The sequence below is a fragment of the Lathyrus oleraceus genome, chromosome 6 (assembly GCF_024323335.1).
Source record: "Lathyrus oleraceus cultivar Zhongwan6 chromosome 6, CAAS_Psat_ZW6_1.0, whole genome shotgun sequence".
Lineage (NCBI taxonomy): Eukaryota > Viridiplantae > Streptophyta > Magnoliopsida > Fabales > Fabaceae > Lathyrus > Lathyrus oleraceus.
Genome location: NC_066584.1, coordinates 292393067 through 292465155, shown reverse-complemented (window position 1 = coordinate 292465155; position 72089 = coordinate 292393067). Strand labels below are relative to the sequence as shown.

General features: G+C 35.3%; 2 protein-coding genes and 2 pseudogenes across 2 annotated transcripts; 1 reads left to right on the top strand and 3 right to left on the bottom strand.

Moving 5' to 3' along the window:
* Window positions 1-30617: 30617 nt before the first annotated feature.
* LOC127095272 (bidirectional sugar transporter SWEET7b-like) lies at window positions 30618-32190 on the bottom strand. Its single transcript, XM_051033985.1, has 6 exons — window positions 32148-32190; window positions 31998-32034; window positions 31679-31895; window positions 31376-31537; window positions 30961-31083; window positions 30618-30758 (listed from the first exon to the last, which is right to left on the bottom strand). Exons 1-6 carry the CDS (start codon window positions 32188-32190, stop codon window positions 30618-30620), a joined length of 723 nt encoding a protein of 240 aa, XP_050889942.1.
* A 10204-nt stretch (window positions 32191-42394) lies between these two features.
* LOC127095271 (uncharacterized) lies at window positions 42395-44443 on the top strand. The gene is made up of 3 exons (XM_051033984.1): window positions 42395-43121; window positions 43408-43992; window positions 44304-44443. Exons 1-3 carry the CDS (start codon window positions 42395-42397, stop codon window positions 44441-44443), a joined length of 1452 nt encoding a protein of 483 aa, XP_050889941.1.
* A 17181-nt stretch (window positions 44444-61624) lies between these two features.
* LOC127095270 (bidirectional sugar transporter SWEET7b-like) lies at window positions 61625-62976 on the bottom strand (annotated as a pseudogene).
* Window positions 62977-68215: 5239 nt separating this feature from the next.
* Window positions 68216-69858, bottom strand: LOC127095269 (bidirectional sugar transporter SWEET6b-like; annotated as a pseudogene).
* Between the last annotated feature and the right edge of the window lie 2231 nt (window positions 69859-72089).

Below are 72089 nucleotides of genomic sequence, written 5' to 3'. Positions count from 1 at the left end.
TCCTGGCATACATGACCAGGTGGCTGAGAGGACAAGTATTTCCCTTGTACTTTTCAAAGTCAGGGACCTTGAATTTTACAGGGATCTTTATATTAGGAACCAAGCAGAGTTCGGCAGCAAACTTGCCGAAAAGATCTTTTCCTCTGAGAGTTTTCAATTCCTTGCGAAGCTCAAGAAATTGATCGTTCATAGCGTCCATATTCTCATAAACATCTGGACCCTCGGACGGCTGAAAATGATAGATGGTGTCGTCTACTCTGGGCAAAGTATGCACGACAGGAGGAGGAACAACAAGGACCGGGCTAGATGCCGACATAGAAGCAAAGGTGGGAGCAGGACCCTCGGGCATGAAATTGGGAGGCATCCCCTACGGGAACCCGGTTGGCATGGCTGTTGGAGCAAAGTGTGCACTGGCTGCAGGCATAGTAGAGGAGACAATCTCGGAGATAACTGTCCTCTGGGGAGGAGTTGAAGGTGTCAGAGAAGACTGGCTCTGGGAAGCCATGAATGACTCCATTAAGGCAGTCAATCTGGCCACTTCCTCTTTCAGCTCGCGGTTCTCTTGCTCTAGATGATCCATCAGTCTTGAGATGTTGGCTCTAGTGTAGTACCGGTGAGTCAGCTTGTCTTCAAAATAAATGAAGAGCACAGAGTTAGACCCCAGGACAGGAAGCCGAGAATAAAACTTGCTTATGCACATGATGCATGCAATGTTTGTGCACATGATTTATTTATTTTTATTTCAGAGGAACTTTTTAGAGTTCTATTTGCAAATCTCGGGAAATATTATATTTATATCGCATATGGAAACATCTCATCAATGATATCCGGAAAATATTTTTACACCAAAGAAGTACAATAATACAAGAGAAAAGGAAAATGATCATCTTATGGATCCCCTAGAAACAATCATCTAAAGCTCGGGATACTAGAAGATAAGATGCACGAAGCCTCTTCACCTCCTCCTCATAGGCTGCCTCCATATCTGCCTTCTCCTTGGCGAGTCGATCGTATTTCCTCTTCCAGAACCTAGAAGACTGAGGAAGTAGAGAATTCCATGCATCATCAGGATCATCAATAACCTGATGCTCAAGAAACTCTATCAAAGCATCCTTCTCCTTGATCTGTTGAAGCAACTCCTCTCATTCACGGATCCAGGCACGTGAACGGTCTTCGTCTCTCAACTCCTCTACTCCTTGATTAGGGAGGGTTGAAGGCCCAACCATAATCATGGGTGTAGGTCTCGGATACTCGTAAGGCATGAGATACTCAGACGCTCTCTTCCTAACCCAAGCAGTGTAAGACTCCAAAGCGATGCAATTCTTCGGACCAAGCTCTTTCCTTCCTTTCCTATGAATCTTGCGCCAAGCGCGGACCATTCTAGCTTTCAAGTTTTGGGGATCTTTACCCTCCTGAAAGAACACACCCTCTAACAGAATGTTATTGGGTTTATCCTTTAGGGGGAACCCAAGCTAACGACGTGCCAAAATAGGGTTGTAGTTAATCCCACCACATGTACCAAGAAGAGGTACATTGGAGAATTCACCACAAGAGTCGATAATCTGCACCCCATCATACACGCGGTTGTACCAAGAGATATCATCATTAGTGAGAGACATAAGTCTCGTGGACCACCGTAGACATCCCTTGTTCTCCTTGAAAGCAACTGTCTGCGGTAAGTGAGAAATAAACCACTTATACAACAGAGGCAAACATCACACAATGGCACCACCACCCTTTGCATTCCTCATATGCAAAGAGAAATAAGCATCACCCAACAGTGTCGGAACGGGATTAAGAGTAGAGAAGATCCTAATAGCGTTCACATCCACGCACATGTCGATGTTGGGGAATAACATTAACCCATAGATGAGAAGTACAAATATGGCCTCAAAGGCGTCCTCACTCAGGGCCTTCCCATACATAGTAGCTTGAGCAATGAGGAACTCAGAAGGGAGACCTTGAATTCCACCTTTGGTAGTCATATGAGCACCAACCAGAGATTCATCTATGTGTAACATGGCCGCTATCTCTTGAGAAGTAGGAATACTCTCCAAGCCACTGAACGACAACTGATCCAGAATCGGTATACCCACAAGATAAGCATACTCCTCAAGCGTAAGCAAAAGCTGGAAATCCGGAAATGTGAAGCAACGGTACAAAGGATCATAAAACTGCACCAATACGCTCATTAGTCCTTCATCCACCTGAGTAGTCAGAAGAGGAAGAAGCTTCCCAAAACGAGCCTTAAACCCCAAGGGATCTAATACATAGGATGTCAGATTCCTTAACTCTTTCAAATCTGGTTGTCTGAAACTGTACTTCTTTGTATTCCTTCTTTGTCTTTCCATGTTTGAAAATTTGCAAATAGGCCTCTTAAGTTCCTTGAAAACTTTCTTATTATTTTGATGATATGGATGCAAATGGGTGCATGAATGCATGAATGCAACAATCACACTCAAGGATCAAGCAAAGCACACCAAACAAAGGTCATGGGATGGATCACATTATCCTTAATATCAATAATCCATTTTGGTGGATTATGGTTTACACCTTATCAACACCCAAGTTCCATTGGTATTAAGGATATATGAACGGATCAACCATGAATCAAGGGTTTGTTGCGAGTCACGAGCATGAAGTCTCGGTTAAGAACCACCCAAAGGGAGTGTACTAGGGTTTAAACCTGCCAAACATGTTCTACAAGAGGTTCCCATAGTCATCATCCCATCTTTTGGATATTATCGGAGAAACGAATACTCGTATTCCAAAAATATTCTCAAGAGAGACTCTTATGAGTGTAGTATCGCGTAACAATTCTATCAAATCTTACACTTGAACGACTTTCGCACTACATCCTAAGAACAGGCCAAGATGGGCTTGGTAAACTAAGGTCCTTGGCTTCTAAAGTCTATATTGGAAAGAGTAATGTCTAACCACAACTCACTTGTGTGACATTATTGATCCCAACATGACCTCCACCAAGTGAATGGACTTGCAAGTCAACTTGCTAAGGAATAACTCCACACAAGTCAACAAGACTATGCCATTCTCCTATCCTAAGTGCACTCGAGTTCGGGTATAGAACTCATCTCACAAAGATCACCAAGCACACAAGGAATTAATATTCAAGCAATTAAAACATTACATACAATACAGTCATCCCAAATTGCACAAAAATATGTCACAAAATAATACATAATACAATACAACAAATATGAAAAGTAGGCAAAACCCACTAGGCAAATCTCCCCAGCAGAGTCGCCACTTTTCTGTAGCGGGGTATTCGTTACCATTAGAGATATTGACTAAATCCAAGGTAAATCATACAAGTCGAGTCGCCACCGCACTTCTATTTATCCAAAGGAATGGTTAGAAAGCGAACAAAAACCTAAAAGTTTTAACAAAAACTAGTAAAAGAGAGTCAGAGATCTGGGTAAGGGGGTTGGTTATGCAATGGGAAGGTGTTAGGCACCCAAAACATCCTAGGTACTCTTAGGGAGCCCTTTTCACATTTGCTGTAAGGTTGGTATTTTGTGAAAAATTTGTTTGTGCAAACATGATTGAACAAATGAGAAGAGAATATACAAGTTATTTACATTTTTGTGTTTGGATGGATAAACCCATTGCCTACGTACCCTCTTAAAAAAGGATTAGGATCAAAACCTCGTAGTTCGGGGTAAAAATCTCAAAATGAGTTGGTGAATTGATTGGTCCAAAAGCCTTAAGGTCTTTTGTTATCCAAGGGAGAAAACTCAACCTGAAACCACAAATCCACCATGTGAGGATAGCTTCAACATGCTAGTGAGGGGTTAACCCTATAATAAGCATGGAAGACTCATTGGCCATCACTAAGGATATGGGTGAGCATTATATCTACCTCAAGGATAAGTCAAACCTAATAGCTAAAGGTTATGGAAAATTTGATTAAGAAAGTGGCCATTGAAACCACAAAAAGTATTTGAATGGGTTGTATTTACCAATGAAAAGTATGTACAAAATGGTCAAAGTTGACTTAGAAGTTCAATTCAAAATAAGTGTTATGAGAATAAAGTTTGAAAATCAAAAGCATAAGGCTTAGGTTTCTAATGTTAAAAACAAATGTTAAATGTTTGCACCAAAAGTTTTGGCTTGGGTTAGAGTGAGGAGAAGAAGAAGAAAGGCTAAAGTCCTAGGCATACAAGAAATAAGGGATAAGAAAACAAAACCACCAATGGAGTTCCTCTCTTGAGATCATATTGATGATCCAAGTAGCTCCCATCCTTTGGAATAAGCAATCACAAGCATAAACTCAAGCAATCAACAATCAATGAATTATGAGATAAGGTTCCTCAAGGCATCTTGGATCTCTCTCTCTTAGGAGCTCATGGTAATGGTTCCTCAATTAAGCTCAAGTTGGAAATCCTAGCACAAGAAAACACACATCAAAAAGTTCTCTGATCAATCAAAGAATGGACAAGAGGGAGTTTAGAATATGGTCCTTTCAATGTTCATCCTTTAAGCTTTAAGCATTCTAAAGGTAGGAGGCCTAGTTGCTCTTTGAATTAAGCACTCTAAAGGCATGAGGCCTAGTTGCTCTTCAAATTCCATTTGCTTGGGTAGGGTCCTAAATTCTAAGTCCATTTTATCCAATTCTTGGCATTTTTTGTTCACAACAAACAGACAAACACAAGCACAAAAGATATATACACAATTATATACCCAAGTGGGCAAAAGGCAAATGGCATTAACATAAAGATGTGCTCCAATGAGCAAAGGAAAAAGCAAATGAATAATATGTGCAAGAATAGTAAATTGCGTAAAAGTAAAGTGCATAAAATAAATGTTAATTGTTAGTGGTTAATAGTTAGTGTGCCATAAGGCAAATTTAGGGCTATGTTAAGCAATCGTAATTGGACTTATGTAGAAGTCACAACTATCTGAGGCCGGTCAATAATAATGTAGGCAACAACACAAGTTAGAAGTCTTGATTAGTGAACCAAGTTCCAACAACTTGCCATGCCAAAAAGAAAAAGAGAATTGATCTTGTATTGGTTTAAGCCTTTTGCATGATTTAGGAAACAACCTATCATTAATGCAAAGCCATTCACTTGATCAATTGATCAAGATGAATTAGATTTGGATCAAGGAAGATTAAGTCTCCCTAATCAATGTTAACTTATCAACCTTCAACTCATTGATCAAAAAGAAAGAAAAAAAAAAGAAGAAGGAGATGAATAAATGGAAATAAAAGAAGGCAAAAATACAAATGCATTAAATGAAATACAATGTACCAATCATCATATGTTGACCAATAACATTGAAAGTCAAAGTCAAACAATCAAAAAAAGAAGTGAGATGAAGATTGGAAGTCAAGAAATGAACAAAATATTTTTGGCATTTTTTAATATTAAAATAAACTTGAATTAAAGAATAAAAGAAAGGTCAAACTTCAAAATCACTTCAAATCAACCTTGAAAGGTCCAAGTGATTTATCCTAAGTTCAACAAGGTCAAACAAAGTTTGACAAAAAATTTCAACATTTTTAAAAGTCAGAAACTATTTTTAATCAATTAAAAATGAATAAAAATAACCTAATTGAACTAAAATCTCAAATAAATCTCAAATCAATTAAAAAATTGATGAGAATATTTTTCATAGATCCATCATCATTCAAAGAGGTTGGGAAAATATTTTTGTATTTTTTGAATATCAAAAACTATTTAAAATGAATTAAAAATAACCAGAAAAGAGAAAATTCACAAAAAATATCAAATGACAAAATAAAAAAAGTTAAAAATCATTTTTAGAAACTAGAAATTATTTGGAGACTAATGCAATTGGTCCCATAATTTTTGGATTAAAAATGAGAGAGTTATGATTTTTTGAAATAAAATGAAATAAAAGAAATAAAAGAAATTAAAATCAGAAAATAGAAAATGCTAAATAATGTGGTGCGTTGGATCCAGGCTCATTAATTGAGCTGGCATATCCAAGGGTCCAGACATGCGCGCGCACCAAACACCCTGGTCAACTGAGAAACACCAGGCCATTAAAAAAGTCATGAAAATGGAAGGATGAGATTAGATCTGGAAATTAGATCCAAGGGCCCTGTAGCGGGGTATTCGTTACCATTAGAGATATTGACTAAATCCAAGGTAAATCATACAAGTCGAGTCGCCACCGCACTTCTATTTATCCAAGGGAATGGTTAGAAAGCGAACAAAAACCTAAAAGTTTTAACAAAAACTAGTAAAAGAAACAGAGATCTGGGTAAGGGGGTTGGTTATGCAATTGGAAGGTGTTAGGCACCCAAAACATCCTAGGTACTCCTAGGGAGCCCTTTTCACATTTGTTGTAAGGTTGGTATTTTGTGAAAAAATTATTTGTGCAAACATGATTGAAGGGATGAGAAAAGAATATACAAGTTTATTTACATTTTTTTGTGTTTGAATGGATGAACCCATCGCCTACGTACCATCTTAAAAGATTAGGATCAAAACCTCGTAGTTCGGGGTAAAAATCTCAAAATGAGTGAGTGGATTGATTGGTCCAAAAGCCTTAAGGTCTTTTGTTATCAAAGGGAGAAAACTAAACCTAAAGCCACAAATCCACCATGTGAGGATAGCTTCAACATGCTAGTGAGGGGTTAACCCTATAATAAGCATGGAAGACTCATTTTCCATCACTAAGGATAAAGGTGAGTATTACATCTACCACAAAGATAACTCAAACCTAATAGCTAAAGGTTATGAAAAAAGTTTGATTAAGAAAGTGTCCATTGAAACCACAAAAGTATTTGGATGGGTTATATTTACCAATTAGAAGTATATACAAAAATGGTCAGAGTTGACTTAAAGGTTCAATTCAACATAAGTATTGTGAAAAGAAAGTTTGAAAATCAAAAGCATAAGGCTTAGGTTTCTAATGTTGAAAACAAAAGTCAAATGTTTGCACATAGAGGTTTTGGCTTGGGTTAGAGTGGAGAGTAGAAGAAGAATGGCTAAGTCCTAAGAAAAACAAAAAGGGTAAAGGGAAAGAAATGGACCACACTAGGAGTTCCTCTCTTGAGATCATATTGATGATCAAAGTAGCTCCCATCCTTTGGAATAAAGCAATCACAAACAAATATTTTAAGCAATCAAACACACAAATCATGCTTCTAAGAATCCTCCAATGGCTTTTGTATCTCTCACTGTGGATGCTCATGGTAATGGTTCCTCAAAGTGACTAAAGGTTGGAATTCCCTAGCACAAGAAAACACACATCAAAAAGTTCTATAAACAATCAAGGAATGGACAAGAGGGAGTTTAGAATATGGTCATTTCAATTCATCTTCAAAAGCTTTAAGCATTCTAAAGGCAGGAGGCCTAGTTGCACTTTGACATTTAAGCATTCTAAAGGCATGAGGCCTAGTTGCTCTTCAAACTCCATTTGCATGGGTATGGCCCTAAATTCTAAGTCCTTATTGTCCAATTCTCGGCATTTGGTTCACAATCAAACAGACAAACACAAGCACAAAAGTTTATACACAATTATGTACCCAAGTGGGCAAAAGGAAAATGGCATTAACATAAACATGTGCTCAAGTGAGCAAAGGAAAAAGAAAATGGATAATATGTGCAAGAATAGTAATTTGCATAAAGTAAAAGTTAATTGTTAATGGTTAATGGTTAGTATGCCATAAGGAAAAATTTAGCGCTATGTTAAGCAATTGTAGTTAGACTTATGTAGAAGTCGCAACTATCTGAGGCCGGTCAATAATAATGTAGGCAACAGACACAAGTTAAGAGTCTTGATTAGTGAACCAAGTCCCAACAACTTGCCATGCCAAAAAGAAAATGAGAATTGATCTTGTATTGGTTTAAGCCTTTTGCATGATTTAGGAAACAACATATCCTTAATGCAAAGCCATTCACTTGATCAATTGATCAAGATGAATTAGATTTGGATCAAGGAAGATTAACTCTCCCTAATCAATGCTAACTTATCAACCTTCAACTCATTGATCAAAAGGAAAAAGAAGTAGAAGAAGAAGAAGGAGGTGAAGAAGAAGAAATGGAAATAAAAATGGCAAAAAGAAATATAAATGCATTAAATGAAACACAATGTGCCAATATCCATATGTTGACCAATGACATAGAAAGTCAAGGTCAAACAATCAAAAACAGAAGTGAGATGGAGATTGGGAGTCAATAAATGAATAAACTATTTTTGGCAAGGTGCATGACATGTCAAAGCAAGGTTTCCAAATTTGGCCAATTTTCGAGCCCCTCTATTTTGATGATGCAAGCCTTAAATGAAAAAACTTCGAACATGAAAGTTGTAGATCTTCTCAAGACAGTCAAAATAGGCTTAAATTTTGCATCATTTTGATTTTCTATGAAAGAGTTCTGGGTACTTGAAGTTGGACTTTTTTGCCTTTTAATGCATTTGGCCCAAAAGGACCTATAATGTCTTGCATTATAACATGTATTTCCTTTGCGATTTTGAAAATTTTTCTCAACATAACATTTGAATTAGACATCTTAAGCTTTCCAATGCATTTGACCCCACCTCAAAATCATAAAAAATGAGTGAGTTATGTTCTTGGTAAGTTGAGCCAAAATTAGGGTTTCAGTCAAAATGACCTATAATGTCTTGGGATGGATGATGACCTTCCAAGATTCAAATCAATTTTTGATGAACATGAAAGTTGTTCACATTGTTCTTAAGAACATTTTTTTATTTTGGAATCATCTCCATTTGACCAACACATAAAACATTAGGTCTCAGTGCATTTCAAAATAGTTAGATGAATTGACTGATCAACTTCTCAAGTCCACAACTCATACCTTGATGAATTGATGATTGAGGATGCTCAAATAAGTTAAAATATGCATGAAATAATGAATTAAAGAACTTCCCTTGATTGTATTTGATCATGGGCTGAGGTTGCTTCATGAGCAAGACATTGTGGTGCACAGATGAATTAGGGTTTCTCTGAAGAACAAGACCTCAAACCCTTTGACTTGATTTGATCAAAATGATGAATTGAGATGCTAGGGAGGCATATTTGATGAATGAGAGCTTTGGGAACCATTACCATGCTTGCTTTCCTCTCCTCTTGGCCATATCTCTGCACAAAGGATCACCTTGAAACTCTTGACCTTGTGATTGCTCAAGCTACAAACAAGAAATGTTAGTGACATGTTTTTGTGCTTTTGGTTAGTAAATAAAATAAGAAAAGCAATGATATACAATTCAAACATGCTTGGTGATCTCAAACCACTCACAAAGAGTCCCACCCAAAGGTAAAGGGAACCAAAATGCTTATGATCCTTGAGGCTTTGCAAATGCAATGTTATGATGCCATGAGGGATCTTAGGGCCAAAATTGGGGTCTTACAGATGCCCCTATTTAAGGTCATTCTAGCCGGAGAAGTGAAGGTTAAAATCTTCGTCTCGACGAGGTAGAATAGGCTTAAATAATAACAAAGAGACGAATTTTGGTCCCTAAGAGACCTCATGATGCAAATGTATGTATGCAAAATGGTAACACTTTGCGGGGAAATGCGTCCACAAAGAAAGAAAGAAATCAGGAATAAATTGATAATTCCAAATGAATAGTTCATTCTATGGGGCAGAGACTCTAACGGGGGGGGGGGGGGGGTAAAGGAATGAAAACGCGTGAGCAGGTCACGACTCAAAGCTTAGGGTCTAGAATTCCAAAGGGAATAAATCCATTGGAAAGACTCGAGCTGACTCAAAGACGCCCGTATTGGGGAATATGCCAATACAACAAAAACTATCCACAACGGATACTTCGGATAAAAATCCGGACGAGGACAATCCACTAAGGGACTTCACTGGGGATGTCCAAAAAGACCCCCCTGGGGAAGTAGTGGTGACCAGGTATTATCGGTTACTGGGTAATAAGCTCAAAGAGAAATCATGTGATTCCATCGGTCAGGGTGAGGGAAAAACATGCTCTAGGAGAATGAATATCTAAGACAAGAGAATACCTTCTTAACTACAAATGGCCCTTCGTATGTGGGAGTCCATTTGCCTCTAGGATCACCTTGTGGTAGAATAATACGCTTTATCACCAAGTCACCAATTTGATACACCTGTCTCTTGACTTTTTTATTAAATGTCTGGGTCATGCGCTTCTGATATATCTGCCCATGACAAATAGCCGCAAGTCTCTTTTCATCAACCAAATTTATCTGATCGAGTCGAGTCTGAATCCATTCATCTTCATCTAAGCCTGCATCTTTCATAATTCTTAGAGAGGGAATCTGAACTTCCACTGGTAAAACGGCTTCCATTCCGTAGACTAAAGAGAAAGGAGTTTCCCCTGTCGAAGTGCGTACTGAAGTGCGATAACCATGAAGAGCAAATGGTAACATCTCATGCCAGTCTTTTTATGTTACTGTCATCTTTTGTATAATCTTCTTAATATTCTTATTAGCAACTTCTACGGTGCCATTCATCTTTGGCCCGTACGGAGAAGAGTTATGGTGTTTTATTTTGAACTGCGTGTAGAGTTCAGTAATCATCTTGTTGTTCAAATTAGTACTGCCCCACATTGCAAAGGGCCAAGGGGCTGTCAACACGTTCAATGGAGCAGGAGGTACATGTACTTTGTCCGCATAGATCTGGCACTTGTGACAAGTTCTGGAGTGATGGTGGCAATCAGCTTCCATGGTAGACAATAATACCTTGATCTCAGAATCTTCTTGGCCATCGTATGTCCACTAGAATGAGTCCCAAAAATACCGTCATGCATGTCTTCCATAATCTTTTCTGCTTCCTTTTTATCCACACAGCGAAGCAAAGTCGAATCATGATTACGTTTGTATAATACTCCATTACTCAAAAAGAATTTAGCGGAGAACTTCCTCAGAAATTTTCTGTCATTGATGGATGCCCCTTCAGGGTATTCCTGAGTTTCTAAATATCGTTTTACTTCGTGGAACCAAGGTTTCTCTTCTACTTCATCAATGTTAAGTTCATAACAATATGCTGCTTCATCTAATCGTTCAATGGTGATCATGGGAGCTTCATTGTCCCATCTGACTCTGAACATAGATGACATGGTAGCCAATGCGTCTGCCAACTGATTCTCTTCTCGTGGAATATGTTCGAATGTAATCTCTTCAAAGTATGGGATTAATGTCAACACCCACTCTCGATAAGGGATGAGATTCAGATGTTTAGTGTTCCATTCTCCTTTGATCTGACTGATTACTAAGGCTGAGTCTCCGTACACACTCAAAAACTTGATTCTCAGGTCTATAGCAGCTCTGAGTCCCAAAATACATGCTTCATACTCCGCCATATTGTTGGTATAATCAAAACATAGTCTAGCAGTGAAAGGCGTATGGAAACCCTTGGGAGAAATAATTACAACACCAACACCATTGCCCAATGCATTAGAAGATCCATCAGAAACCATAGTCCATTGGGATCCCAGTTCGGGTCCTTCATCCGGTTCAGGTTCTTCATAATCAGTAACAAGCATAACATCCTCATCAGGGAACTCAAAATTCATAGATTGGTAATCATCAACTGCTTGATGAGCCAAATGATCAGCTAACACGCTTCCTTTGATTGCTTTCTAGGTAGTATACTGGATATTATATTCTGTTAAAATCATCTGCCATCTTGCTATTCTTCCGGAGAGAGCAGGTTTCTCAAATATATATTTGATAGGATCCATCTTAGAAATCAATAAGGTGGTATGATTCAACATATATTGTCTTAGTCGGCGAGCAGCCCAAGCCAAAGCACAACAAGTTTTCTCAAGCAGTGAGTATCTTGTTTCACAGTCGGTAAACTTTTTGCTAAGGTAGTATATTGCATGCTCTTTTCGACCAGACTCGTCATGTTGCCCCAGCACACACCCCATTGAATTTTCTAACACGATCAAATACATGATTAAAGGTCTTCCTTCAACTGGTGGCATCAGAATTGGAGGTTCTTGGAGATACTTCTTGATTTTGTCAAAAGCTTCTTGATATTCATCATTCCATATTATCTCTTGATTTTTCCTCAGTAATTTGAAGATGGGTTTGCAAGTAGCAGTCAAATGGGAGATAAATCGGGCAATGTAATTCAAGCGTCCCAAGAAACCTCTCACTTCTTTATCTGTACGGGGAACTGGCATTTCTTGAATAGCTCTCACCTTAGCCGGGTCAACCTCAATTCCTTTACCACTGACAATAAAGCCCAAGAGTTTACCGGATCTTACTCCAAAGGTGCATTTGTTCGGGTTCAATCTCAACTTGTATTTCTTCAACCTCTCAAACAGTTTGTATAAATGATCGAGATGTTCTTCTTCAGTATGAGATCTGGCTATCATGTCATCCACATATACCTCTATTTCATGATGGATCATATCATGGAACAAAACCACCATAGCACGCTGGTATGTTGCCCCTGCATTTTTTAAACCGAATGGCATTACTTTGTAACAGAAAGTGCCCCATTGTGTCACAAACATAGTTTTCTCCATGTCTTCAGGTGCCATCTTAATCTGGTTATAACCTGAGAATCCATCCATGAATGAGAATACCTTGTGTTGAGCGGTGTTATCTACCAGAACATCAATGTGCGGAAGTGGAAAGTCATCTTTGGGACTTTCTTTATTCAAATCTCTGTAATCTACACACATTCGCACCTTACCATCCTTCTTTGGCACTGGTACCACATTAGCAACCCATTGAGGATAAGAAGTAACAGCTAGAAAACCTGCATTAAATTGTTTCATAACCTCGGCTTTGATTTTCTCAGACATTTCAGGACGCATGCGACGAACCTTTTGCTTAATAGGATGACAATCTTCCTTCATCGGCAAATGATGTACTACTATATCAGTATCCAGTCCTGGCATGTCTTCATAAGACCAAGCAAAAATCTCTACATAGTCATGTAACATCTGAATCAATCTTTCTTTGACACTGTTTTCCAAGCCTGCTCCTATTTTGACTTCTTTCTTGTCTACTTCAGTACCCAGATTTACAATTTCAGTTGATTCCTCATGCGGCTGTATAGTCTTTTCTTCTTGCAGTAACAGTCTGGCAAGATCTCCAGGTACTTTGCAATCTTCCTCACTTCCATCCTCGGCTTGGTAGATCGGATTTTTAAAGCCATAATTAACAATAGAAGAATTATTATCAACAGGATCCAGGGTGGATATGGATCTGCAATTTGTTACGTGAGTGTGTGTAAGAAAACATAGCTTATTTGAAAGATGACAGGAAAGATAAAGAGCGCAATATTTGAATGCAAAAAGTCCATTAATTTATTGAATGTGAATATGCTTATGAAAATGAAAAAACCCTTAACAAATTAGCTATTGTGCCCCGGGCATAGACACAATGCTTTAAGAAGTTCAATTGGTCATAATAAAAAAATTACAAATTTTGAAACACTAAAATAAGCAATAGCAATTACTCCTGACTAAAGGAAATCGGGATAGTGTCTTCAGCCTTCCAATTATTGAGTCTGTCACCAATCGTTGGGAAAATCCAGCCATCCAAGTCACAATCGCTATCAGCATCTTCTACAACATTAACAGTCTTGTCATGATTAGGCATAGGAGCAGTGATGACATTAGGAGTCTCCGGAGGATCAAATTCAATTTCTCCAGCGTCGATCATATCCTGAATCTTATTCTTCAACAACCAACAATCGTTTGTATCATGCCCGGGGCTATCGGAGTGATATGCACACCTGGAATTGGGATTATAACGAGGAGAAGTAGTGTTGGGATTTGCAGGAGGATCTCTGAGGGTAATTAAATTTGCTTTTAGCATACCCTGCAGTGCTTGTGCTAAAGTCATATTGATCTTGGTAAACTGCCTTCTTGGCCTGTCTTGTCTGTGTTGGAAGTTTTGAGATGGCAGTGCTGCAATCGTAACTGCTCCAACAGTATGGTCAAGATTTTTCTTGTTATGACCCCTTTGACCGTACACAGCATTTGATTCATTCTTCCCCTGATAGGACTTTTTGGTGCTTGCAGAGGTAGCCGCCTGTATCTTTCCACTTTGAATGCCGCTTTCAACATGTTCACCCGTCAATATAAGTTCAGTGAAACCCGAGGAGGAACTTCCCAATAGATGGCTGTAGAACGGGCCAGTAAGTGTACCCATGAACATGTCCACTAATTCTCGATCAGTCATAGGGGGTTTGACTCTGCCAGCCAAATCTCTCTATTTTTGAGCATATTCTTTGAAGCTTTCTTTAGAGCCCATAGTCATATTCTACAGCTGTAGCCGAGTAGGCGCTAATTCAGAATTATACTAGTAGTGCTTTTAGAAAGTTGTCGCTAAATCAGTCCAGGTGTGGATGTTAGAGCTCTCGAGCTGATAATACCATTCTAACTGTGTGCCAGACAGACTCTCTTGGAAGAAATGGATCCATAAATTCCTATCAGTGGTATACGGCTGAATCTTTCTCACATAAGCTCTCAGATGCATCTGAGGACAAGACGCACCATCATACTTAGTGAAAGCGGGGACCTTGAATTTGCGAGGAATAACCACATCAAAGACCAGACCTAAGCTTTCGAAATCTAGACCGGGCGCCTTCTGACCCTCCATAGCTAGCATACGTTCTTCCAGCAACTTATACATATCATCTTTCGGAGAGTACTGTTCATTTTCATATTTTTCATAGTCGTCCTCAGGGTTGAAGGGATCAGCATTCTCATCTTCCGAATCATTTTCTGTCTCATCTTCTTTATCCTTCGGAATTCCAATCTTGACTCCTGAAGCCTGTCCTTTAAACCTTCTTCCCGGGTTAATGCAACTTATAGATTTCTTGTCTTTCTTCTTCTCGAGCAATAGAGTCTTCAGTTCCTCCTGCCCCTTGGATAAGTTCAAGATCATCTCCTGGAATTGAGCATTCTGAGCCTGGAGATCCTTGACAGTTTGTTCGAGGGCCATTTTTCGGTTTGAGAGGAAGACTGTGAGAACATTGATCCTTTAGAGTACCTGTTATGCAATGTTATGTTATGCTATGCAATGTATGAAATGTTTTCAAGGACTTTTGGAATTTAACTTTGCGTAAACCACCAAAAAGGGGAACTTTTATTAATAATTTCTTTAATCAATGTTCATTACAAGAAAGAAAAAAAAATGAAAGCTTAAGTCTCCCAGGGACGACTTCTTTTTGGGCGGAGATATTCATTGAGACTTCGTTCCTCCTTAAGCTGGCTGGTGAGCTCTAATACTTTCTTCCTTTCAGCACAAAACTGAGCTTCAAAAGTATCCCTTTCCTCTCTCAACTGGATCCAAGATTTCTTCAATTCTTCAACATTGGTAGGCATATCTGGATAAGGAATGATCTGAGGGGTACCTCCTTCAACTTTTGGTTCAACAATCAGAGGTCCGATTACAAGATATGGCATGATAAGCTCACGAGCTCTGGCGCGTACCCATCTGAGATAAGGTTCCATAGGAATAGACTTTTTCTGTCCTAAAGTACTTCTTTTCACCATGCCTCAAGCTCGTACAAACCTTTGACGGAGACCTTGAGAATCGTTGTCATAGTCAAACACAGTGCCTTGGATAATTATTTCATGTGGACCATCTCTTCGAGCATAACCAAACTGACATAGGGCTAAAACAGGATTATAAGTAATACCTCCTCTTATCCCCAGGAGTGGTACGTTAGAGAATTTTCCATAACGGTCAATGATGATAACATTTTCTTTGGGTTGGGGACACCAATGGATGTCTGAATGGGAGAGCGACATTATCCTTTGAGACCATTTCAAATTTTGCTTATTCTTCAAGACTGATTGAGGAAGGTGCGAAATAAACCACCTAGATAATAAAGGTACGCAGCACATGAGAGTCCCTTGCCTTTTCATAGTACGAGTGTGAAGGGAATGCAAAATGTCTCCAAGCAAGGTGGGCACAGGGTCATGAGTGAGAAATATCTTAACAGCATTCATGTCTATGAATTGATCCGGATTAGGAAATAACACCAACCCATAGATTAGTAATGCTAGAACATCTTCGAAAGCGTGGACATTCATAGCTTTTAGGAATTCTCGGGCCTTATTTATCAGAAATTTGGCAAGTAAACCCTTAACTCCACTTCTTGTTACCCAATTAGTTTCAATGTCGGACTTTGTCATGTGTAAAACCGCAGCAACCTCTTCAGACCTCGGAATCTTTTCTAAACCACTGAAAGGTGTTTGATCAAGGATAGGTATCCCAAGTAACCTGGAAAATTCTTCTAATGTGGGTACCAACTGATAATCTGGGAAGGTGAAGCAATGATGTTTAGGATCGAAGAACTGGAATAGAACTCTCATCATATCTTCCTTGAAACCGGTGGTAACTAAATTGAGGAGATAACCATGTTTCTTGATGAACTGGGCATGATCGGGAAGATCTGACACTAAATCCTTGAGTTGAGGAGAGGTCGCTACAAAATTGATCCGGATGGTCTTCCTGGAAGTCATAGCCTTACAAAACAGAGCAAAGTTAAATCCCTAAGTCCTCGAAATGGTTAGTACAATGCCATGATGTCATGATGTTATGAGGTTATGATGTTATGATGTTATGATGTCAAGTAAGTAACAAGCACAAACAAGTCACACCACAATCATTCCTAGGTTTTAAGGCTTGCATGCGTTCCATAGGTAAATACCCTCCCCACTGAAGTTTGGTTGGTTCAACCTGTCCTAGAATAGTAACCAGGTTCTAGAAGGATCTCAAATCATTGACCTTTCCTTAAGTCCACTTCAGTGCAACACCAAGCGGTTGACCAAAATTTCCCTAAAGTCCAATCTCAAAGAGTGTAGTATCGAGTATCAACCAACCCCAGTCGGAACCGAAGTCAGTTATCTCACTACTTTCTAATGGCTAGGATGAGTCAATTAGGGTTCTAAAGGTCTGGTTAATGCTATGATGACACCATGCAGACGCCAAATTTTTCCTCAAGTAAACATGAGGAACATCAGGACATCCAAAGTGTCACATTAACCGTAGCCATCATTTTAACCATTCCAGTATACGCCGGACAGTCACGATGATCTCTTGCTACTTACCTAAGGTACACTAGATCCGGGTGTAGGATCTTTCACTCAAGCATAGAATACCCAAACAATCCCTTAAAAGTAAATCAAACAAAGAAACAATTCGAAAACATAAGTGATCTTATCTTTAAGGTAACCTCTCTTTTTAAGATTCCCCAGCAGAGTCGCCAGTTTTGTGATACGGTGAACTGACTTTGTGTTTTTGCTTTGAAAAGCAATGTTGCGGACAGCAAGAGTCGCCACCGACTTTTCTTTTATCCAATAAGGAAAGGCGGAAAAGAACATGAAATAACTTGATTAGATTTTGAGTTCGGGAGGTACATTATACAAAGGGAAGGTGTTAGCACCCTTTGTATCCATGGTTATCCATGGGCTCTTAATTGCTTAACTCACTTATGTTTTCCTTGTTTGAGAAAGTGTTTGAGAAATGTGGTGTGTTTAGAAAATATTTTGAAAGGAGAGTTTAACTTTGTAATAATTCTTGTACGAATGTATACAAAGTATTTATCTCGTTTGATTTTGAAAGATGTTTAGAAAAATATAACTCGACGATGATTCTGGTGCGAATGTATACCAAGTGGTGATTTTCTAAAAGATGTTTTGAAAAGTGTGAGGTGTGAAAAGTATTTTAAGCTGTGAGCAAGCATTTAAGAGTTATACCTAACCAAGGTCTTTATAGGTATTTCCTATCCTTAGGAGGGTAAAACTGTCCTTACTATTGAGAAGTAAGTAGTTTTATCCTTTGGATGTAAAGGGACATCGTGGGGTCGTCGATTGGTCATTGAAGGCAACATTTGTAAGGATACCTTAGCATTCGAAGGGACGATCATCATTTAATCTTAGGCTACAACGAAGGGTCATCGAGGGACAAAGTCATATATTCGAAGGCAACGTTCGAGGGACAAGGTCATATATTCGAAGGCAACATTCGAGGGACTATGATTTATCTTGTAGGGACATTGACCTTTTGATCGAAGGGACTATGACTTATCTGTTTAGGGATGATGATGATTTAATCGAAAGGGTCTTTGCTGAGGGTATCCCCACATTCGCGGGACATGACCGTAATATTGTAAGGCAACAAAGAGAGGGCCAAGGTCATATATTCGAAGGCAATGTAATCAGCCAAGTAATCAGAATAAATCTCCACAACGGTATCCCACAAATAAAGTGGAATGCCAAGCAAGCTATCTCTTCCAGAGTCATGTGAGCCCTCACAAAAACTCAACAAACAGGTTAGAATAACAAGATGGGGTGCAATTAAGAGTTGCACCAAACAAAAGAATCATAGCGACAATAGGGTCAGGCAAACAGCGCGCAAATGCAATAGAAAACATGTCAAACAAGCATAGAACAGATTAGAGAGCAAACAGAAAAATCGACTACTGTCATGTTCGCTACTGCCTCGCCTAGCGAAGACTTGGCGAACCCTCGCTACATGTTCGCTTAGCGAGGTGCTAGCGAACGCTTACGGGTTCTGGTTTCTTCCCTAATAACAGTCTTATTTCAGAAATCCAAACCCTATGGCATCCATTACAGAAGCGACGTGATTAAACACTCAAGGTATTGTTTCGCACATTCATGCACATCTAAACCCACATGCAAAACCTAATGATACCCACTCTTCCAAATTCAACCATAATGCCTCATACATTTAGAAATTTCAAATTGGGAGCATAGAGTAGTGGGAATAGGGCAAACCTGATTGGAGGGATCGAATGAAACTTAATTGCACCGTTGGGTTTGCAGAGCAATCTTAGGGTTTATACGAGATAGAGTTGGTGGAGGTGATCTTTATGTAGATTAGTTCCCTTCAGGGTATCTGGAGGCTGCTCTGAATTCTCTTAGTTAGCTTCTAGGGTTTTCTCGGTTGTTCCTCTCGTCTCCTCTCTTTCTCTCCCCTTTTTCAAATGAAGTTTTAGAATTTATAACCTGATTTTTGTAGCTTGGTGGGCTCAGAATGGAGGCAATTCAGGCCCAAAATCCTTTGGCATATCCGTAAGCTCGCTAGGCGAGTTAGATAGCGAAGGGTTCGCTAGGCGAGCACTCAGCGAGGCTCTAGCAAACACTCTCAGACTTGGACAAAAGCATAGCTAGCATTTACTCGCTAGGCGAGCATCTAGCGAGCAGGTAGCGAGCATTCCAGTAGCAAATTTGTCAAGACTCGCTGGAGCGAGGAATGAAGCGTGGGCTTCGCCTAGCGAAGAGTTTGCTCGCCTAGCGAGCATGACAGTTCAGGTCATCTTCTGGATTTGGTAACCTGTGCGCTGGACCTTTATTCCTTGGGCAAATTTGAGGTGCTACACATGCATGAATCAATTTATCATAAAAATTTACAGGCAAACTTTGGGGTATGACAAGGGCTTATGTTGCTTGGGAAAGCGAAAATGGTTCTTCAAGTGAAGAAAGTTCTAGCTCAAGCGACAAATCGACAAAGATGTGTTATATGGCCAACAAAGTAAAAAATAGAATGTAAGTCACTCTAATCCTAAATATACTCATGACTTATCTTATTCTCAATTTTAAGAATCTTTTGAAAATCTACAAAGACAAGCCATAGAAGCTTTAAAAAAGCTTTCTTCAAACAAAAGAGTTTTCTCTCATTTGCAAGCTAAAATGTTAGAAAATGAAAAGAATATGGAAGCTATAAGGAAATCTATGTTAGATATTTTAAAAGATAAATGTGATGATAATAGAACCCTATGGTTTGGGTGTGATACTTATCATATTTGGAAAGAAGAATCAAGAGATCTTAAAGCCAAGTTGAACCAGGCTTTGCAACCCAAAGTCACTTTTGCTATTGACACTTCAAAATATGTTATGCCTTCCCATAATCCTTACAGAAGGTATAACTATGTTGAAAAGATTTCAAATAGAAAAAGAGCATATTCTCACAATGTTTATTGCCATTATTGTTGCATGAAGGGTCATACCATTGCAAAGTGTAACTTTAGGAGACTCTTGGTCCCCAAAGGCACTCATCAATGGTTTCCTAAATGCAACCAAGGTTTCACTAATCATCAAGGACCCAATTAAGATTAGGTACCTAGAACTAGTAGTTGATCTTGCAGGATAAATGTCTTTACACTATGAAGAGAGTATGTGATCTCGTTCATGGAAGCTAAAGACACAATGCTTGTAACACTTCTCTATTTCTTGACTTGGTGACAAGGTAGATATAATGTGTTACTAAAGAGGTTAATGCTTAATGTTCTTTTAATTGGTAAAAGTGTATTGATTATTACTAATTTTTCTATCCTAGAAGTGTCGGAAAATATATTGTTCTTAATGATGTATGTTATCTTCGACAAGACATACTCAAGTTCATAAAATTAGGGATTAACCAATCTAAGATGGAAAACGCGAGAAGGAGCAAGATGATTATCATAATCGAACAATATTGAAAGTCCAAGTATTAGAATGATCACCAAGTCAATGAGACTCTTGGGTATATTATTAATAGCACTCTCAAATACTTGTACAAAGAGAAAAGTGGTAAGAGCGTTTTGATTCTGTTTGTGTTTGTGGCACTTGTTGCGTTCATTTCAACTTTCATTCAAAAGTTTCTCGTGGAATGCTTGTGCATCCTCCGTCTTCCGTACAATGAGGTTATATCGTTTCAATCTTTTTTTCTTATTTGGTAAGTGAGTATTTCTTTTACCTGTTTATTTTTCAAAGGTATATGATGTAGTATGTGTATGATATGTGTAATATTTGTTCACTTCCAAAAATTTCAATGTACCAGTGTGTGTTTCATTTCATATATTTATAGTGACTTTATACTAAATGTGATCATACTTGATATATATCTTTTTTCATCTCGTGCTTACTTTTTGTTTATATGTTAATTGATTTCAAACCATCAAATCATTGCATATGCATAAGCCTCTTACTCATTAGTCATGCATAAGTCAATATGAGTCATCAAAAATCATTTCATAAGTCATAAGTGTGATTTTTGTCAAGTTTTATCCATAATGCGTCGACATATGGTCGTATAGGTCGACATATAAATTGAAGCTTTGTGTTTGTCAAAAATGTTTTAGGATGTATCGACACATCCGTGGATAGGTCGACCTATAAAATGAATTTTTGAATTCTTTTACTATTCACTTTAGTATGTGCCGACACATAACCTTGATAGGTCGGCACATGACTTCATAGGTCGACTTATTATCTTCGTTTTGGTCAAACATTTTTCATTTCTCATACATGCATCCAAGCTCTCAACGTTCCTAGTTTCGTCTTGTTTATCGTTGAATTTGGTAAACAAGCGCTAGTCTTCCAAAGAAATAATTTTGTTACTCACATGATCGACTAGATTGATCCTAGGACATGTGCTATTGTTAATCTATGTTTTGTAAAAAATGAACATTTTGACAATGTTATTGGTTTGAAAGCAACGTTCGAAGTTTAAGAGTAAACATGCAAAAATATAAAGAAACGGTATAAAGAAGGCTTTAAATTAGACTTGTAATAAAGATAAATGGAAAAAATGTAAATGGTTTTATGAAAAGACAACAATATGATGATCACACATAAACGGTATAAAGAAGGCTTTACATTAGACTTGTAATAAAGATAAATGGAAAAAAATGTAAATGATTTTATGAAAAGACAACAATATGATGATCACACGTACATTCTCAGCAACTCGTTTCTTAACACACACAGATACTTAGAGTAAATTTGAGATTTTTGTATAAGATGGAACACCTGGAGTCCTAAACACTAAGACTCTTATTTATACTAATTCAAAATAACTGAAACAAACAGTCTCTTCTCCAAAAGATGACACGTTTTCGTATGCATGCACTTCATTATCTACAACTTTCCACGTGTTTTCCTAAAGAATTGGATAAGGCCAAAAAACAGTTGTGAGCCTTATTTGAATTCATTCCTCGTCAAAGATAACCCTAATAGAAATGCTTATGCCGAATTACAGTTTGAACCCAAAAATATTTCTAAGTCCTAAACCAGCATTTCCCTCTACGCAAGAGGTTCCTTCGACCAAAACTATTTCTGTCGAAAGAATCAATTTCACGTATTCTTTTAAGAATATTTTCCCTTGGCCTTTCTAGTTCATCTCAAACATTTCGTTAGCGTCAAATTTCCAGCTAACAAATTTCCCCCCAAAAATGTCGTTTTTGACTTAATGAAGAAAAAAGCATTTTTTTGAGAATGATTCGATGCAACAACATCTTGTACTTCTATGACGTCATGGTTATCATGACCTTCTCAAAACGTATCATAAGGACATGCGCACAATCCACTTTAATTATCACGTTCCTATTTCCTAGGAGATCGTGGGCCACGCCAACTGCTACCATCCACTCAATCTTCCTTCAATTGAACACGTGTCCCACGATCATCATCAACCATTAATGCTTGAAATGAAACGTTTCTTCTTCACTCACTATAAATAATCCTTTTTTACTTCTTTTCCATTCCTTCACTCTTCTGAATTTCTCACACTCCCAAGTAAGAAAACCTCTTCATCTCTCTCAATTTCAAACCCATATTTTCTTCAAAAAATCTCCATCAATGGCGTCAACAGCAAAAAGCTACAAAGACTCCAAGAAACAATCAGTTCTTGCTCCAATTCACAAGATCATTGGGCCAACGATAGTAGGAAACCAACAATATATCCCAGAACCTCCTCTTGAAGAGGAAAAATGTTGTATTTACCAATCTCAGGTACTAATCCCCATTTATATCTCCGGTAAAAATCATGCAATTTTAGGTCCTTTACCAGATGTGAATATTAATCCTGCAAAACTGAAAGAATCTTTTCCAACATACCATTGTAATAAACCCATAACTAGTAAAAAGAAAACCTGGGTTAATACTGAGGTCACAGTGAAACAAACCACATGTTCGACTGAGCCTACAAAAAACCCTATAAACCTACATTATATGAATAACTTTAGGGTATTTCGCTTTTTCCCTCTGTTCAAAGATCCCAAAGACTACTTGGCTTGTCTAGCTAAAGCAGAGAAAAAGAAATCCCAAGTTTGGAAGGATATGGGGATCTTCGACATGATTCAATTCTCGAAGGTTGGTCCTGGATATAGCCAAGCTATGTTAATAGCCTCCTTATATTTTTGGGATAGTACTCATGACACTTTCCATCTTCCTTGTAGGATGATGACCCCCGCACTCTTCGATGTAGCTACAATCATCGGTCTTCGACCAACGGGGGAAACCTATGACCCCAATTTCATGGTTGAAGACACTATTGTCTTTGATGGTAGTCGAGCCACTTTCACAAACTACATCACAGATTATCATAAGAAAGATACTGAGGAAGTCTCTGATGTAGAACATATTGCATTTCTTGCACTCTGGCTATCTAGGTGTGTTTTCTATTCAAAATCTCTAAAAGTGGCAAAGAAATATTTTCCTATGGCGAACCAGTTACATGTTAGGCATGAGCTTTTCCTTATCCAGATGATCCTAGGTTGTCTCTATGAATCTTTAGGGGAAGGTGTCGACACCCTCAAAATATTCCAACCTGGGTCGAATCTTATACTTTTTGGCCCCTACTGGTTACTTCAACTGTGGTTCAATGCCACTTTCAAAATATCACTGCCAAATCGCAGCCCTATTAATGAAGAAGCTGACAAAATTAAAAACATGAGGGTCATAGGAACACGCCTCACCCAATTGACTCCAAATGACGAAGGGTTTAGCCTGTAGAAGACCTTCACTGAATATGTGATGATGTACGTCAATCGTTACCACTTCACCTCTTCTATGGCCCCCTTCACTAATAAGATTCATGGTCCATAGTGGTTTAATAGAAAATTTCCCCCTCCTTCGAAAGACCAGGAGGCAGAATCTCTGGCCATATGGGATACATTCCTCACACCCAAACTAATCCCTACAAGACTCAGATCGTCGAAGAACCGATTCACTCTTCTCATTTATCAACCAAATTTGGTTTCTCGACAGTTTGGTCTTAATCAGATCTTACCCAAACCATTTTTCTCCAAGAAAAATGTTGTCATCCTCTACAGCATGCTCCACTCTGAAGTTTAATGTATGGAAGAAATGGAGAAATATTCTGACATTGCACAATTTACCCCTGTCTCCATTAATCCATCATTCTTTTGTACTTAAGAATATGATAACTGGTGGAAGAATTATTACTCCATAGAGATGTTTGACGTGGCAACTTTTACGTAACATCTAACAAATGTGTTTACTTATGTACATGAAAGGACCAAGAAAGGTATGTCGACTCACATCAAGGGAATCCAAGCATTCCAAAATTACTTTGAAACTTCATATAGACCTGATAATCTTATTCGAACCATCCATGAAGCAACAGCTACTTTGAAAGAAAAATTTATGAAGAAACTCCCTAATTTAAAACTGCATCTGTATGTCAAACCAGAACACAGGTATGAATTTTCTTTCACACTTCACAAACTAAAATTCCCTCGACTACCATCTGCTGATTTCGGTGTGGCCTTCAGCCCTCCGTTTCCAGACTGATTCATGTATGGGGATTTTGTGAAAAATCTTCGACAAGACTATCAAAAGCTGGAGAAGCAGGTGGTTGGACAGTTTCAAAGGACACCTTCATATTTTCCTTGAAGAGCTTCGCATTGAGTCTCCAATATATAAAGTTATGGAATGAGACGTTTTTTTATTTAACTTGTTCACCCAACAGTTCCCCGATTCCACTTTTTATTTGTGATAATTGTTCTGGCTTATTTTTTCCTTTTCAGCCGTCGAAAGGAAACCAACATAAAATGGTCCTACAAAGAAAACCACTACCACAAAAGATGCATTCGAAGAGGAAGAAGAAGCACCCACGGAAACAACAACGACAACAATAAAGTTATATTTCGCACATTGTTATTATTTTCCTTGGTACATTATCTTCGCATTTTAATATTTAAGATATTTCTTTTCAGGCAAGTCGAAAGCCACTAACAACACTGAAAAAACGAAAACTCAAGGAACCACATGTCCCAGCAGTCGAATCAGATGATGGTAATATTTCGCCAGATACCTCCAAATAAGACCAAAATAAGAAGAAAAAGGCGAAGACCTCTGATTCCACTTCTCAACCAAAGGTTGTTGTCACCAAGGTTCCAACCAAAAAACATGTTATCCCAAAGGTACTTGCTAAGACTACTCATGAAAGGCTTGAGACTGATAACTCCAACCTCGGAGCTGAAGGTTCTAAGGTAAAAGAATCTCATCTTAATTTTTATCATTTATTTCATTCTTTCTCATTTGAATACTCACCATGGCTTAACTGCCTTTTTAGGGTGGCGCGGGAGGTATTGGGCAATCAAGTGCCAAAGAAGTTATTCCTGTGAGCAGCAATGACCCTTCGTACCATCCTACCAGCACTTTGTCTCATCATCTTGCTAGCACTCCTTCGTATCATCCTACGTCCACTAAGGATTCAACAAAGGGATCTATGGGGGAGGTTAGCAAACCTGCTGAAGAACTAAGGGAATCTTCGCCACCAGAAACCACCACTCAACATTCTCAAACCAGCGACTCCGATCGAGAAGAAGAAGAACATCCCACCATCAAAGTCCATGAAGACACGAATATGCCAAAGGCGGAGGAAGATGTCCAAGAAAAATCGAATGATACTCCGCCAAACATTCTTGACCAAGCTAAAGATGTCTCAGATGATGAGGAACTACGAGATGGAGATCGTTCTATGTTCGACATCCCTCAAATTGATGATCAAAACAAACAAGAAGAGGGTGACGAAGAGAATGACGTAGATGATGAGGAAAAATCAGGTGGAATGCCCGAGGTTGTCCAAACCTCTGGCGCTGCCAAAAAATTGAACGCACTTTCGATTGGTAATACTGCTTCTCTTTCTCTAGAAAAATTAAAATGGAGTAAGCCAATAGACTACCTAAAGGCAATCATAAGCGCCAAAGGTAGTTCGAATGAAAAATGCATCAGCTCCTCAACCGTGTCTGGTGGTCGATCTAAGAGCGAGTTTGTTGATAATCTGCTAAAGATTATCAAAGAGAAAGCTTTTGATGTTGACCTGCTTCAAGTCTTAAAGAACGATCCTTCTGCTTTCTTTTGGATCAAGGACCTTATGAAGCGAGTCGATATCCTAAACACCTCTCCAGAAGCTCTAGACATCATCATGGAACTTGGGCTATTGATTGATCAAATTAATGCAGACCTCCATCGCATCAAGGATGCTTCGACTAAAATTTAGCGCAAAACAGAAGCATAGATGGTTGAGTGAGAGTCTACTACTGAATCCACCACCAGAGTTGCTGAGTTGGAAACAAGTTCGAAAAAAATAAGAAAGAAATCGAAAGTTGTGAAAACAACATCGCCGTCTGGGAAGAACAAATCAAGGCCCTACTGACCAACATCAAGAAAGCTAAAGAGCTCAAATAGGAGATTCTAAAGGTTGGCCTCAAGTAGCTTGACAAGGAATTCCAGGTGGGGATACGCCACGTCGAACAAGCCCAAACTCTGGAGAAAGAGATTAACACTCTGGCATCCAACAACTCTGTGTTCGAACATCGCTTAGGGATTTCGAAGTTGAAGTATGAGCGCATGAAGGTTGGTTTTCCCTTCTAATCATCTTGTTATAGTCATTGAACTTTATGCTTTGATTGTTGAATTTATGGTGCATTGACTTTAGCCATTTTTGGCACTCTGTAATGACTTAAGCCATTTTGGCATTCTATCTTAATTACCATTTTGATTTTGATTTTGCACATGAATTATTCAGTTAATACTTTAGCCTCCCGAAGCACAGGCCTATATTTTTTCAAATATTTCTCATTTACTCTAAGGATTCTTCGATCCTCAACTAACTCCTCTATTTCATATGCACCATTAGAAATAACTTGGATAATTTGGAAAAAGGGCCTTCCCACTTTGGGGACCGTTTACCCAATGCCCTATCCTTTCGATCCATAGGTGAAATAACTTTTCACACTAAGTCTCCAGTCGAAAATGACTTGATCTTAACCTTTCTGTTGTATGATTTTTCTACCCCCTTTTTCCGCCTTTCCAATAATTCTAAGGCATTCAGCCTTTCTTCGTCTAAATCAAGTAGTTCGTCCAACATCATGTTCCAATAGGCTTCAGATGGGATTTCGTTTTGCTTTTGAATTCTAGTTGATTGGAGATAGATTTCGACTGGTAGCACTGCATCATGCCCATAAGTCAATCAAAACGACGTAGCATTTGTGGCCTCTTTAGGGGAAGTTCGACAGACCCACAAAATCTGGTCCAATGACTTGTGCCAATTCCTTGGCTTTTTCCCCACATGTTTCTTTATGATTCAAATTACTACCTTATTTGCTGCTTCTACTTGACCATTTGCTTTAGCATAATAAGGCGTAGATGTTAGCAGCTTGAATCCTACTTCCTTAGAAAAGTCTTGGACCTTTCGACCAGTGAAAATGGATCCTTGATTAGTTGTGATGGTCTCTGGGGTCCTAAACCTATAAATTATGTGCCTTTGTATAAACTCAATTACTGCTTCTCGATCAACACTCACCAAAGGTATGGCCTCAATCCACTTAGTAAAGTAATTGATGCCCACTAGGGTGTATCTTTGACTTTTCGAAGATGCTGGTCGAATATCTCCAACTAGATCTAACGCCCAACCTCTGAAAGGCCAAGGCTTCACAATAGAGTTCAATTAACTTGCAGGAACGTGTTGGATACCTGCATGTATCTGGCATTCCTAGCATCCTTTGGAGAATTCAATACAATCTTTCAGCATAGTAGGTCAATACATCCCTTGTCGAAACAAAAGCCACTTCATCTTGTGATCTACTTGATGCTTTCCACATTCCTCACTATGGACATTAGAAAGAACTAAGTACTCCTCAGACTCACTAGGTATTTAAGTAAGACTCCTTCAAGTGTCTTTTTGAATAATTCATTCCCTATAAGGGTATAACTCAGAGAATGATACCTAACCTTTCGCTATGCAGATGTTGTTGGATTTTCTAAGTACTCTACTATGGTGTTTCTCCAATCTTCATATGTCAAAACTGTTTATGACCAATATCTCGAAGTTCTCTACATCTGCATAACCTAGCTTAGTTGCTTCCAAATCTGTCGGAGAGAATTTAGTCGACATAACTCTCCCCTGGACTTCGATTGCATCTTCCAATTCTTCCTTCAAAATTTTATACCCATAAGCAATTTGAGCCAAGTCATTTGCCTCTTGGTTCTTAAGTCGAGGAATGTGTTTAATACTCATCACTTCGAACCTTCGTAATAGTCTATTTGCTATTACAAAGTACATTATTAGGTTTCTTTGACACATTTGTACTCCTTTGTTATTTTCTTTATAACTAACTCAGAGTCACCCATTATTTCGACTCTAGTTGCCCCCAATTCCAACAGGATTTCAAGTTCGGCTATCAAAGCCTCGTATTCAACCTCATTGTTCGAGCAAATACCTTCGATATTATACTTGAATTTTTTTGTTGGAATTCTATTAGGAGAAATAATTAACACTCTAACACATGTTCCATCTCTGTGACTAGAACCATCGAAATATAATTTCCACGGCTTAAGCTCTAGATAGTTTTGGGAGTTTTCGACTATAGAGTGGTCGATTATAAAGACTGGAACCACCTTCCCCTTTATAGCCTTTAAATTCATATAAATTAGGGAATACTCAATCAAAGCAAGTGCCCATTTTCCAATTCGACTGTGCAAAATTGGCTTAGATAGCATGTGTTTAAGAATATCAAAGTGAGATGACACATACACATCAACCAGATTTATATAATGCTTCAACTTTGTACAAGAGAAATGCAGACATAGACACAACTTTTTGATCATACTATATCTAGTTTCTGCATCATTTAGGACTCGATTAAGGTAGTAAATGGCCCTTTCGACACCATTTTCATCCTCTTGAGCAAGCATGCTCCCTAAAGTTACATCAGACGCAGAAATGTATAACCTCATACTTTTATTCCTACAGGAAGGTGACAGAATTTGAGGGGGAACAAGATAGTCTTTGATCTTTTTGAAAGCTTCCTGTTGCGCTTGCCCCCATTCGAAACCTTCCATCTTTAATCGAAGCAGATGAGAGAAAATTTGAGTCTTGCCACTTAAATTCAAGATGAACCTCCTTAAGAAGTTGATCATTCCTAGTAAATACTGCAATTCCTTCTTTGTTGATGGCGATTTGACTTCCATAATGATCTTGGTAGTGATTGTAGTAATCACATACCATTTGGTAGTGATTGGATTTCTAAGAACTACAAAAACTATACTAATATCCAAACTTTGTTGATCGCACGCAAAATGTGCGACAAATTGTTTCAACTAGTTTTTTGTGTGTTGTTATCATTGGAGATAAACATTTATTATAGTGAAGTATTTAATTTGTTGTTTAAAGTGTTATTAATCAACTTGTGGATTATTATCATACCATTGACACCTTTACGCATATCTGAGTTATTCAATAGTAGATTCAGTTAGATAATTTTTTATCCGAGAAATATTTGAATCTTACTTCATCGCCATAAATTTTTCTAAATCAAAATTTTCAATAAATTTTTACTTGGGATCTATTCACCCCCTCTATATCTAGGTCTATCTCTATCATAGAGGAGGCAAATAGTTAAATCATGACGGTGACAAGAAGGAAGCAAGGCCGAAAAAGTTGTGTATTGGCATACTACCATATGTTTTGGTGGAAAAAGTATATGGCAATGTCAAATATAAAAGTCATATTGGAGAGTGATATTCAAAATTTAACTACTAATGATGCAAAAAAAGGTTTCTAGTAGGGGTGGATGGATTGGTCATAATCCATTAGCAATCATGTTTCCTAATTTGTTCAGGTTATCATCTAACTTGGAAAATAGGAGGAAAATAAAGATATCCATCTATATGCTAAGGAAATCCAACAACTTAGCCCACTAGAAGATAGAGCTCCAAATCAGGAACGAGAGGATATATTCTCACGGCCTATATTAAGAATAGGAGTTCTCAGTTCTGCACAAGACAGGGTTTGTCTGTTTTGTTTTAGCCAAGAGAAAAATAATGCTCACTTGATGTTCCAATGCAGGAAAATAATTTCAATCTAGCAGAAAATTGGGTTGTGGCTTCGTTCAGGGGTGGTGGAGGAAAAGCATAGTATATAAATCATTTTCTTAAAAAATAAATGGATGTCCATGTATAGAAATCCATATTTAATTTCACTAATTTTGATTAAATTAATTTTTAAATATAGAAATCCATATCCAATATCAAATTATCTTACACTAATATTATTCAATTATTGTGAAACTTGAATGTTAGCTGAAGAATCGGTTAATAGATTTTTCTCTTGAAAAATATTTTGGTCAATGATTATATAATTCTTTTAAAGACCATTAATTATGTTTCTTTTGTAAGCTACTAAATTAAGAAAAACACAAATAAAAGATAAAAGATAAATTTGTGAAATATATCGTTTGATTGATTATATTTTTGAAGTATTTATACATTATAATTTTAATATAAGTTATGGGTGTTCTTCAAAGCACTACACCTACAAAAGCTAGTCTCCACTAGCAAATTTGGAGTAATATGTGTCATCATGCATTTGTGTGATGATAATAGTTTTAATCACTTATAAGATAGTAGTCTCCATCTAGAATTGAAACATTATCACCATCGTCATTATTATTTTCTCCCTTGCAACGAATATAAGCATATAGTATGAGTTGAACAAGTCCAGATATTACTCCGACACTATTGCTGATCTGTAAGATTAATTCAAATGTATATTAATCAACAACAAAATAATTAAAAATCTCTCAATTAAACTAAATTATAACTCACAAATATATATATATATATATATATATATATATATATAATATATATATATATATATATATATATATATATATATATATATATATATATATATATATATATATATATATATATATATAATATTACCAAAATATAAATGTCAAAGGGGTGGAGTAAGGCATATGTTGTCCAACACAATGCATTAAGAAAGCTAGCCATAGAGAGTGAAAATGGCATATATTTCACACTCTTTGTTTTAATAACCTTTGCCTGTTCATTACATGTAACAAAATGACAACAAGAATTATAAGTTAAATGATACACAAATAATAATTTTGTTTATATCTTTTATTAATTAACTAAATTCTATCCCATCTTATTATTTAAATATATTAAATATTATTTTCCAAAATACCAATAAAAAATATCTCTATAGTGATATTTAATATAAATTTGAAATTATGGGAAAATTATTTAAAGAAACATAATTTACATTTTTATTAGATACAAAAATTTTAAATTATTTAAATAAACTTCAGTTAATGAGATAGGAATTACTTACCATAACAGTAAGAGGAGAAATGTACATCATTATGTTAAAGATATCACATATAATACCAACCACTAGAGTTCTTTCGGTAGTATTATGTAATGCCAACATTGTTATAAGAACAATGAAAACCAAAAAAATAGTCCCAGTGAGAAGAAAAAGAAGCAACTTTTTCTGAAATTAAAGAAACAAAAGTAGTGATCAGTAATGATGAGCAATTGTATTAGCATAAATCTTACCAACTCTTAATACTAGTTTAATCAATATATTTTTGTAAACTAAATAATAAGACATTCAAAGCGAAGTTATACATACCCTTTCTTTATTGTTGCCATAAATATAAAATATGGTAAGATAGACGAACTCTAAAACAAGCCCTACAGCATTGATGGTAACAACTAAAATGCTATTTGGATGCACAAAAGGCAATCCATAAAACATCCAAAACGCACAATTCAACATTGTTGCTATGTATGGATCAGACTTGTACTCCTCCACATCTTTTTTCTTTATAATTTTATAGAAAGTTGGACTGCAATTCATTCAAATAATTTTTTATCATTTCAAATAGTACTCAACAATGAACAAACTTACACAAAACAATATAATAAACAAAGAAAGAGAATTCATTTACGATGGTGATAAGAACAAACCAAAGGCGATAACATTTCCTGCATTGGAATTTCAAAACAAAAGAAAAATTAGAGGAACAAAATATTAAATTATTTTGTATGCTTGAATTTTTTATCAATATAAAAAGAGTAGTAGATGAAGAAGAACAAACCTATAATACCAACAATATTACGAGTCGATGAAACGCTCGTCATGTTTTTACAAAATAAGAAATACACTCAAAGAGAAGAAAGAAAAGGAGAAAGAGGAGTAGATTAATGGAACAAGATGAATTAATGTTGGTATTTATTATCATTTCATTATTGTTATTTTATCGTTTAAAACTAAAGATATGTGTTGTGTGATGATAAATTTTGTTATTTTTTTTATAATAAGACAACTAAATTCCAACTTTTTACTTTAGGTAATTTATTTTCTTTTAAAATTAGGATTTGTTAGACCGATTAAGAAGTTTCTTTTAATAACACAAAACTTGTTATGAATATGTTATGATCACATCGGTAAACTAATTAATGAAATTCAGACGAAAAAAAATGAATATTGAAATAAAACTATAATTAATAATATATTATCATAGAAAGAAATATTTAACATATGTTTAATAATATTTAATTATTATCTTATTATATTATATTTATTTTAAAAATATTTCAATTTTTAGTTACTCATTGAGATAGACTTCCCAACTATGAATGAGAAAGTTTTATCATTTTATATTTTACTATTCATTCAAGTTTTTCGAAAATTTGAAGGAATTCATACCCTAATAAATATGTTTCGAATAACTTCCAAAAATGTCACCCGATATATTTTTTCTGTTTATCGATTAACTTGAAGTTATGTTATCCGATTTTTTTTTTTTACATAAGAGCTAATTAAGTAGTTATCTGGTTTGTATTTTTTTAATGTACCGAATAACTTTGTAAAATATAATCCGATGAAGAGAATTTGTGTACCAGAAAATTTGTTGTTAAGTTATCCAATGATCTATATTTTGGTAACTGAAAAACTTAATGGTAAGTTATCTAATAGTAATTTTTTAAAACTCTTTTTATATTGCAGTTATCCTACCCCAATTTTGTCCCACCACCTATTTATTCTTTAACTTATTGTGTATTTTACATCTTTTACATTTTTTAGGTTTGGTCTAGTTGGAACTTAGGAATGATCTAATCAAGGTCTCGTAGTGCATTGCATTGCATCATCATCAAAAATACTAGTTTCATTCATGTCTCATTTATATTCACATTGCATTCATAATAAGTCATTTGACCCTTGACCATTGTCATTCATGATTTCACTGTACTTGTCAATTTTATCTTAAGAGGAAATTGGAAGTTCATTAAGACTACTATTTTTTCTTTGTGATAAGGTTTTCATATGGACAAGGTTTGTGTATTTGATTTATGATTACATTAAGATCATTATAGCTTCATTAGAATCATACATTTTTTACATTTTAGTGCCTTGCATTTCTTATGTCACCTTGTATACTTCACATTTTATGCATAAATGAACATTTTCTAAAACAAATTTCATGTACTCAAATTCAATTTGAGGTGATTTTGAGTGTACAAATATGTCATTTTCATTATATTTTTAGTACATAGTACATACATTACATCATTTTTAAGTAAAATACAAAAAAAAATTGAAAAAGAAAAACAAAAGAAAGGACAAGTCCAAGCTTGATGGAGGCCCACACGATTTCTCCCTTGATGCTACCATCATCACCATCATCTTTGCATCATTTCACACACCATCATATTCATCCTCATGCCATTACCACTTACCTTGCATCATGTACAAACCAAAACAAACGAAAGAATTCACCATGTCCACTTACCACATCATTCCAACATGAGTAACATCCACATACAAATGAAAATTCAAAGCAGTGCAAGCACACAAGGGTTCAAAGTATACATGGGCACCAATCATCCATAATACATCCCCATAAAATAGAAATTAAAAACCAAAGATAAAATTCAAGACAATAAAGCTTGTGTGGATCCATCATTTTATCATCTTAATAGCATACATACATAACAATTGTAATGAATTAAAACAAAATTAATCAAAGAAAGTAAAATAAATTGCAAGCAAGGTGTTTAACGCGTGACTGCAAACACTTATAGCATCATTAACATTCAACATACATGACATACACACATAGCATACAATACACCAATTGAATTAAAATAATTGAGCAAAATTCAAGTAATCAAACAAGCTTCAGGTAAAGTGCAACGCGTGAGCAAGTGTCACCACATAATAACATCATTCAACCTCCATCAAATAACAGGCTCTCATATATACCAATTAACACAAATCCTAACAACTTTCTCAATCCTAATTCATCTCAACCCTTCCCCTAATTAGTTCACACGAAATGCACTAAAAAATCCCTCCAAAATCATCTAACCAATTCATCTTTTCCCTATCTTTTTCTCACTCAATTCCACTATAAAACCATCACCAATATCCTCTCTAATGGGATGCAAAAAAAAAACTACTAAACCTATGCCTTAATTCATCCCTCAACCTCACTCTAAAGCTCTCATACTAAAATTACTCAGGTTCATCATCTGAACCTGAGCTAGTTGAGCCAAGCCACAAATATCATTGGACCTAAGAGACACCATCGTTGGAGTACACGTAGGAAAAGAGGTAGTAGAAGACGGAGGAGATCACAAAAATTAGAAAAGGAGACATAGAGAAGTAGCAAACGTGTACCGGAGGTTGGTCACCCTCACCGGAGTTTCAAAGCTCCTGTGAGATCTTCTTCCTAGTTTTTTCTTGCACTTCTTCATGTTTTTTTGTTGCTCCATGCTTGATACATGTTTAATTGCATGATTCTTATGATGTGGATTGTTGACTTTGAGTTTTAGACCAAGGTTTTTTTTTATATTGTGTTGATCTAGGGATTTGTTATTTGTTTGACCAAATTGATTGAGGAATTATGTTCATGAGACTGTTTAGGCTAGGGTGTATTTGATTTATTTTTGGATTTGGACATTCTTTGGGGGTTTTGGGTTTTGGCCTATGAACACCATTGTGGTGTTCATATGAATCATTGTGTTCAATCCTTTCTCCGATAATGGATTTATGATTTGTTTGTTTGTGGGGCGATTGTGCGCAGAGAATAAGAGAAAGGGAGTGTACAAGTAAGAGAAAGAGAATAAGGTTTGAGCCACACGTGACTGGCTCCCTCAATTTCATATCTCTTTAATCCTTCACCTCAATGACATGTGAGGGACCTAAGGACCCTTGGATCTTTGACTTTCTCCCTTGTTGACCGAGCCCTGTGTGTGTTCACCTTGGATCATATCACGTGCCCTCCTCTTATCACCCTTTGATCTTGAGGTGCTTAGATAAACAAGCTGAGGTTGAGTAAACATCATTTGATTCCCTCAAAGCCTGTTGGACCCTTGGGCTCTTTACTATTTGCACACCAGACTCTTTTATTTTCTATTAAGCTTTTTTTAATTGTTTTTATTTGTGTTGGACATTGGGCCATTTTTTTGTTTTAATTTTTACTAGTACCATAACCCACATTCCTCTATTGCACCCCTTTATTAAAATGCTTTTTTATTTTATTTTATTTATTTGTTAATTATTTTAATTAATTAAATAAATCAATAATGATTAAAATGAATTTTATTCAATATTTAAAACCCTTGATCCAACGTCAAGTGGTATTTTCAAACTTGTTTTTTCCAATTAATTTTGAATTAACGCAAACTAAACATCGATTAGTATCAAGTGTATTTTCTAAATCAAAATAAAACACCCAATATTTTTCGCAAAGGATGAAAAAGGAACGACCTAATATATACCATTCAGTTCCCCGATTATTTGGATACGAGCAATCTAGCTCGACCATCCGAGAAATATTCATCCGCTTAAAACTCTCAACACGATTAATCTCAAACTTCTTTCATAATCAAATCTTAAGCGATCCCATTTTCATAATAAATCAGATGAAAAAGTGACGGTCTAGTGTCTACTATTATTTTCCCTGAATACTTAGATAGAAGGTGTATAACTCGACATTTCGAGTATTTGTCTTCCATTCAAAATACTCTAATCATATCTAACTCTTTCACAAGTAATTGGGTGAAAAAGGAACAATCAAGTGTCTACTATTCTTTTTCTCGATTGTTTGGATACGAGTTGTCTAGCTCGACCATTCGAGCAATCGTTATCCACCTAAAAACATTCTCAACACATCAAACTATTTCTCTCCCTACGCGATCAAAAGCCTTTCAAAAAGAATATTGTTTAGTTTGTTCTACCAAGATACAAAAAACGCTTAAAGCCTCCAATTGCGAGCAAAAGTAACTCTTAACCGCTAGAGCACGATCTAAACATTCGTTCAATAAAATCAACCCACCAATACATAGTTTTATACAACGAACTAAGTTTTGTTAATTATATTAGGTTGTTTGTTTTGTGATTAGCAGCATTTTGTTAAAACAAGTGAAATACCAAGATGTTGGACAAGATGTCTTGATATGCCTGTACGACATCGTGGTGTGTTATGGTTTTACATTCTTGGAAGATTTGTTTTTTAGCGTGAGATTAGTGAAGATTCTTTGATGATTTGATTCACGCATTATGTGGTTCAAATGCTTATTTTAGAAGCTCAAAGATCGGTTCCAGCTGTGTCTTGTTTCCTAAGAAATGATGTCAAAACATTTAAGAAAACATTAGATTAGATTTTATTTTATTTTATTCTGCAGAAGATTGTGCAGTAGTATGATTTGATTTGATCTGCTAATTATTTAGCCTGAAGCCCGTGCTATTCTAGGGCTACTTAAAAGGACGACTCTAAACCTAAGAAGATAACGAAGTTGCGTATAAGGTAGTCTATCTTAGGGTTTAGTTTGTTCATTGTTATTTGTGAGTCATTCTCGTATCACTTAGATGCTTGAATTGGACTGAATTTTTGAGTTGTAATTGTGAATCAATCATGAGCTTTTAAGCAAGAGTGGATTCTGTTTATTGTAGAAGTTGTTATAATTGTTGTGTGATTTAAGAGAAGTGAGAATGGTCTCATATCTAGGAGAGTCTTAGATAGAAATTCCAAGGGTAGTGATTAGGTGAGAAGTTTGTAAAACCAGAGGTTGTTTAGAACTTCAAACTAATACTATTATAATGGTTTTCCTTCATGGCTTGGATGCCCCCAGATTTAGGTGACGTTGCACCGAATTGAGTTAACAATTGACCTGTGTTATTTACTTTCTGTTATTTACTTTAACATTGTAATTGTTTGTGTTGTGATAATGTCCTGATCCTGGTGTTGTGACATTGTATACGAAATCTATTCTCTGTGTGGCAGAATTTCAATTGGCATCATAGCAGGCACCATGTTCTATTTTGGGTGAGCTCCATGGAGATATTTTCTGGTATTATGGACAAAGAATGAGGATATGTCAACAGACCACCTATTCTGGACGACACCAACTATGATTACTGGAAGGCGCATATGGTGGCTTTTCTAAAATCTATGGATAGAAAAACTTGGAAAGCATGTATCAAAGGTTGGGAACATCATGTGTAAGACAAAGATGGGAAGGACATAACTAACTTGAAGCGTGATGAGGACTGGTCTAAGTAAGAAAATGAACTTGCTCTTGGAAACTCCAAAGCATTGAATGCCTTGTTCAATGGAGTTAACAAAAATATATTCAGGATAATAAATACTTGTATTGTTGCCAAAGATGCATGGAAAATCCCCAGAACCACTCTTGAAGGCATATCAAAAGTAAAAATCTCAAGACTTCCACTTCTCACCACCAAATTTGAGAATCTCAGGATGAAAGTGATGAGTGTATTCATGATTTTCACATAAATATTCTTGATATTGCCAATTCATCTAGTGCCTTGGGAGAGAAGATGTTAGAGGAGAAGCTTGTTAGAAAAATCCCCAGGTCTTTGCCTAAGAAGTTTAACATGAAGGTCACAGCTATTGGAGAAGCACAAGACATCATCAACATGAAAGTGGAAGAGCTTATTGGGTCACTTCAAAGTTTTGAATTGTGTATCCGTGATAGATCTAAAAAGAAGAACAAAATAATAGCTTTTATCTCCAACACTGAGGATGAAGAGGATCAATGTGACTTGGAGACTGATGAAGGAATTTTTAATTCCATTGTGCTTCTTGGGAGGCAATTCAATAAGGTGTTGAATAAAATGGATAGGAAGTCAAGATGTAATGTCAAGAACATGTCATTTGACATTAGTAAGAACAATGATTCTTAGAGAAAAGCAAGAACAGAGGAAAATCCCAATAAAGGAAAAGGTATTATGTGTCATGGATGTGAGGATTTTGGTCACATTAGATCAGAATGTCCCACGTATCTCAAGAAACAAAAGAAGGGCTTGTCTGTTTCTTGGTCTGATGATGATTCTGAAGGTTAAACTGATGATGAAACTGCTAAGCATATCAATGCCTTCACTTGTAGATATGAATCTGATGAAGATTACTATAATGAGGATGTTTCATATGAAAAATTGTCTATTTCATATAGAGAGCTTTGTGTCAGAAGTGAAGAGGTGTGTAAGATAGGAGAAAAGCATAAGAGAATCATAGCTCAACTGCAGGTTGAAAACAAAATCTTTTATCTATTACCTCTAGTCTTCAAGATGAGGTAACCATATTTAATTCTAAACTTGAAAACATGACAAAATCAGTAAGAATGTTGAATAATTGGTCTGATATGTTAGATGAAATTCTTCAAGTTAGAAAAGGGGTTGGAAACTTAAAAGGTATAGGTTTTGATTACCAATCTCTGAAAGGAAAAAGCCTTGTGACAAAAAAAATTCCTCCAGAAAGGAAGTATGAGCCCATGATGTCACACCAAATGTTACAACATCCTGCCAGACATCAGGAAACTCAAACTAAAGTCAAGTTTTTGCCTTGAAAATGTCATTATTATGGTAAATATGGACATATAAAGCCTTTCTATTACAGACTATATGGTTATCCAAAAAAATCTAACATATCTTAGGGCTAACCATGTGATGATTAAAACTAGAAAGGGGTGGAAACTTAAGGTTTTTGTCTCTAGTCTTATATCCCATACTTCTCTTAGAGCTTCATCTAGAGAAGACTGGTACTTTGACAGTGGTTGTTTAAGACACATGACAGGGGTCAAGAAGTATTTAGTGGATATTAAATATTATTCCTCTAGTTTTGTCACATTTTGTGATGGAGTCAAAGGTGAAATCAAGGGTATAGGAAAGATAGGTTGCACTGGTATTCCTAGTATAAATGATGTTTTTCTTGTGAAAGGATTGACTGTAAATCTCATTAGTATTAGTTTGTCATGTGATCAAGGTTTAAAAGTAAATTTTACTAAGTAAGAATCTTTTGTTACAAATGAGAAGAATGATGTTCTGATGAGATAATTTAGGTTTAAACACAATTTCTATTTATGGATACCACAAAAAAAATACTTGTTCTTCCACATGCTTAATGTCCAAGGAAGATAAAGTCAAGTTGTGGCACCAGAAGCTTGGACATCTGAATCTAAAAGGTAAGAAGAAGATTATGTCTGAAAAAGATATTAGAGGTATACCAAATCTCAAAATTGAGCAGGGTAATGTTGGTGGTGAGTGTCAAATTAGGAAGAAAACTAAGATGTCACACCCGAAGTTGGAACGTCAGACTACTTCCAAAGTTTTAGAACTTCTTCATATGGACTTAATAAAGCCTATGCAAGTTGAAAGTGTTGGTGGAAACAAGTATGTCTATGTGGTTATTAATAATTTTTCAAGGTTTACTTGGGTGAATTTTATCAGAGAAAAATCAGACACTTTTGAGGTATTCAAACACCTTTATCAACACATTCAAAGAGAGAAGGGAATTATGATTGTCAGAATCAGAAGTGACCATTTCAAGGAGTTTGAAAATGCAAAATTTTCTGAATTTTGTTCTTTTGAAGGTATTGGTCATAAGTTATCATCTCCCATCACTCCTCAGTAAAATGGAGTTGTTAAATGCAAGAACATAACATTACAAGAATCAGCTAGAGTCATGCTTCATGCAAAAAATCTTCCTTATCATTTTTGGGCTGAAGCAATGAACACTGCTTTCTATATCCACAATTGTATTACTCTGAGAGATAGTACTTCATCTACCCTCTATGAATTATGGAAAGGAAGGAAACCTACTATTAAATATTTTTATGTGTTTGGGAGAAAATGCTACATTCTGGCTGATCGTTAACAGAGGAGAAAGATGGATCCCAAAATTGATGAAGGGATATTTCTTGGTTACTCTACAAATATCAGAGCTTAGAGGGTATTTAACTCCAAAACCAAGGTCATGATGGAATCCATTAATTTTATGGTTGATGATTCAATTATTGTGAGAGAGACTGATGTCGATGAAGATGTTGGAACATCATCTCAGCAGATTGATGCTTCAGAAAATATGGAAGACATTGAGTCCAATATTGAGCCAGCAAGGAATGAATCAGATAACCCTCAAGCCAAAAAAAGGTACCTCTATCAGAATTCAAAAAGATCATCCAAAGGAACTTATTATTGGAAATCTGAATAAAGGGACAACCACTAGATCCAAAGATGTGATATCCAAAGCTTGCTTTGTCTCAAAGTTTAAACATAAAAATGTGAAGGAGGCCTTGACTGATGAATTATGGATCAATGTTATGCAAGAAGAACTAGGCCAGTTTAAAAGGAATGAATTGTAGGACCTAGTTAGTAGGCCTGAAGGGATGAATGTTATTCGCACAAAATGGATTTACAAGAACAAGTCTGATGAAAATGGAGTTGTGACCAGAAACAAGGTTAGGCTTGTTGCCTAAGGATACACTCAAATTGAAGGGGTTGATTTTGATGGGACTTTTGCACATATTGCTCGTCTTGAATCCATAAGATTTCTCTTAGGAGTGACATGCATGCTGAAATTCAAGTTATTCCAGATGGATGTGAAAAGTGCCCTCCTGAATGGGTACTTAAATGAAGAAGTATATGTTGAAAAACCCAAGGGGTTCATAGATCCTAGCTTTCCATATCATGTTTTCAAACTGAAGAAAGCTCTTATTGTTTGAAGCAAGCACCTAGGGCTTGGTATGAAAGGTTAGCTAAGTTTTTTTTATCAACAATGGCTACAAGAAAGGGGGAACAGACAAGACCTTATTTGTTAAAGAAGAGTCTGGTAAACTCGTGATAGCCTAAATATATGTTGATGACATTGTGTTTGGAGGGATGTCGAACCAGATGGTTCAACATTTTGTCAAGTAAATGCAATCTGAATTTGAGATGAGTCTTGTTGCTGAATTAACCTATTTTCTTAGTCTTCAAGTTACACAAATGGAGGGTACTATCTTCATTTCTCAAAGAAAGTATGCTAAGAATATAGTGAAGAAGTTTGGCCTAGAAAGTGCTAGTCACGAAAGGACACCTACAACAACTCACTTGAAATTAACTAAGGATGAAAAAGGTGTTGATGTGGATCAAAGTTTGTACAGGAGTGTGATCGGTAGTCTTTTGTATATTACAACTAGCAGACCATACATTATTTTTGATGTAGGAGTATGTGCTAGATATCAGGCTAAGCCTAAAATTAGCCACATTACTCAAGTGAAGAGGATCTTGAAATACATCAATGGTACTAGTGAGTATGACATATTGTATTCTTATAGTTCTAATTCCATGCTTGTAGGGTATTGTGATGCAGATTAGGCAGGTATTGCTGATGATAGAAAAAGTAATTCTGGAAGATGCTTCTTCTTGGGAAACAATCTTATCTCGTGGTTCAACAAGAAGTAAAACTGTGTGTCCATGTCTAATACTGAGGTTGAGTATATTGCAGCAGGAAGCAGTTGCTCTCAATTGATTTGGATGAAACAAGTGCTAAAGGAATATAATGTCAAGCAGGATGTCATGACATTATATTGTAACAATCTGAGTGTAATCAATATATTCAAGAACCCCATTCAACATAGCAGGAAAAAGCATATTGATATTCGTCATCATTTTATTATGGATCTTGTTGAGGATAAAATTGTTACTCTTGAGCATGTGGCCACTCAAAACCAACTGACAAATATATTTACTAAAGCTTTATATGCAAATAAATTTGAGAAGTTAAGGGATGAATTGGCAATTTGCATGTTTGACGAGTTATAGCAATTACTAATGTGGAGGCGTGCAATCAATATTTTCTCTTCCCTCCATCTAGTGGTGCACGAAACTCCAGGTAAATCATTACAAACTTTCCTTATTGTTATGCTAACACTCCATAATCTCTCTCTTACCTACTCCATTGATTCCATTCTCTCTACCTTCAGTAAACTATTCATCATTATTCTCGCTTACTTTCATCTCTCTATAGTCAATCTCAACTCAAAATCTGTAATAAAGATGTCCAAACTTTCTGGCTTAACACCAAGCAAAAACACCATAGATCAATCGCCCCCGAGGATTGCATGTGCTAATGTGGATCATTCAGATGTTGTAACTGATGTCGGTCCTCTCTCCATTGTTCCAAGACATGTTCCTACTAAAAGGAGGGCTAGAACACCTACTGTGAAAAAGGCTAGGCCTTCAACTATAACGAAATCTTCTAACCCCTCTAGGTCGGTTCAAACTCCTTCTAGTAAGATTCGGAATATTGAGCCCTCTGTTGTTGTCAAGAAACCTCACTCTATGACTATCTTATATCTTGATCCTATTAAAACCACTGATGTCGAGCCTAATGTTGTTCCAATAGTAATGGGTAGTGTTGAATCAACTGCAAAACCAGGCTCTGGAAAAACAAGATCTAACTCTAGTGTTGTAAGTTTAGATAACCCTAGATCTGATAACACCCTAGGTCAATCTGGTATGAATGTTACTGATAAAGACATTGTTGATAAAATTATTCGTTTGATAGTCTCTCAAATTTTGGGTATTGAACCTAAGTCTGATGTTGTTCCGGATGTCACTACATCCTTGGCCCAAACTGATCATCTTGTTGAAACCCCACTTGAAAAATTTGATGGAAAGTCTAATAGTGAGTTTGTTCCAATTAAATCCCCTGAAAAATCTGAAGAGAACAATGATTCTGATAGTATGTCTATTGATATGTCTGACAAAGAAGAAAATTATGGTGTGAAGAAGGATCAATCTACATACATTGTAAATGTAGATGATTTGGACTCTGATGATGAGCCCCTTGATAAGAGATTGGCTTCAAGGATAGATAAGAATTAAAGAGTAGAAAAAGGAGAGTTGTTGAGTCTACAAGCAAGTATCTCAAGGCTCCCAATAAAAGTACAAGGGTTGGTCCTACTAAAGGGTGGAGCAAGATTGCAACTCCTGCCACCAAGAAAAGATCTCTGGAGAGGAAGGAAGTCCCTTATAGTTCTAGTGATTCTGACTTTGATGTTGAACAGAATGTTCAAGAAATTATGCCTCTAAAAAAGATGTTGAGAAAAAGGGACGTGCTAATGTGCCTGAAGTTCCCATTGACAACATCTCTTTTCGCTATGTTAAGAATGTTGAAAAATGGAAGTTTGTGTACCAAAGGAGGTTGGTTGTGGAAAGGGAACTTGGTAAGGATGCCTTTGAATGCAAAGAAGTGATGGGTCTGATTAAAGAAGTTGGGTTAATGAAAAGTGTGGATGGTTTTGGCAAGTGTTATGAGATGCTTGCAAAAGAGTTCATTGTGAATATGTCTAAGGATTGTGATAACAAGAGGAGTAAGGAGTTCATAAAGGTGTATGCGAGAGGAAGATGTGTGGATTTTTCTATAAAAATCATTAGCAGGTTCATGGGAAGAAGTGAAGAGGAACAAGCTAAAGTTGAGGTATCTGATAATATAATTTATAGGGAAATCATAGCAAAACAGGTAAATGAATGGCCAAGAAAAGGGAAGTTGTCAGCTGGTTGCTTGAGTGTGAAGTATGTTGTACTTCATAGAGTTGGAGTTGCTAATTGGGTTCCGACAAATCATACTTCCAACATTGCTATAGGGTTAGGTAAGTTTATTTACATTGTAGGGACCAAAACCAAGTTTGACTTTGGGTCCTATATTTTTGACCAAACCATGAAGCATGCTACCTCTTTTGTTGTGAAGATGCATATAACATCTCCCTCTTTAATTTGTGGTGTGATTCTGAGTCAGCATCCTAGTATTTTGATTAGTTTAGATGTTGCCTGCAAGAGAGAAAGTCATATTTCTTTGCATTATAGACTGATTACAGGGAAACATGTTCCAGACATTGTCATGACATATGGAAAGAAATCTACCAACTCTACTTCTACGACAGGAATCATTACTAAATTAAAGGACACAAGAAAACTTTGGATGAAACCATCAAAGCTTATATTGAAAAGAAAAGTAGGCTTGAGATCTTGATAAATGATTTGTCTAAAGAAGATGTTAAGGGAAACCTGGATGGTGATAAGGAGGAGTATAATGAGATCTAAGAAGATGCTTATGCAAATGGTGATGATGTTGAAGAGACAACCAGCATTAATGATGACTGATGTATTCTGTTCTCTTTGTGTTTTTTTCTTTATGTTTTTGCCTCATTTGTGGGCTATGCCCTGGAAAATTTGTGCATCATGTGTGCCTTTTTGGTCTGTAACATGATCTGCTACATTTGATACTTTTTTTGCTCCTAATGAATGTTTTTCCTGTTTTTATCAATTTTTGGCTAAAAAAGGGGAGTAGTGGTGTAGTGTTGTGGTTTTTTCGGGTTTGTGGCTATTTTGTATGTTGGTCTCTTTTGCCTTTTTCCCCTTGAGGGGGAGTAATAATTGAGGGGGAGTAGTTATTGCCTCTGTTATTCTATTTAAGGGGAGTATATGTGTTTTCTCTTCTAGTTTAATGATGACATGCTTACTTAGTGATAGTTCATGTTTGTTGTTGGGTTGCTGTGAAGTTAGACCAAATATCTTGACATCCTGTCTGGGATGATTTATTTTTCTCTGCAGAAAGTTTATGTTGCGAGAGTTTATTTCTCTCTGATATGACATTCTCTGTGAGGGTGGTTTTATATTGTTCTGCTGCGTATGCCTCTGATGCATCTTGGAGAAGTTCCAAGTTTGTTTATTGTGCATTTAATTTTAAGAAGTTCTCTTGAGTTTTTTTTTTGTTTTTACAAGATATGTTTTGCAAAGGTTGTTTTAGCCAAAAATTTCGAAAGAGGGAGATTGTTAGGTTGTTTGTTTTGTGATTGGCAGCATTTTGTTAAAACAAATGAAATAGCAAGATGTTGGATAAGATGTCTTGACATGCCTGTACGACATCATGGTGTGCTATGGTTTTACATTCTTAAAAGATTTTTTTTTAGTGTGAGATTAATGAAGGTTCTTTCATGCTTTGATTCATGCATTCTGCAGTTCAAAGTGCTTATTTCAGAAGCTCAAAGATCGGTTCAAACTGTGCCTTGTTTCCTAAGAAAGGATGTCAAAACATTTAAGGAAAAATTATATTAAATTTGATTTGATTTGATTCTACAGAAGACTGTGCAGTAGTCTGATTTGATTTGATCTGCTAATTATTTAGCCTGAAGCCTATGATATTCTATGGCTATTTAAAATGATGACTTTAACCCTAAGAAGATAACGAAGTTGCATATAAGATAGTCTCTGTTAGGGTTTAATTTGTTCGTTGTTATTTGTGAGTCCTTCTCGTATCACTTAGATGCTTGAATTGGACTGAGTTTTTGAGTTGTAATTGTGAATCACTCATTAGATCTTAAGCATGAGTGGATTCTATTTATTGTTGGAAGTTGTTATCACAGTTGTGTGATTGAAGGGAAGTGAGAATGGTCTCATATCTAGGAGAGTCTTAGATAGAAGTTCCAAGGATAGTGATTAGGTGAGAAGTTTGTAAAACCAGAGGTTGTTTAGAACTTCAAACTAATACTATTATAATTGATTTCCTTCCTGGCTTGGATGCCCCTAGACGTAAGTGAGGTTGCACCAAATTGGCTTAACAATTGATCTGTGTTATTTACTTATTGTTATTTAGTTTAACAATGTAATTTTTTGTGTTATGACAATGTCCTGATCCTAGTGTCGTTACATCGTATATGAAATTTGTTATTTGTGTACCGGAATTTCAAATTCCTCATCGCACATGATGATACGTAGAAGAGAGACCCGCAATATCGTCAAACACCCTAATAAAAACCTTTTTGTGACCCCTTTTATTTTTCCTTTTCAATATTTTAATCACTCAAAGAAAACAAATAACATCCGCTAAAATTATAATCGCAAATCTATCTAAATGTTTCACGTTGAGTATAACGGATGTGAGGGTTGATAATACCTTCCACTTGCATAATTGACTCCCGAACCCGAATTTGGTTGCGATAACCATTTTCTTTTTCTTTTTAGTATTGGAATTTTCCTTTTCCTTCTTTGGAATAAATAAAGTTTGGTGGTGACTCTATTTAATCATTTTGCGAGCGTGCAACATTCTTGTAGGTCATATTTTTCGCAATGCGACAACTGGCGACTCTACTGGAGAAATTTCTTCTGCAAGAGAGAGAGTCAAGCCTAATTTGGTTAACTTTGCGATCAAAATGTTAAATTTGTTTAACTTCTTTCTTCCATATGTTTTTTTTTATTACGTGCCATCAGTGCTAATTGTTTATATGATACTATGGGGCTTTCTGATTATTGGCACTTTGCAATATAGGCTCTACACCCGAGTTTGTGGAAAACTTAGGATTAAGATGTTGGTTGTGTAGTATTAGCCCGCAAGGTGTATGCCTCGTGGGAATGGTACGAAGACCATGCCTGAAGTATATTCTCTTGGAGGTATTATTGTTTGATGAGTCTTCATCAAAGCGATTATATTTTCAAACCAGATCAATGACTTTATGGACCTTTTTTAGAATCTTGGAGTCGATAGTTCTGTATTATCGACCTGCGAGATGTATGCCTCGTGGGGTTGATACGAAGACCTCACCTAGAAGAGATCATCTTGAGGGTATCACTATCTGACGAGTCTTCGTCAAGGTGGCGATATTTTTTAGGAGGGTCCATGACTCTAAGAACCTACAACCGTAGAGCCTACCTATGGGGTTCCATTAATCATAGATACATGTATATTGTCCTAACTATTACTATGAATAAACTAAACATGATATGCCCGTGTTCCTAAACTATGCATATGTATTGCATCTTCATGAACATAACACTTAGAATTTGAATTTTTGTTTCTAGGGAATCTAAGAAACTACAATTTTAAGCATTCAAGAGTATGGGGTCAGATATAAGAAACACCTACTCATTCAGATTCATATCTCCTAAGCTGAGCAGTTTGCCTGAGTTGTTTTCTCGACTACATCCAGTCAACAAGATCAACTTTGGGGAAAATCATGGGAGTATTCTACGTCTCCTAAGTCAATAGGTGAACTCACTAGCACTCTTGACACTAGCTCAGTTTTATGACCCCTCATTAAGATGTTTCACCTTTCTGGATTTCCATATAGCTCCCATAATAGAAGAGTTTGAAAATCTTGTGGGTATCAACATGAAGAACAAGCTATGTTTCCTTGGTATACAAGAGTTCCCATAGTTGTTGCTCTCCATATGAATAATAAAGATATCACTCATAATCTGGAGACCAAAGGGAACACTAAGGGTTTCTCACTCAAATTCCTAGTAGAAAAGGCTTATGTCTTTATTGATGCTCATAATTCCAGTGGATAATGGAAAGGGTGCAACTAATCAAGTTGCCCTTTAGCATTAAGATGCAATGACATAAGTATCTTTGGGATATAACCTTAGAAGGGAAGAAGGTAATGAGATAAGGCTTTAAAGCCCAAATCAAAGAGCTCGCACAACTACTCCAAGAAGCCCAGGATCACGCTACTCATGAGACTCACCTATGAGAAAAGATTGAAAGGACTTCTAGAAACCTTCATGCTAGCCTAAAAATGGCCTTAGAGGAAGTGGAGAACCTTAAGTCCTCCAACCAGCGCTTAAGAGAAGCCAGTGAGACTATAAGGAATTAATGGGGATTGAAAGTCCAACAAATGGAAAGCTTGATACAACAAGATCAGGAGTTCCTTCACCAGGGGTGCCTGGAAGCCATAAAATAATATGGGAAGTGTGAGCAAGTAGTCGAGCTCGCTAACAGTCTGTTATACACATTTCCATTGAGGTTAAGAGACGAATTCGAGGAGATGACACATGAGAACACTCCTCATGTTATCTTTGATTTCACCATTTTCTGTAGACATATGGTTAGAGATCTCCAAGAGGATCTAGAGCAGGTTAATAAAGTGTGAGACACTAATAGTGGCTAGGAGACTTTGTACTTGTTGTCATGACCCAAATTTTTCCCTCCCCTTTGCATTTTCATCTAACCTTTTGGTTTAAGGTTCATTTTCATTCATGAATATCCATATCATCTAGTGTACTAGCATCATCATAAATTCAAAGTTTTGAGGCTTATTTTACTTGACGATGACATAGGGTTTACTAGAAGATCAAGCCCTAGGAGTTATGATGATAAAGTTAATGTGGAGGGATCATCATGGTGATCAAAGGTGAAAAACCCTAATCAGGGATAGTTGGTGCTTGAGACCGAGGAGGTTGCGTCATGGTGTTCATTCATTTCCCAAACCATAGTTTCTTAATATTGAAGTCTGGTGAATCTTGTGGTTTGTTTTGAGTCGTTGTAAACCCTAGCTTGGCTCATGGCATTGATGATTTGTTACTCACTTGGTTTGAGGTTTGGTTGTTGTTTGACCCGAGGTTTGACCTAGTTAAACCCTAGTTCTTGGTGCTATTTGATTGGTCAAAGATGTGCTTGTAATGTTTTCATTTGATTGCATTATCCATGTTGCATTGAAAAAAGATTACAAACTTCATCATTTTTGCATAAGTTGACTTTTGGTCAACTATTGACTTTTTGGTCTAAGTTTAGCAATACCGTATTTGGCAAGCATAAGAAAATTATAATGATTGAAACATGAGCATGCAACTGATTCCTACACTTACCTGAGAAAAATAATTGATGCATGTCATCTCAGGTGATGTGATAAATAGACCAGGGGAATTGTTGCTTAATCCACTTAACAGAGAACGACTCACTAATTTGGTTTTTCAACACATGAAATAATGAACAAATAAGTTAATAGAAAATGTTACTAATAAATTGATAAAAATATCATCTTATCAGCATAAGTGTTCTTGAGCTCATGTTTGACTTATAAATAAGGGGACGAGAGTATCAGTGGCACAAATGCAGTCTCAATATATACCAAGATAGAGTTAGGCATCTTAATATATGAAATTTAAAGTGCTTGCAAAATGTAGTGGTTAAACAAAACAATTTATTGCAAAGATAACTATTTTCCAATGCTCCATGTTCTACGAAGCAAAATCATCATGTAATAATGAAGCGGCAACATGGATAAAGTAAATTAACAATTTGGACATTATCACCAAAAGTCGTGAAGACAGCCTTTGGAAGAGTATAACCATCTGCAAAACTACACGAAGATCATTCCACTACTCAGTGTCTTCTTCTATCAGCTCAGAGTCAATCAAATGCAAGTCCCACACCCAATCTTGATTCTCCTTATAGCCCATGTATGAAACCTTTTGTTGTTGCCTCCCCCAACTATGATAAAGCTCAGGGTAATCATTAGCCAGTTCAGAATTACCCAACCATTTTGCTGTCTAAAACTTCAAATTATCCCCATTGTGAAGTTTTCCTTTGATACCATCAGAAAACTTGAAAAGATTTCCCGATTGACTATACCAAGAATAAAGAGATCCCTCCACCAAATAGAATCCCTCCTACCTATTGTCGCAACGCGAAAAACAACCGGCGGGAAAAACAAACAAACAGAGCCGCCACCATGCGTTATTTATCCCAAAGGAGGGAAAGGAAACGCTCGAAGTAAACCTGGAAGGGAAATGGTCTTACGACCGGAGATTGCAAGGATCGGGAGTCGGTTACGCAAGGGGAAGGTATTAGCACCCCTCACGTCCATCGTACTCGACAGGATCCACGCTCAGAAAGGATAGAAAAAGGTTGTTGAATAACTGCTCAAAAGAATGCACACACACTAGAATAAAACACAGATGAAAGACGACGGAGGAAGCGGACTCGGCAGGATGTCGCATCCTGGGCCTACGTAGTTCGTCAGAAACAAACATCAGAGTCGACGTAGTTCGGGGAAATGGGAACGGGCTCGCTAGGATATCGCATCCTATGCCTACATATCTCATCTGGAATGAGAATCAGAGCTACCGTAGTTCGGCTAACGCACGCCGAAACAAAACACAACACAAAGACGCTGAGACGTCAAAAGAAACACACAAATGGAAACAGACTGCCAATGGCTGGTCTTACGTCTGACTCCGAACAAACAACCGCAAATAGGATACGGAATACCAATTGCTGGTCTTACATCCATCTCCTAACATACACCAAAAGATTGAACAAACAGGCTACTAGGGAGTCTGGTACTCGAGCCTAATAGTTGTCAAGCAAACACCAAGAAGACGCTGAAACGTCAAAAGAAACAAAGAAGTTGAACACACAGACTAAAAGGGAGTCGGGAACTCGGACCTAATAGCTGTCAAGCAAAACACACACAAAAAGAAAAAGGGCGCCCGGAGAGATCTCGTACGATCTCCTGCCTACGTACCTCATCTGGTATGAGGATCAGGGCGACGTAGTTCCCCTTAACAGGGGAGAACCTTCTATCCTAACCAGAGACTAGGGAGATAACAACTAAAAGGGAGACTACGACTCGAGCCTAGAAGTTGTCATGCAAATGATCCCTATATTGAGGTCTCTACCAAGAGTTTGACTCACACAGGCAGTGAGTCAACTCAAGTCTATCTCTACGTACGTTCAACTTCCTCGAAAGTTGATCATACGACTCCTACAGAAAGGAAATGAGAAGCAAAAGCAGATAAACAAGCATAGGTGAACAGGTATCACACGCTATATGCAAACAAGTGGCTCATACAAGGTTGGGCTTTAGTTGAGGGGTCATATCAACCTCGACAAACAAGCCAACTGGAAAGGGTGTCTGAGGCTCTTAACCACTGACATTGACCGTCAGGGTGAGCAGATGAAATGGGAGATGAGGATTAGACCTCATAGCTCTTAACCCGGCCTGGGTGAGCTCAAGACAAAGAAGGTGTGGGGGTCCAGAATGAGGAACTCTACTCCACAATGACTGACTCTATATACAAGATTTTAGGTGTTTATTCAAAATGCATCAGCACGTAGTGCGAGCAAGATGAAAGACTCAACTGAATAGCAGGGGATGGATTGCACATCCCTTTTATCTGTCAATGCCTCTTCACTTAGGAGGTCTTTGAAGTACATGGCACAAATGTAAACAAGCACAAACATTGCCTCTTAAGGAGGGCTTCAGACAGGTGCCTGCCAAAATAACATGACAGGTCTTCCAGACTACATGGAGTTAAGGAAGTTACCTAAGTGGTATGCCAACCACAAGCAAAGCAAAGCAACTCAAAGAATAAGTTAAAGCGGCTAAAGTACCTGTAAGAAAATCTAAAACATCAGTAGGATACTCAGACAAACAACCAACAGTTAACAGATAACAACAGACAGACAATCCCAATATGTACAACATGTAAGCCATAAGGCAAACACTCAAGTGATTCACCAAAGGACCTACAAAAGAACCAAAGGTTAGCAAACATAGCAAATAGCCAAGCTCAAATGATGAGGCAACATCAATCATGGAGATGAATGCTTGAACCTGAAATTCAAAGCTCAAAATGTGAGTATAAACCACTAGTCCAAGGACTAGGGTCAAAGGTGAAGTAAAAAGTCAAAACAGCAACCAAAATTTCACATGAAGCATGTTTAATCAAGCAAGAACATGTCCTAAAAAGGACCAAATCAAAAGCATCAAGCAAAGTCATCTCATGAGCAAGATATGGCAAAGGCAATTTCAAAGCATACAATTGGACATCAAGAATCAAAATTCCAAATTAAAACAGAAATGAATCAAACAATTTTGGAAATTTTTATGTGCACACAACATGTTAAATACAATCATCATGCCAAAAATTAGAATCAACAGAGCTCAATTGACCTAGAAATGAAAATGCACAAGTATGACATCAAATTGTGTGACACACATTGTCACACCATACAATCATGTGCATAAAACAGAAATGAAAAATGCTAAAAATGCACAACCAAACCTCAAATATCATGAAACATGTTGGGAATCAGCATACCAAATTTCACATTAATTGGCCAATGTATGAGCATTTCACAAAAGAATTGGTACAACATGTCACATTTTGCATCATACTCAAATAACAATCCACAATTCAAAATCCAGAAATGATAAAATCATGAAATTCACATCATAAAATAATAGACACTTCAAGGAGCATGTAGCAAAAAATTGGAAGAGATTTGGATTAATTTTCAATTTGTTATGATTTTTTGAAGTTAAGGAAAAAATGAAATAAAAATTGAAATAACATGAAGAAATAATGAAATGAATTGGAAAATTGAAAGTGGCACAGGCCAGGATCGAAGTGAGGGACGCACGCTGCCTAAAACGACGTCGTTTCAAGGCTAGGCAATTAAAATGAAAAAAGAAAACAGAAACACGCTCCATGGGAATCGAAGGGAGAAACCTGGATCAAATAAGGCCTGCAGCGTGTTCTTCAGTCAAGAACCCTAGCGCAGCACCCATGGTGGCGCACGGTGGAAACCACCGTCTTCTTCATGAAGACGGTGGTGAACAGTGACACGTGTATATTTTTTTTCCAGAATTTACGAAATTATATACCGATCGATTCGTCTTGACATGTAGGTTCCAAATCCACTAGCATTTTATCCTAATTCCTAAAGAATCATGCAAATCGAAGAGAAGAAAATTTCACATCCTAAACTTAGATTCATCATATCTCCATGAATATTGCACCAAATCTCATGTTCTTTATACCGGTGGAATCAGCAAGCAATGAACTACAAAATTATAACAATAAAAGAAAGAATTAAGAGATGCGAAATTGTGACCTCTTGAGGCTCCAACAATGGCAGTAGTAGGTTCAAGGCTTGGCAAGCATCCAAATTCACTCCTGTATCACTGTTATGAAGCTTGAAGTTGAAATTGAGGCCTGGAGATGCTTGGATCTAGCTCAATCAACATTTTCATCTTCATGTTCTTGCTTGGAGTGTGCACAAATTCTGCTCGAATTCAATGATCCAATGCTTGATCTACACTAAATCAATACCAGAGAACAAGAATATGGAAGAAAAATCAAGTGTTCTTTGAAGAATTTTTGAATTTGGAAGAAGAGAAATTTTGGAGGGAAATTTTCAATCTAGATCTAGAATTGTGAATTATGAAAATTCTGTTAGGATTTACTATTTATATGACATGTTAATCCATTTCCTAATCATGCTTAGGCTTGGCTAATTAAATTTTAATGAGAAAAGAGGTGTTATGCAAAATTTGGTTTTTTCACCCCATGCATGCAATCCCACGTGAACAGTAACCAATGGCCATGCATTTTCACTTAAAACCATATTATGAACATGTTGGAATGGTTAAAAAGCTCATATGATGCACCAATTTTGAATTTGCAAATTTCCCTCCAAAATGGTCATGAATGGGTAAATGATTACATGATGAAATTTCATGCAATGCCATGAATGATTTGAAAATATATGTCATGAGGATCATTTTGCAAAAAGAGGCACTCAAATTGGAGTTATGAGCCAAAAGTTGTGGCCTTTTGAAGTTTCAAGCACACTTGGCAATGATTTGATCATATCTCCTCAACCATTCATCATAAATTCATGATCTTGGACTTTTTGGAAATGGGAGACAGAGATATTCAACTTTCATGTTGGACAAAATTTCATTTGAAGCTTCTTTGATGATGTACAATCAAGTTGAATTTGAACCAAAACCTTTCCATTTTTGGAAACTTTCAATTACAGGTCACTTTCCATTTTTGGAAACTTTTGATCTGACCTCAAATTCTTCAAGACAAGTGTTTGTAATGATGAATAAACCTCTTTGGGACATGAATGAAGTGTCTCAAACCAATTCCCCATCCCCTAGCCCTCAGTTGACTTTCTGTTGACTTCTATGGGCCCCAGATGACTTGAACATGCACAAATGACTTTGAGCCTCAACCACTTGATGAAATGGCTCCAAAATGAAACCCTAGCTCCAATAAGCTCTTCACATAGCCATGTGATCTCCATCTCAATAGAATACTTCACCTCCTTGAGAATCCCTGGTTGGAATAGAAGTCATTGATTAGGGTTGACTAGAGGTCAAAACCCTAATCCAAAGGAATCTGAGCATGAACAATGAACCCCTGGCAGATAACATAACCATGATGATGATGATGTACCCTTGCAATCAAGATAATGCTCAACCTTCTTGAAGAACCACGAAAACCCTAATTGAAGCACAAACCCTCAGATGGTTGGTGATCAATTCAATAAGACCCTCAGGCTCGAACCATACAACTTCCCCATCTCTGACAAGACCTTAGAGGATGACTTGTTTATTTTCACATGATATGCAATATGCAAATGCCTAATGCCCTAAAAAATGAAATGCAATGTGTTAAACTAGTCCCAAGAAGAGGAGGGCAAATTTTGAGGTGTTACACCTATATCAAAAGAAGAACATTCATTAACCTTAGATAAGATATCAGCATATCTAAAGGATGGCACACCATGCCAAATAGCCTATTTTTCACTTAGAATTCTCCATATCTATTTACTCAAGAAAGCTCTGTTGAAAATTTCGCAGTGCTTGACACCTAAACCTTTGTCTTCCTTATCATGACAAACCTTATTCCAGCTTAACCAATTTATACTCCTCCCCCCAATAAGAAATTTCTTTCCCCCCAATAAGAAATTTTTTTGAATGTTAATAATCTCATTAATCACCGCTTATGGGCCTTAAAGAAAGAATAAAATTGAATGGACAGACTATTGACGACCACACTCATGAATGCCACCTGACCACCAATAAAGAGTTTCCTAGCCATACGCAAGAAATATTTCTATGTAATTTGTTTAGAATGTGATTCCATGTAGACTTCCTTCTAGGATTACTTGCGATTGGAATGCCTAAGAACATAAAAGGAAAGTTTCATATCCCGCAAGACAAAAAACATAATGCTTCCTCCAAAAAAATCAGCCAAAAATTTAATACCAAAAATCTTAGTTTTATGTAAAATCATACACAACCCCAACAACAACTAAAACCCCATCAACATTGCTTTGATGCTTCAGAGATTATCCATAGAACCTTCTCCAATTATCATTGTATCATCGACAAACATAAGAATTTTGAATTGGATATCCTCATTCATACTAAAAGGACAAAACTACCCTTGGAAATGAAATTGTACATCAAATATGTTAACCCTTCCGTTGTTGACAAGAGCAAGAAAGGCGACAAAGGTTCTCCTTGTCTAAGACCCATACTCACCTTGAAATCTTTGTTGGACTTATGTTGAACAAAATAGAAAAGCTACTTGAAAACACACACTGATCCATCCATTTCATCCACCATTTTCCAAACCCATCAAAGACATTACCTTCCTAATATATCTCCAAGAAACACTGTCGTAGGCTTTTTCAAAACTGATTTTAAATATCAAGTAATCCTTCTTAAAACTCTTCGCATAGTCCACAATCTTATTGGTTACTATAACACCAACTAACATTTTCTTTTTTGGAAGAACGTCGATTGATTCCTAGAAATCAAAGATGGAATAACTCTCCTCAATCTAGAAGAAAACATTTTAGCCACTATTTTGTATAAGATGGAGACCAAGCAAAACAGACCTAAAATTGTTCACCTCTTGAGGTCCGTCTACCTTAGGAATCAAAGAAATGAAAGTCGTTGTGATGGATTTGGGAAGATAATCATTAGAGTGAAATTCATTGATAAAATAAGCTAATCCATCTTTAATGATGCTCTAACATGTTTTATAAAAAAAAACAAGTTAAAGCCATCCATCCTCGGGCCTTTATCACTATCGTTTGACCAAACTACCTCTCCTAACCTCTTCCACACAAAAAGGTTCTTCTAACAATAAATTATCTTATCTACTTAAGACTTTAAAGTTAACACCCACTACCTCTGGTCTTTTCCCCAAAGGTTCTTTGAACCTATTCACAAAATTCACATGTAGTTAAAGCCATGTTCCTATATTCCGTTTTAGAAGAACTTTTGTACACATTCGAATCAGAGTCACTGATAAAGAATATGGGAGAAAAATGTCAGCGTATGATGCAATTTTATGATATTTGAGTATACATATTACAGATTCATGATGTGTGGTGTTGTGGGATCCCATGTCACGCTTGGCCCCCAATTTTTTATTTTTGAATTTCTCACTGTCTGATGGAAGTTTATATTTGTCTAGATGACAAAACCTGGCTCCAAACAAGGATGAATGTTGCAAGAATCTAGGCCAAAACTATGTTAAGCATGGTGCTCGATGAGGCTTTTAACATGAAGATGAATAATCATGTTCACGGGATAAAAAATGAGAAGACTCTCATTCCCCAAAGAGAATAATTTTAAAAGGAAATAAGGAAATAAATTTAACCAAGGAAGAAGAAGACTTAGAATGTAAAGAAGAGGGAAGCTGACACAGTAGTGAATGGGATGAATCTAGTGAGGAAGGTGGTGGAGTTACGGTGGTGACAGAAAGTGATGCGGTTGAGATTGGTGAAAAAACTACTAGACAAAAGGAGGAGGAAAACAAGGTAGGGTGAAAAATAGTGGAGGCGGAGAGTCAAATCATGACAGTGACAAGAAGGAAGCAAGGCTGAAAAAGTTGTGTATTGGAATATTACCGCATGATTTGATAGGAAAAGTAGACGGAAATGTCAAATAAAAAATTGTCACGTGGAGAGTGATATTCAAAAGTCAACTATTGACGATGCAAAAAAGGTTTCTAGTAGTAAAGGGAGTTTTTCACCACAATACCCCCTTTTTGAAAATCAAATCCCAAAATATCCTTAACTGAAAAAAAATTACCCAATTTCCCTTTTTTCTGAACACGCTCGGCCATTCATTGGACGAGGACATGAAACGAAATTCAATCAAGGAGCTCGCCCAATTTCCCTTTACCCAATTTCCCTTTTTTCTTTTTATGTTATCAATATCCTCCTCCTTTCATTGGTCGAGGTCCCACACACAAAAAATGCAGAATACCCTCAGCCATTCAATGACCGAGCTCCCTCTTTAAATGGAGTATTTTGAGACTTTTTTTTCAAAGTAGGGTAATTATGGATTGTTTTTTCAAAAGTAGGGCATGGCAGGAAAATAATCTAGTAAAGGAGGTTCAATTCCAACTCATGTATCAAAACATGAAAATAGCATGGTGGACCTTTCAGGAGATTTCTCGGACCCAATTTCTTGTAGCCCAATATAAAAAAGGACAAGTAATATAATACATGATTTTGGGGAGGATTTTAATGCAGTGGCCCAAGGAGAAGTATGCTCAGATCCAATTTCTGGAAGCCTAAAGGAGATTGGGACTAAGAATGGGTCTAAGCCTAAGGGGAACATTGACATCCAATATAATGTGTTGCAACATAAGAAAATCATTCAACCTTCTTACTTCTATGCCATCATGCCTATCAATTCTTAGCCCATGATCGAACAATATTTCTTCTACATCTCAAAGAACAAGTGAATCAAGTAACGAGTCTACAAGGTTTTTAGGAGGATCTTTGTTTGTTGTAACTCAATGTCAGACTTGAATGCCAATAGAAGAAACAAGATATTTTGGAATAATCTGGAACAAGACGTGGTAAAGAAGGTGTTGAATGAGATGTCATATTTATGAGTAGCAGGTCAGGAACTAGATCATGTTTTTGAAAAGATAGTTAGAGACTTGGAGATAAGAAACTCATAGGGTCTGAAGAGTTCGAAGGAGAATATCAACAAATCTTTCCAATGAATATGGTCATAATAAATATTTGCGCAAGTGAAAACAAGAACAAAAGAGTTAGTCAGTCTTTAATCAAAGGAAACATTTACATTTTATTCATTTAATAAACTAAAGTCCAACACATGGAGGAAAAATTGTTAGAGGGTTATGGGGTAACGAGGAAATGGAATGGTTGTCTAAAGCGTCTGAAGGGAAATATGGAGGTATTCTTACTATGTGAAGGGTGGGCTCAATTACACCAAAGTCGGGTTTCAAAGGCGAAGGTTTCATTGGGCTAAGAGATAGTGGGCAAGGTTAACCCTACTACTTTATAAATGTTTATTCCTCATGTTCAATAGAAAAAAATATGTTTGTCGTCTAAATTACTAGGTTTGAAAAATAGTCTAGACCCGGTCGATTGGGTAGTTGGTGGGGACTTCAATTTAACTAGAAATCGTAGTGAGAGAATAGGTAAGAGTGGAACTTCTAAAATTGGAGAAATGGAAGAATTTAATAAATTCATTGGCCTTATGAAGCTTGTCGATGTTCCCGCAATAGCAAACCATTTCACCTGGTTTGGCTTTAATGGGAAGGCTTGTAGCACATGCGATAGGTTTTTAGTGTGCCATGGTATTGTAGATAAGTGAAAGATTTTGGCCCAAGAAAACTAGGGTTAAAGATATTTCAAATCAATGTTAAATGTGGATTAAACCTAGAAACCTTAATTGAGGACCAAAACCTTTTAAAGTTTACAGGTGTTAGTTTGAACACAAAAAGTTCATGCATTTTATTAAGCAGGAATGATCATATTTCAAAATAAAGGGTAAAAAAGGGGTTTGTTCTAAAGGAGAAACTGAAACTTCTAAGGAAGAGTTTGAGAAAGTGGAATAGGGAGGTTTTTTGGTGGTAAGACCTGAAGATAGTTAAAATGATTATTGAACTTAACCATCTAGACAACCAGGTGGCATCTACAATCTCTAGCAATCACAATATGAATGAGGTAATTAGGATCAAGAGAGTATAGGCTCAAAGAGAAGTATGGGAGAAATTGCATCTGAGAGAAAGCTTGTGGAAGCAAAAATCAAGAGAAAGGTGGGTACAAGAAGGGGATCAAAACTCAATATTTTTTCACACTATGTTGAAATCTAGAATTAGGAGAAATTCAATTGTATCAATACAAACTCCAAATGGGGGGATTGAAGGGGTGAAGGAAATAAAGGAAGAAGTCAGAAAACATGTTGAAGCAAGATTCGAATAGAGTATTAGTGTGAGGACAAATCTGGACGAGGTCGACTTCAACAAAGTGACATTGAAATAAAGCTTGGAGTTGGAGAAGCCTTTATCCAAGGAGGAAGTTAGAGAAGTCATATGGGGTAGTGTAATGGATAAAAGCCCTAGACCGAACGGGTTCACTTTTGATTTTCTAAAGCTTTGTTGGGATACTATGGGTGAGGATGTGATCAGTTTTATGTAGGAATTTTATGAGTTAGGGATAATGCCCAAATCATTATCTGCTTCTTTTCTAGCTCTAGTACCCAAAGTAGAGAACCTTTTAGAGCTAGAAGACTACAAACTTATTTGCTTGATTGGTAGCATGTATAAGGTGGTCTCCAAAATCTTAACATCTAGGTTGAAGAAGATCCTATGTAAATTAGTTTCTCCCAGACATACTGATTTTCACCTGGCAGGAAGATTTTGGATGGTGTAGTGGTAATAAATGAACTTCTTAATCTGGCTAAAAGAGATAATATGGATTGTATATTGTTAAAAGTGGACTTTGCGCAAGCTTATGATTGTGTTAATTTGGAGTTCTTGAGATTCATGTTGAGAAAGCTAGGTTTTGGTTCTAAATTGATGAATGGATGGAAGGAGGGGTTTTCACAAGTAGCATGTCAGTCTTGATCAATGGCAGTCCTCTAAAAGACTTTGAGGTGACTAGGGAACTTAGACAGGGTGATCCCTTGTCAACTTTTTTATTTACTCTAGTGGGAGAGGGTCTTGCATGTTTATTCAAAAAAGCAGAAGAGAATGGAGTATTCAGAGGTTTTAGATTTAACAGCCAAGTTACTTATAACCTCTTACAATTCACAGATGATACAATAGTAATTGGAGAAGACGAGTGGAACAATTTGTGGGCCATAAAATCCATAATGAGAGGATTTGAGATGGTATCTAGTCTAAGAATCAACATGGTAAAAAGTAAAATGTAAGATATTGGTATTAGTCCATATTTCTTGCAAGTTGCCTCACATTTCCTATCATGCAGCATTAGCAGTATTCTTTTTAAGATTTTAGGAAATCTTATAGGCTCTAACCTAGAAGAATTAATACTTGAAAGCCACTTTTATCTATCTTCAGAAAGAAGTTATCATGTTGGAAAAGTAGATGCTTATTAATAGGAAGCAGAGTTTGATTAATCAATTCAGTCTTAAGCAATCTACTAGTCTATCATATATCCTTTTATAAAGTCCATGTAAAGGTGAGACAAGATATAACGAAAATATAAAGGAATTTTATGTGGTATGGTAAAGAAGATAACAATGAAATTTGTTGGGTCAGCTGAGAGGGTATTTGAAAATCGAAAGAGGAGGGAGGGTTGGGGTGAAGGATTTGAAAATTTTCAATAGAGCCTTACTATGTAAGTGGTTTTGGAGATTGATTAAAGAAGGTGAAGCTATTTGGAAGGGGATACTTACATTACAGATACATTGACATAAAGCTAAGTCAGGATAAAGGATAACCAAAGACATAAAGGGACATATTCTTTATTGTGGAGGGATTTAACAAGTAAAGGTGTTGTAGGAGAATATGATGTGGAAGGAGTAGCATCAAATATAAACTATAACATTGGCCAGGATAGATCAACTCCGTTATGGTGGGGCAGATGGATTGGTCATAATCCATTAGCAATCATGTTTCCTAATTTGTTCAAGTTATCATCTATCTTGGAAAATGGGAGGACAATAAAGATATTCATCTATATGAAAATCCAACAACTTAATAGCCCACTAGAAGGTAGATCTCCAAATAAGAAAGGAGAAGATATATTCTCATGGCCTATATTTAGAATAGGAGTTCTCATTTCTGCACAAGACAAGGTTTGTCTTTTTTGTTTTAACAAAGAGGAAAATAGTTCTCACTTGATGTTCTAGTGCAGAAAAACAATCTCAATCTAGCAGAAAATTGGGTTGCGGCTTCGTTCAGGGCTAGTGGAGGAAAAGCATAGTATATAAATCATTTTCTTAAAAAATAAATGGATGTCCATGTATAGAAATCCATATTTAATTTCTCTAATTTTGATTAAATTAATTTTTAAATATAAAAATCCATATCCAATATCAAATTATCTTACACTAATATTATTCAGTTATTGTGAAACTTGAATGTTAGCTGAAGAATCGGTTAATCGATTTTTCTCTTGAAAAATATTTTGGTCAATGATTATATAACTCTTTTAAAGATTGTTCATTATGTTTCTTTTGTAAGCTACTAAATTAAGAAAAATACAAATAAAAGATAAAAGATAAATTTTTGAAATAATATCGTTTGATTGATTATATTTTTGAAGTATTTATACATTATAGTTTTAATATAAGAAGTTAGGGGTGTTCTCCAAAGCACTACACCTACAAAAGCTAGCCTCCACTAGCAAATTTGGAGTAATGTGTGTCATCATGCATTTGTGTGATGATAATAATTTTAATCACTTATAAGATAGTAGTCTCCATCTAGAATTGAAACATTATCACCATCTTCATTATTATTTTCTCCCTTGCATCGGAAATAAGCATACAGTATGAGTTGAACAAGTCCAGATATTACACCGACACTATTGTTGATCTGTAAGATTAATTCAAATGTACATTAATCAACAACAAAATAATTAAAAATCTCTCAATTAAACTAAATTATAACTCACAAATATATATATAATATTACCAAAATACAAATGTCAAAGGGGTGGAGTAAGGCATATGTTGTCCAACACAATGCATTAAGAAAGCTAGCCATAGAGAGTGAAAATGGCATATATTTCACACTCTTTGTTTTAATAACCTTTGCCTTTTCATTACATATAACAAAATGAGTCAAATAATAATTTTGTTTATATAATTTATTAATTAACTAACATTCTATCTTATCTCATTATTTAAATATATTAAATATTATTTTCCAACATAGTTTACATTTTTATTAGATACAAAAATTTTAAATTATTTAAATAAACTTCAGTTAATGAGATAGAAATTACTTACCATAACAATAAGAGGAGAAATGTACATCATTATGTTAAAGATATCACATATAATACCAACCACTAGAGTTCTTTCGGTAGTATTATGTAATGCCAACATTGTTATAAGAACAATGAGAACCAAAAAAATAGTCCCAATGAGAAGAAAAAGAAACAACTTTTTCTGAAATTAAAGAAACAAAAGTAGTGATAAGTAATGATGAGTAATTGTATTAGCATAAATCCTATCAACTCTTAATACTAATTTAATCAACACATTTTAGTAAACTAATTAATAACATATTCAAAGCGAAGTTATACATACCCTTTCTTTGTTGTTGCCATAAATATAAAATATAGTAAGATAGACGGACTCTAAAACAAGCCCTACACCATTGATGGTAACAACTAAAATGCTATTTGGATGCACAAAAGGCAATCCATAAAATATCTAAAACGCACAATTCAACATTGTTGCTATGTATGGATCAGACTTGTACTCCTCCGCATCTTTCTTCTTTATAATTTTATAGTAAGTTGGACTGAAATTCATTCAAATAATTTTTTAGTATTTCAAATAGTTAATAATTAATAATGAGCAAACTCACACAAAACAAAATAATAAACAAAGAAAGAGAATTCATTTACGATGGTGAAATTCCTACATTGAAATTTCAAAACAGAAGAAAAATTAGAAGAACAAAATATTAAACTATTTTGCATGCATGGATTTTTTATCAATATAAAAAGAGTAGTAGATGAAGAAGAACAAACCTATAATACCAACAATATTACGAGTTGATGAAACGTTCGTCATGTTTTTACCGAACAAGGAATACACTCCAAGAGAAGAGAAGAAAAAGGGAAAGAGGAGTAGATTGATGGAACACGATGAATTAATGTTGGTATTTATTATCATTTCATTATTGTTATTATATCTTTTATAACTAAAGGTATGTGTTGTGTGATGATAAATATTTTTTTAATTTTTTTTATAATAAGAGAACTAAATTCCAACTTTTTATTTTAGGTAAGTAACTTTCTTTTTAAAATTAGAATTTGTTAGACCAGTTAAGGAGTTTCTTTTATCAGCACATGATTTGTTATGAATATGTTATGATCACATCATTAAACTAATTATTCATATTCAGAAGAAAAAAATGAATATTGAAATAAAACTATAACTAATAATATATTATCATAGAAAGAAATATTGAACATATGTTTAATAAGAAATATTGAATATATGTTTAATAACATTTAATTATTATCTTATTATATTATATTTATTTGAAAAATATATCTATTTTTAGTTACTCAATGAGATATATTTTCCTATTAGGAATGAGAAAGTTTTACCATTTTATATTTTACGATTCATTCAAGTATTTTGAAAATTTGAAGGAATTCACACCCCAATAAATATATATCGAATAATTTCCAAAAATATCATCCGTTAAGTTTATTCTATTTATCGATGAACTTGAAGTTATGTTATCCGGTTCAAATTTTGTTTTTTTTATAGGAGAGCTAATTGAGTAGTTATCCGCTTTGTATTTTTTTTAACTGTATCAAATAACTTTATAAAATAGAATCTGATGAAGAGAATTTGTGTATCGGAAAATTTGTTGTAAAGTTATTCGGTGATCTATATTTTGGTAATTGGAAAACTTAATGGTAAGTTATCTAATAGTCATTTTTTAAAACTTTTTTTATGTTGCAGCTGTCGTACCTCAATTTTGTCCCACCACCAATTTATTGTGTATTTTGCATCTTTTGTATTTTTAGGTATGATCTATTTGGAACTTAAGAATCATCTAATCAAATCCTCATACGGTATTGCATTACATCATTCTTAAAACTATACTAGTTGCATTCATATTCTAGTTGCATTCATAACAAGTCATTTGACCATGGTTAAGAAAATTGGAAGTTCATTAAGATTAGTGTTTTGTATTTGTGATAAAGTTTTCATATGATCAAGGTTTGTGTCTTTGATTTACGGTTGAATTAAGATCATTATCAGAATCATGTTTTTTTTTACAATTTAGTGTCTTGCATTTCTTATGCCACCTTGTATACTTCACATGTTATGTTATGCATAAATGAACATTTTCTAAAAAATATTCCATGTATTTACATTCAATTTGAGGTGATTTTGAGTGTACAATTAAGGCATTTTTCATTACATTTTTAGTATATAGTACATACATTACATCATTTTTAAGTAAAATACAAAAAAGAAATTGAAAAAGAAAAACAAAAGAAAGGGAAAGTCTAAGATTGATGGAAGCCCCACATGATTTTTCCCTTGCTGCTACCATCATCACCGTCATCTTTGCACCATTTCATACACCATCATTTTCGTCCTCATAACATTACCAGTTACCATGCATCATGTACAAACCAAAACAAATGAAAAAACTCACCATGTCCACTTACCTTATCATTCCAACATGAACAACATCCACATACAAATGAAATTCAAAGCACTGCAAGCACACAGGAGTTCAAAGCATACATGAGCAATAATCATCCATAATACATCCCCATACAACTGAAATTAAAAACCAAAGCTAAACTGAAGACAGCAAAACTTGTGTGGATCCATCATTTCATCATCCTAATAGCATAAATTAATAACAACTGTAATGAATTAAACCAAAAATAATTAAAGAAAATAAAACAAATTGCAAGAAATGTGTTTAACGCGTGATTGTAAACACTTATAGCATCATTAACATTCAACATACACGACATACACACATAGCATACAATACATCAATTGAATTAAAATAATTGAGCAAAAATCAAATAATCAAACAAGCTTCAGGCATTGTGTAACGCGTGAGCATGTGTTATCACATACTAACATCATTTAACCTCCATCAAATAACAGGCTCTCAGACATAATAACTAACATGAATCCTAACAACTTTCTCAATCCTAATTCATCTTAACCCTTCCCCTAATTATTTCACACAGATCACACTAAAAAACTCCCTCCAAAATCATCTAACCAATTCATCATTTCCTTCTATTTTCTCACTCAATTCCACTATAAAACCATCATCACTATCCACTCTAATATGAATCTAAAAAATACTACTAAACCTCTTCCTTAATTCATCCCTCAACCTCACTCTAAAGCTCTCATGCTAAAATTACTCAGGTTTATCATCTGAACCTGAGCTAGTTAGGTTAAGCCACAAATATCATTGGACCTAAGAGACACTGTCGTCGGAGTACACACATGAAAATAGGTAGTAGAAGAGGGAGGATATCACAAAAATTAGAAAAAAGAGATAGAGAAAAGTAGTAAACATTTACCTGAGGTTGGTCATTCTCTCCGGAGTTTCAAAGCTCATGCAAGGTCTTTTTGTGATTGTCTATATATTGTATGCTTATGATTTTGTTCTAATTATGGCCTTAGGACCTTAAAATACTTAATAACAACAAAAACTTAAAAAATATCTTGGTGGACTGTTGGACTTGATCTGAACTTTTGGACTTATAATATGCAACTTTCCTATGCTTTGAGGACTTGGACAATGCCACTATTGGAGACTGAGTTATCCTTGACTATGTCTTTCATCTGATGTAAACCTTGAGTGCATATGGTTCATATGTTATGTGATCTCTATGTTTAAGCTGTTATTTTGACTTTGTTATTGATGTCTGATGATTGTTTCTGAGTTTGCTAAGGAATACTTTCATCTGATACATTGGAAGATATTGAAGACTACTAGCTATTGGAGTGCTTGCTTGGATTTTATGGATATCTTTATTTGATGCATTGGTCTTCATATGATTTACTTGGATGTTTATTTATGCTTATTGCTTGCCTAAAAGTCCAAAGGAAATGGGTTCTATCTCACATTCTTGTCTTGTGGATTGTATCCCATTGGTCAGATCTTTTCAACTCTTAACTTTTAATTTTTTTGTCTAGGATAGACTCTTCATATCCTCCCACTTCTTTAATTTCAAATCTCTCTCTCTTTTCAAAATCTTCTTTTATTGTGTTTTCAGCTTAGACATGTTATAATGATTAGAAACTTTGGCCTTATGCCATTGAATTTTCAAACATTTTCTTAAATCAAACATGTGAATGAACTTAAGCATATTTACTTTAATTTCAAAAATACAAAAATAATTAACAACTCCATTCAAGTCTTTGGCCTTTTTGTGCCTTTTTCTGTTAAACTTTTGCTTAAAACCAATTCACCGACTTCTTTGAAATTTTTACCATGAACTACGGGGTTTTGATCCCTCATTTTTATGTTGGTACGTAGGCATAAGACCAAAGGTCTTATCAAACATAAAAATATAATTAATGAATTCGTTTCTCACCCCCTCAATCTATATTTTATCAAACATCATTTTCACCAAAACACTTGCACACAAAAAAGGGCTCCCTATGAGTACCTAAAACACTGTGGGTGCTAATACCTTTCCTCTGTGTAACCAACCCCCTTACCTGTAATCTATGACATTTTATTATTTTTGATTTGAAAATTTCTTATCTTTGGGTTTCGTTCGTACTTTTGCCCTTTTTCCTTTGGAAACAATAAAAACGCGGTGACGACTCTGATTTTACTGACGTCAAGTTTATCCATAGTTTGATGGTCATGAATTTACTGCTACAGTCTTCACAAATAGCATGTCAGTCTTGATCAATGGCAGTCCTCCAAAAGACTTTGAGGTGACTAGGTGACTTAGACAGGGTGATCCCTTATCAACTTTTTTATTTACTCTAGTGGCAGAGGGTCTTGCAGGGTTGTTCAAAAAAGCAGAAGAGAATGGAGTATTCTGAGGTTTCAGACTTAACAACCAAGTTACTTATAACCTCTTACAATTCACAGATGATACAATAGTAATTGGAGAAGAAGGGTGGAACAATTTGTGGGCCATAAAACCTATAATGAGAGGATTTGAGATGGTATCTAGTCTAAGAATCAACATGGTAAAAAGTAAAATGTAAGATATTGGTATTAGTCCACATTTTTTTTGTAGGTTGCTCACATTTCCCATCATGTAGCATTATCAGTATTCCTTTTAAGTTTTTAGGAATTCTTATAGGCTTTAACCCTAGAAGAATTAATACTTGAAAGCCACTTTTAGCTAACTTCATAAAGAAATTATCATGTTGGAAAAGTAGATGCTTATTAATAGGAAACATAGTTTGATTAATCAATTCAGTCTTAAGCAATCTACTAGTCTATCATTTATCCTTTTATAAAGTCCATGTGAAGGTGAGACAAGATATAACGAAAATCCAAAGAAATTTTATGTGGTATGATAAAGAAGATAGCAATGGAATTTGTTGGGTCAGCTGAGAGGGTATTTGCAAATCGAATGAGGGGGGAGGGTTGAGGGTGAAGGATTTAAAAAATTTCAATGGAGCCTTACTATGTAAGTGGTTTTGGAGATTGATTAAAGAAGGTGAAGCTATTTAGAAGGGGATACTTACATTACAAATACAATTACATAAAGCTAAGTCCATGGATAAAGGATAACCAAAGACAAAAAGGGAAATAGTTCTCACTTGGTGTTCTAGTTCGGGGTGGTGGAGGAAAAGCATAGTATAGAAATCATTTTCTTATAAAATAAATGGATGTCCATGTATAGAAATCCATATTTAATTTCACTAATTTTGATTAAATTAACTTCTAAATATATAAATCCGTATCCAATATCAAATAATCTTACACTAATATTTTTTAGTTATTGTGAAACTTGAATGTTACCCAAAGAATCAGTTAATACATTTTTCTATTGAAAAATATTTTGGTCAATGATTATATAACTCTTTTAAAGACTGTTAATTATGTTTCTTTTGTAATCTACTAAATTAAAAAAAACACAAATAAAAGATAAAAGATAAATTTATGAAACGATATCGTTTGATTGATTGTGTTTTTGAATTATTTATACATTATTATTTTAATATAAGAAGTTAGGAGTGTTCTCCTAAGCACTACAGCTACAAAAGCTAGCCTCCACTAGCCAATTTAGAGTAATGTGTGCTATCATGCTTCTGTGTGATGATAATATTTTTAATCACTTATAAGATAGTAGTCTCCATCTAGAATTGAAACATTATCACTATCGTCATTATTATTTTCTCTCTTGCATCGGAAATAAGCATATAGTATGAGTTGAACAAGTCCAGATATTACTCCGACACTATTGCTGATCTGTAAGATTAATTCAAATGTACATTAATCAACAACAAAATAATTAAAAACCTCTAAATTAAACTAAATTATAACTCACAAATATATATATATATATATATATATATATATATATATATATATATATATATATATATATATATATATATATATATATATATATATATATAATATATATATATATATATATATATATATATATATATATATATATATATATATATATATATATATATATATATATATATATATATATATATATATATATATATATAAAATTACCAAAATATAAATGTCAAAGGGGTGGAGTAAGGCATATGTTGTCCAACATAATGCATTAAGAAAACTAGCAAGAGAGAGTGAAAATGGCATATATTTCACACTCTTTGTTTTAATAACCTTTGCCTGTTCATTGCATGTAACAAAATGACAACAAGAATTATGAGTCAAATAATAATTATGTTTATATCATTTATTAATTAACTAACATTCGATCTGATCTTATTATTTAAATATATTAAATATTATTTTCCAAAATACCAATAAAAAATATCTCTATAGTGATATTTAGTATAAATTTGGAATTATGGAAAAATTATTTAAAGAAAAATAGTTTACATTTTTATTAGATACAAAATTAAATTATTTAAATAAACTTCATTTAATGAGATAGAAATTACTTACCATAATAGTAAGAGGAGAAATGTACATCATTATATTAAAGATATCACATATAATACCAACCACTAGAATTCTTTCGGTAGTATTATGTAATGCCAACATTGTTATAAGAACAATGAGAACCAAAAAAATAGTCCCAATGAGAAGAAAAAGAAGCAACTTTTTCTGAAATTAAAGAAAGAAAAGTAGTGATAAGTAATGATGAGTAATTGTATTAGCATAAATCCTATCAACTCTTAATACTAATTTAATCAACACATTTTTGTAAACTAATTAATAACACATTCAAAGCAAAGTTATACGTACCCTTTCTTTGTTGTTGCCATAAATATAAAATATGGTAAGATAGACGAACTCTAAAACAAGCCCTACACCATTGATGGTAACAACTAAAATGCTATTTTGATGCACAAAAGGCAATCAATAAAATATCCAAAACGCACAATTCAACATTGTTGCTATGTACCGATCAGACTTGTACTCCTCCACATCTTTCTTCTTTATAATTTTATAGAAAGTTGGACTGAAATTCATTCAAATAATTTTTTATTATTTCAAATAGTTAATAATCAATAATGAACAAACGTACACAAAACAAAATAATAAACAAAGAAAGAGAACTCATTTACGATGGTGATAAGAACAAACCAAAGGCGATAACATTTCCTGCATTGAAATATCAAACAGAAGAAAAATTAGAAGAACAGAATATTAAACTATTTTGCATGCATGAATTTTTTATCAATATAAAAAGAATAATAGAAGAAGAAGAACAAATCTATAATACCAACAATATTACGAGTTGATGAAACGCTCGTCATGTTTTTACAAAATAAGAAATACACTAAAAAAAAAAGACAGAAAAAGAGAAAGAGGAGTAGATTAATGGAACAAGATGAATTAATGTTGGTATTTATTATTATTTCATTATTGTTATTATATCGTTTAAAACTAAAGATATGTGTTGTGTGATGATAAATTTTTTATTTTTTATTTTTTTTTATAATAAGACAACTAAATTTCAGCTTTTTATTTTAGGTAATTTTTTTTCTTTTTAAAATTAGGATTTGTTAGACCCGTTAAGGAGTTTCTTTTAACAACATAGAATTTGTTATGAATATGTTATGATAAGATCATTAAACTAATTATTCAAATTCAGAAGAAAAAATTAAATATTGAAATAAAACTATAATCAATAATATATTATCATAGAAAGAAATAGTGAACATATGTTTAATAACATTTAATTATTATCTTATTATATTATATTTATTTGAAAAATATATTTATATTTAGTTAGTCGATGAGATACACTTTCCTATCATGAATGAATGAGAAAGTTTTACCATTTTATATTTTACTATTCATTCAAGTATTTTGAAATTTTGAAAGGAATTCACACCCCAATAAATATGTATCGAATAGCTTTCAGAAATATCATTTGATATTTTTTTTCTATTTATCGATTAATTTGAAGTTATGTTATCCGGTTTAAATTTTGTTTTTTTTTTTCACAGGAGAGCTAATTGAGTAGTTATCCGGTTTGTATTTTTTTTAACTGTATCAAATAACTTTGTAAAATAGAATTCGATGAAGAGAATTTGTGTATCGGAAAATTTGTTGTAAAGTTATCCGGTGATCTATATTTTGGTAATCAGAAAACTTAAAGGTAAGTTATCTAATAGTCATTTTCTAAACCTTTTTTTATGTTGTAGTTGTCGTACCCCAATTATGTCTTACCACCTATTTATTCTTTAACTTATTGTGTATTTTGCATCTTTTACATTTTTTAGGTCTGATCTAGTTGGAACTTAAGAATCATCTGATCAAGGCCTCATACTGTATTGCATTACATCATTCTTAAAACTATACTAGTTTCATTCATATCTCATTTGTATTATTAAAACTATACTAAGTTTCATTCATATCTCATTTGCATTCTTAAAACTATACTAAGTTTCATTCATATCTCATTTGCACTCATAACAAGTCATTTGACCCTTGACCATGGTTATTCATTATTTGACTGTATTTGTCAATTTTTTCTTAAAAGGAAATTGGAAGTTCATTATGACTAGTGTTTTGTATTTGTGATAAAGTTTTCATATGGTCAAGGTTTCTGCCTTTGATTTACGGTTGCATTAAGATCATTATTAGAATCATATTTTTTTTAACATTTTAGTGCCTTGCATTTCTTATGTCACCTTGTATACTTCACATGTTATGTTATGCATAAATGAACATTTTCTAAAACATATTTCATGTACTTAATTCAATTTGAGGTGATTTTGAGTGTACAAATAAGAAATTTTTCATTACATTTTTAGTACATAATACATACATTACATCATTTTAAATAAAATACAAAAAAGAAATTGAAAAAGAAAAACAAAAGAAAGGACAAGTCTAAGATTGATGGAGGCCCCACACGATTTCTCCATTGCTGCTACCATCATCACCGTCATCTTTGCACCATTTCACACACCATCATCTTCGTCCTTATAACATTACCATTTACCTTGCATCAAGTACAAACCAAAACAAATGAAAGAACTCACCATGTTCACTTACCTCATCACTCCAACATGGGCAACATCCACATACAAATGAAAATTCAAAGCAGTACAAGCACACGGGAGTTCAAAGCATACATGAGCAATAATCATCCATAATACATCCCCATACAATTGAAATTAAAAACCAAAAGTAAACTGAAGACTGCAAAACTTGCGTGGGTCCATCATTTCATCATCCTAATAGCATAAACACATAACAATTGTAATGAATTAAAACAAAAATAATTAAAGAAAATAAAACAAATTGCAAGTAAGGTGTTTAATGCGGGATTGTAAACACTTATAGCATCATTAACATTCAGCATACACGACATACACACATAGCATACAATACATCAATTGAATTAAAATAATTGAGAAAAATCAAGTAATCAAACAAGCTTTAGGCATTGTGTAACGCGTGACCATGTGTTATCACATACTAACATCATTCAACCTCCATCAAATAACGGGCTCTCATACATACCAACTAACAC

Excerpts from the sequence above, each read along its gene's own strand:
- LOC127095272 (XM_051033985.1), bottom strand. The coding sequence starts at position 32,190 with ATGACGAGCGTTTCATCGACTCGTAATATTGTTGGTATTATAG. Across the intron at positions 31,538-31,678 it reads ATGGCAACAATAAAGAAAGG|AAAAAGTTGCTTCTTTTTCT; the intron begins GTATGTATAACT and ends CTTTAATTTCAG. Across the intron at positions 31,084-31,375 it reads TTTCTCCTCTTACTGTTATG|GCAAAGGTTATTAAAACAAA; the intron begins GTAAGTAATTCC and ends TGTAATGAACAG.
- LOC127095271 (XM_051033984.1), top strand. The coding sequence starts at position 42,395 with ATGTCCAAACTTTCTGGCTTAACACCAAGCAAAAACACCATAGATCAA. Across the intron at positions 43,122-43,407 it reads TGACAAAGAAGAAAATTATG|AATGTTCAAGAAATTATGCC; the intron begins GTGTGAAGAAGG and ends GATGTTGAACAG. Across the intron at positions 43,993-44,303 it reads CAACATTGCTATAGGGTTAG|GACACAAGAAAACTTTGGAT; the intron begins GTAAGTTTATTT and ends ACTAAATTAAAG.